This window comes from Papio anubis, chromosome 12 (genome assembly GCF_008728515.1).
Source record: "Papio anubis isolate 15944 chromosome 12, Panubis1.0, whole genome shotgun sequence".
NCBI classification, from domain to species: domain Eukaryota; kingdom Metazoa; phylum Chordata; class Mammalia; order Primates; family Cercopithecidae; genus Papio; species Papio anubis.
This window is the reverse complement of record NC_044987.1, coordinates 24934529-25006617: the sequence shown is the minus strand read 5'-3', so window position 1 is coordinate 25006617 and position 72089 is coordinate 24934529. Positions and strand designations below refer to the sequence as shown.

At 39.5% G+C, this 72089-nt stretch overlaps 1 protein-coding gene and 1 long non-coding RNA gene across 2 annotated transcripts; both read left to right on the top strand.

Annotated features, from left to right (window-relative positions):
* The first annotated feature begins 21655 nt into the window (after positions 1–21655).
* On the top strand, positions 21656–45425 carry LOC103877878. Its single transcript, XR_002517194.2, has 3 exons — positions 21656–25205; positions 34041–34152; positions 44958–45425. It is a non-coding gene; the product is annotated as an uncharacterized LOC103877878 (long non-coding RNA).
* A 7184-nt stretch (positions 45426–52609) lies between these two features.
* Positions 52610–59612, top strand: C12H11orf87 (chromosome 12 C11orf87 homolog). The gene is made up of 2 exons (XM_003910654.5): positions 52610–52739; positions 53838–59612. The coding sequence occupies exon 2, from the start codon at positions 54099–54101 to the stop codon at positions 54690–54692; it is 594 nt and encodes a 197-aa protein (XP_003910703.1). The 5' UTR covers positions 52610–52739; positions 53838–54098; the 3' UTR covers positions 54693–59612.
* The last annotated feature ends 12477 nt before the right edge of the window (positions 59613–72089 follow it).

Here is a 72089-nt window from a genome sequence, read left to right as displayed (position 1 = left end):
TGGTAAGTGCACTATGTATGTTACTTCACTAATGGTTTAAGAACACCAAATGTATAGGGCTATTGCCCCCATCTTTCTGATATAGAGACATTGAGAGATGTTATGTACCTTGTCTGATATTCCGCAGCTACTAGGAAGTGGAGCCAAGACTTGAACTTGGGTCACAGCTTAGAATAGGCTTCTAACCATATGCTTCACTGACTCATCTACCTGACTAACCTTTGGAAAGTCACTTCCTCTCTCAGCCTCATTTTATTTTATTTTGTTTTATTTTATTTTATTTTATTTTGTTTTATTTTATTTTATTTTATTTTATTTTTTTTACCATCAAGTGATCCAGCTAGACTTTCCCATCTGTTAATAAGTAAGTGCATAATTATTAGTTTAATGTTCATCTCTCCCTCTCAGATTCTAACTGCCACAAGGACAAGGGCTTCGTTGGAATTGCCATATTACCAGCAGCTAGCACAGCATCTGTCTGGCATACGGCAGATGCTCAGTAAATATTCACTGAATGAATAAATGAACCATAACAAATCTCTTTCACTTGTGAATCCTAAGATCCAACAACAGGAAAGTCAGATAAACCTTTTGCACCCATCTCCCCTGTTTCTGGAGGGTCTTGCCCAGAGAGACATGGACTTGCTTGTAGGTTTCTCTGTGATTCTGTTCTTGGAGCCAACACTAATTTCTACAGGACAATTTCTATTCCAGATCTAACACTGTCACATTTTAAAGTCTCTTTATGTAATTTAAGAAACAATGGCTTAGTCCATATCAAGAACTTTAAAAGCCCATCCTTACTATTGGACTAGAAGTGACATCAACCTCCACCTAATAGGAACTGAAGGATTTAACCCCCTCCCCTATTGTTCTTTCTCCACAAAGCCTTCAGGACTCCTACAGTTGAGCTTCTCTTCTCAGGACCACTAGTGTGTAGCTTCACAAAATCCAGTATTATAAAATTCAGTAGCTGTCCTCACCTTCTATATTTAACAACTTCCTTGTCTGCACGTGCTTGCTTTTCTTGCCAACCCCTAAACCAAAAGGTGGGCTGATCACGTGATTTATAAAGGTCTCCAGAGTGAAGAGGAAGGTAATCTGGAAGTTCATGAAGCTGAGGAAAGATAAGACGTGGCTCAATCTACTTCCTTGCTACTTGTAGATGGCTGGAGAATGGCTATGCCTTGGCTTATTTCAGCAGTGACCTTGCTAATGGTTTTCTCAAAACTATATTGTGAAGCAATTGCAGTTGGTGACTGTTTTTCAAACAGACCCTGAATTTGTGTGCATTAAGATGTTAGAAACCTCTTTGCTTTCTTCTGTTCTTAATTTTGTAAGTGTCTGGATGGTAAATACTATACCTTCATTACCTTTTGTATTCATTGTAAAACAAATGATCTACAGGGTCTCTTTCAGTGCAATATTCTGGGATTTATTTGCTTATATTCAGACTTTTAGGGGGTCACTAGGGTTGGGGTGGGGAGTAGGGAAAGCTGGAAACTGTGTTCTGACCTGGGGACCTTTGATGTTATGTATATAGTCTCTTCCATTGGTTATTAATATTCTGGATGAATAATAGAGCCTGATGTCTGCTTTCTATTAAAAGAAGATCTTTATTATCATTGTTGTTTTAACATTTTTATGGATTTGGGGGTACAAATGCAAACTTCCTACATGCATATATTGCGTAATGAGAAGTCTGGCTTTTAGTGTACCCATCACCTGAATAGTGAACATTGTACCCAATAGGTAATTTTTTCTTTTTTTTTTTTTTTTTTTTGAGACGGAGTCTCGCTCTGTCACCCAGGCTGGAGTGCAGTGGCCGGATCTCAGCTCACTGCAAGCTCCGCCTCCCGGGTTCACGCCATTCTCCTGCCTCAGCCTCCCGAGTAGCTGGGACTACAGGCGCCCGCCGCCACGCCCGGCTAAGTTTTTGTATTTTTAGTAGAGACGGGGTTTCACCGTGTTAGCCAGGATGGTCTCGATCTCCTGACCTCGTGATCCGCCCGTCTCGGCCTCCCAAAGTGCTGGGATTACAGGCTTGAGCCACCGCGCCCGGCCAATTTTTTCATCCCTTGTGCCTCTTACACCCTCATACCTTTTGTAGTCTCCAGGGTCTATTATTATTCCGCTTTGTATGTTCATGTGTATCCACTCTTTAATTCCTACCTATAAGTGAGGAGATGCAGTCTGACTTTCTGTTTCTGAGTTATTTCACTTAGAATAATGTCCTCCCCGATGTCTGCTCTTTTACTATCTTGGGGATTCAACTTCATATTTCTTTTTCAAATTGTATGTTAAGCTTGCTGACTAGCAAATCTCAGGACAGTTTGGGGTAGAATTTTTCAGGGACATTTTGTAAAATTGATTTATTTTTCTTCATTAATTTTTCTTCAATGTAGAAAGCCCCGTTCTGAAACATTAGTTAACAAAGAAAACATTTTCACTTGTCAACAAAGGAATTGAAAACCTTGTTGTTTGAACAATTTCCAGAAATCAATAGCTATAGTCACTTTCTTTATGAGCAAAACATCTTCCCACTGTCCTATTATGGAAAGGAATCACTTACTGAAGACAGAGCTGTGGTTCAAAGAGTTGCAAGGAGTAGGGGCAGAGGGCAGAACTCATATGTCAAGTGACAGAGCTGAATTTTCAACTTATTTACATTTTGTGGATGTCAAGTTTTGAAGTCTGGTGCTCTTGTCCTTGTCTCGAACTGTCACCACTCCTGCCAAAAGTATAATAAAGGAGATGCATTGATTATTCAAACTTCATGTTCAACATATTACATTCTTTTGTATCTGTCATTTCTAGACACCTTTCCTCATACCTATCTTGATTCATCTAATGAAAGGGTATTTTGTCTCATGATGATCTTCTACATTAAGAATTTTTGTGGAGACAGGGCACAGTGGTTCATGCCTATAATCCCAGCACTTTGGGAGGCTGAGGCGGGTGGATCACTTAAGCTCAGGAGTTCGAGACCAGCCTGGCCAACATGGTGAAACACTGTCTCTATCCAAAACACAAAATGAAGTGGAGGTTGCAGTGAGCCGAGATCGTGGCACTGCACTCCAGCCTGGATGAGAGAGCAAGACACTGTCTCAAAAACAAAAAACAAAAGACAAAAACAAAATAAAAAAAGAATTTTTGTGGAAACTGAGGGCCTTTTGGGGAAATTTCTTAGTTTTCTTTCTGGAAATTCATTCATTTTAGAATACCACTACTCAGTAGTATTAAGTTGTATGTATGCACTATAGTTTTGTTAAGCATTTATCAATTTATGGACATTGGTGGTATTTTCTTTTTTTTCTTTTTTTTTTTTTTTTTTTTTGAGGTGGAGTTTTGCTCTTGTTGCCCAGGCTGGAGTGCAATGGCGCAATCTCGGCTCACTGCAACCTCTGCCTCCTGGATTCAAACAATTATCCTGCCTCAGCCTCCCGAGTAGCTAGGATTACAGATGCCTACCGCCACATTTGGCTAATTTTGTATTTTTAGTAGAGATGGGGTTTCTCCATGTTGGTCAGGCTGGTCTTGAACTCCCGACCTCAGGTGATACACCCGCCTCAGCCTCCCAAAGTGCTGGGATTACAGCAGTGAGCCACTGCACCTGGCCATTGTTGTTTTCAATTTGAGGCTATTATAAATAACACTGTTCTGGACATTTGGTACAAAGTTTTGGGTGAACATACATTTCCACTTTTTGGATAAGTGTCTAAGAGAGCAATTGCTGGGTCGATGGTACTTGCATATTTAGTGCTATAACAGATTGCCAAACTGTTTTCCAGAGTAGTTGTCCTATTTTACAGTCCCATCAGCAATGCATGAGTTTCCCACATCCTTGCCAGCATTTAGTTTTGTTACTATTTTTTTACTTTAGCCATTTGTAGGTGTGCAGTGAAATCACACTGTAGTTTTAATTTACATTTCTCTGATGGCTAATGGTGTTGGACATCTTTTCACGTACTTATTTGCCATCTGTATATTCTCTCTAGTTAGGTGTTCACTTATATATTTTGCTTATAGACTTTTTGAATATCCTCATTTGTGAAGTATATGTTTAACATTGTTTTTCTATTTTCTCTACTGAGTTTTTAATATTTTTTATTTTCTTTTTTTAATTTATAAGTTATTTATATAATCTGGATTTACACCATTTTTCAGATGTATGTATTGCAAATATCTCACATCTGTGAATTGCCTTTTTATTCTCTTAATGGTATCTTGCAATAAATGGGAAATCTTAATTCTAATGGAATCTGATATAACAAAATTTTATTTTATAATTAGCACTTTTTTGGATCTTACTAAATCTCTGACTACTTCAAGATTGTGAAAATGTTTACCTGTATATTTCCTAAAATTTTTATCATCACTTTTCTATTCTCTTGATGATTATGTGTAAATGTCAGTTTTTTTAGTGTAAAGTTATTTTTTATGTCTGAAAGATCTGAAGTTATGTCCTGTTTTCATTGGTACTAGTAATTTATGCTTTTCTTTCTCTTTCTTTTGATCAGAGTTGATAGGAGTTGATCAATTTTATTTTTTTTATGGGGAAATATTTGGGTCTTATTTTCTCTTGTATTGTTTTCTCATTAATTTCACTTATATTTGTTATTTTATTTTTTCTAATTTTCATAGGTTTGGTTTTCTGGGTTTTTTTTTAGTTAAGAGAGGTGATAGCTTAAAAAAATGGATTTTCTACCTTTATTTTATAATATAAACTTATAAAGCTAATAATTTCCCTCAAAGCCTTGCTTTAACTATGTTCCATAACTATTTATATTTTGTCGTATCTTCATCATCATGATTCAGTTCAAAATGTTTTCTATTTTCTTTTTTGATTTTTTTTCCTTGAATCATAATTTATATCTAAGTATACTGTTTAATTTCCATGAAATTAGATTTAATTCTATGCAATTGGATTTTTTTCTAGTTATCTTTTTGTTATTGAATATAGTTTAATTTCATGTAGCCAGAAAATATACATTTTAAATTTTAGGTGTTTTAATTGTATATAAAGAGTCTTCTTTTGCCTTTAAGAGAGACTCAACACATCTCAAAAGTTAGAAATCATTTAGGGTATACATTTTATGAATACATAGAGCTATAATAAACCTCTATAATAAGGAACAGGAAGAACTGATAAACCAGGAATTCAGGATAATGGTTACATTTTGAAGGGGAAATGATAATAGGTAAGGAATGGACCAGGCACCAAACAGTTAGAAGCATGTTATTGTAATATTCCTAGTTTCCATTTTGAATTGTAGATTCATAGATATTTATTATATGTTTAATATAACTAATCACTATGTTTATAAAACATAATATTTTACTGTTGAGACCTATTTCAAACATATAGAAAAGGACTGGAAATTGTAACTCCCCCACAACACAAGATTATGTTAGCATTTTGCTTTGTTTCAGGTGAGATTTTTCTTTATAACCTTTAAAAAATAGTGATACGTAACAGATACCACCAAAGATTTTTAACCTATTCTTTTCTTCTTCTTTCTGTACTAGAGAGAACCACTACCCCAAAATAATATGTGTCATGCTTCAGGAAACTTACAGTCATGGCAGAAAGGGAAGCAAACACATCCTTCTTCACATGGCAGCAGGAGAGAGATGTGCCAAGTTAAAGGGGAAAAGCCCCTTATAAAACCATCAGAGCCTGTGAGAACTCACTCACTATCATGTGAAAAGCATGGGAGGACTGCCTCTGTGATCTAATCACCTCCCACGAGGTGGGGATTACACCAACACATGGGGATTCAAATTCGGATTACAATTCAAGATGATATTAGGGTGGTGGCACAGAGCCAGACCATATCAGTAAATTAGCTTTCTTTCACTTTCTTCACTAGGCTACTTGATGTGCTCATATTATTTATTTTATCTTGATTTTATGATATCTTCCTTCATCTAGACTAGTACCCTTAGTATAAACCAATATGCAAACAATAGCTTCCCTGCATCAGAGACAAACTTTACTGATTTTTCCCTCCTTGCTCGCTAATATAATATCTTTTAGTCTGTTTTTAGGTATTTTTGAAGCATTTGATAATCTTAGCCATGTTGAGTCAATGCCATTGCTAAAATGTCATGGGCCATGCCATCGACTCACTACTAACATTCTAAAGTAGGTTATCTGCTCCATTTTCCTTATTAGTCATGATCCAGTCATAAAGAAGGACCACTTTAGGCATTTAATAAGAGGGCATTTAGTAAAAGGAATAGGCAAGGTCTGGGAGGGGAAGAGTCAAACAGGAAGTAGTGAGGTAACCTAGAGATTAGAAACAGCAGAAGACTACCGCTATCTCCAGGGCTAGGAAGACAATGGGAGGAAATCTGTTTCCAAAATCCAGAGACAGGACTATTTAATAAGAGTCAGACCAAGACAGGGCTGCCTAGACTATCTGGGACCACAGGAGGGGCTGTGTAGTGGTAGCTTGAACCATGGCAAAAAAAATCTGCTAAAGTTTCTACCCAAGGTATTAAAAAAGAGGGAAAATGCCCTGGCTTCTCTCTCTCTGCTTTCTGGTATTCTACCAGTTCCCCCAACATTGGCTAAGTATTTCCAGATGCCAATTGAAAAGAAAGCCTAAGAAGTGCAGTTCCTTGTGATACAGAGGACACAAGGGGAAAGTCAGATAAAGGATTTGAGAACAAGTAAGCAGTTGACTGGCACACCAAACAACTCTGTAATGCTCTCTGAAAGAAAATGATAAATTGTATATAGCTCAGTCGGTGTCATTAAAAATTCATTCTCTTAAATCTATGTTATGTGATACAATCAGCTTGAATACATTTTTCACTTTTAAAGTGAATTATTTGATATAATGTAGACACAGTCATAGTAAAATAAAAATTTACTAGTACATACTCTAGAGATGATTTAAAGTATATGGGAGGATGTGTATCGTTTACATGTAAATACTATGCCATTTTATGTAAGGGACTTCAGCATCCTGAAATTTTGATAGCTGTGAGGGCTCCGGAACCAGTCCCCCATGGATACCAAGGAACAACTACATTTTATTTCAGAATTACTCACTATGTTCTCCTGCAAATGCCCAGGAATAATAGTCTTCAAATGATATGTGGAATTATGATCCTTAAGGGCAAAGTGGAGATCTATGACTGTCTATGTGACATAAATTTATCTTGTTAAAAAGTGAGAACAAACTGGTTTTGGTGAGTCATATAGAACAGCACTTCCCAAATTGTGTTTTATACATTAATCTTTTAAGATGCCCCCTGGAAAAAAACTATAGTAAAATAAATTTGGGGAATGCTGCATGATGTATCCCCTTATAGGAAACTCACAATGTCTAAGGAGTTGATGACATTTGGAAAACAATTAATTCTGCTTAAGCCAGCATTCCAAAATAATACATTTTAAAGGAACAGTCAATCTCCTGCCATCATGCAGGTGAGAGGTAGTAGGTGTCTGAACTAGGATGCAGACCACAGGGGTGATATAATAGATGGAGGTGACAATGGGACATGGAATTGATGAAGATTGCCTTCAAATTAGACTGGGAGTAGTACTAACTTGAAGAAAGAAGTCAAGAGAAGCCAAAGGGATATTTGGCAAATTTTATCATTTTGAAAATTATCAAAAGAATAGTTGTGTTAATAACACACATGGGGGTGTATAAGAATGTTTATTGCAGCATCATTTATAGAAGTAGGAATCTAAAAGCAAAGAAATACTCATCTGTAGTAATTATTAAATCATATATGTTGAATATAACATATCAAATATATACTGCAATACATATAGGATTATTACACCCCTATTAAAAAGAATGAATTGCCTCTACACTAACAGATTTGGAAAAATGTACTTGATCAGTGACAAAAGCAAGTATGCAGAATATGGATCAATTTTAGCAAAAAAAAAAAGATATTAGAATGTTAAAAAATGTATTCATCGTGATAGATTCCATTGCTCTAAAAAAAATCCCAAAATATTAGTGGCTTAACATAATAAAAGTGTATTTCTTGCTCACGTCATAGTCCAGTGTGGGCCAGCAGGAGTTCTTTCTCTCCATTCAGCTGGCAGATGGAGAAGAAGACAAGGATCAGATGTGGATGGATGGCTTGTTTCTTCATATGCGTCAGGCTTGGTAGAGGCACACATTCCTTTCACTCATATTCCTTTGGTCACATCTGACTGCAGGAGAGGCTGGAAAATAAAATCCAGGTTTATGTGCAGGAGGGAGGAGGGAGTACAGATATTGGTAAGTATTAGAAATCTCTTCCTCAAAGAGTCATTGTCAGTAATGACCTGCCTGTGGTGGGCTTTGAGAGTCAGGGGAAATAAAATAATCAGAATAGACACCAAAGTCAGGCTGGGATATCAAGTAAGGAAATAATGGATTTAACTTTGGGGATAGTTGGGTTTACTGGGAAGACCTTACTGGTGAGTTGCAGTAGGCAGTGTGGATTGCAAATAAACGATGGAAGAGAAGCAGGAACTGGGATCAAGTATTGAGTCATTTGCCTGAGTTGAAACACATGCAAACTGAAAAGGCTACCAAGGGCTGAGGATGGAATATCCATTACCTTCTATTAAAGAAAACGGGAGGAGGAAACCAAGGAAGCAAGCGCAAACTACTTAGAGAAGTAGGAATAAAATCCAGTTACTATAGGGCTGTGGATGCTGAGTTTGATACATTCATTCAGGTTCTGAGCCACAGTGATGTGTTTTTATGAAATAATTTGAGAAGGCAAGATAGCTGAAGAATTTATTGCAGTAGGTAAGACCGTACAAAGAATTACAGTAGGTTTTTTGAAATAGAATGTGCCTCTGGCAGCTCATTTTCTCTCGAGTCAGCACTTCTCTCTCCAAGTCTCTTTCCCGTGCTTTGACATTTTGCTCCACTGAATGACTGACTCTCCTTCTCTGTGTAGCTAACATTCATACCTTCCAAGAGAAGAGTTTATTGATTTGGGTCATTGTAATCCAATGCAGAGTGCTCTTGTGGGCAAAGGTCTCTTACCAGGCCTCCTTAAAGGCTGTTGGCAGGACTTCCAGTACAAACATGGTAGGTTAGCTTAGACTCCTTTCCTTTCTTCTTCAGGGAATAAAACCAAACAAAGATAATTAAATAAAATATTTAATATGTAATATACACAAACTTTATTTTCAGTGAAACCAGGGGGCATGTAAGTCTGGAAGCTCCAAATAGTGCATAATGGCAGCCAAAAGCATCTATGAGGCAGAGCTGTGAGGGAAGCTGTGTCAAGTGTGGCGGGGAGTTGGGCAAGAACTGCCAAGGTACCCAGGGCACCAAATGGCAGCAGACTTCAGGAAGAACTTGTACAACACATCCCCTTAGCGAAGAAACCAAACCTAAAAGTACAGATGTTAAAACTTAAGCTGGTGCTGCTGTGAAAAGAATTTAGCTCCAACAGGACTAGGGCCAGATAATAGTCACCTGCACCAGGGCAGGTGATGAGCAAATGTGCAGAAAGGTTCACAGAGGAGTGATTAGGCTTCAGATATACAGACTACAGGGAAATAGTTTTGAAAGAACTTAGGCAGAAATCGATTCATGAATCCTTCTTAAGAAACGTACTACAAACAACTAAGAGATGGCCAGAAAAATTTTGGCAAAAGACTTATGGTGAGCACTGAATAGATACACCATTAGAACTAAATGAAAAAAAAAAAAAAAGAAAGGGAAAAAGCAATTTTGGAATGAGGAGGTGGAAGTTATATTAAGCGTGTTGATTGCTTCATTCTGGCTCCAATTAGATCAGCTATATGTGTGTTTGTTACAATTATTGTTTGAGAAAAACCAAAAGATTTAATGTGGAAAACAAACTTGAACACTACCAAGCAAGGTGACCCAGGCGTCTTTCACTAACTGATATTCTAGGGATCAGTGTTTATTTTGCAGGCAAAGCTGCCACATCACATTAATTAGACTTGTGGAAACTTGCATTTGTCCTTTTAGAGATGACTGAGGGTGGATGGGAGCTAGCATGTGACCTGCAATCCTGGAAAGATCTTTCCAACGCCTATTTTCAAAGGGACTGCGTGGGTGTCAATTCTGCTTGGGACCCCACTGTTGGGTCTTCGCAATTCTGGCTGCAGACTTTTCTTCCTTTGTTTTCTGTCAGGTTCATTTTGGTTCACTGAGTACAATTCTCTGTGAGACCGATAAATATGTTTGTCTCTTTCTTTCTCAGTCCTGCATCTCCTCAGTTGTTCCTTTGGATTTCATATGTCCTGGAGTCCTTGCTGAGCACAGCTTTGGGAAGATTTGAGGTGTGAATGGCAGGGGTGATGTGCGAGGCCAAACCCTCTGTCACCCTGGGGAAACTTTGGGCTGTTGTATTGTCTGCAACTGATTTGTTATGAGCTCATTTTAATTAAGCCTCATAGTGTATGCTGAGTAGGTCTTTTAGAAGTAAATGTAGAAAACAAAAGGGAAAAGAAAAAAGGTAAGTTAGTTTCTTTTCCAACAGTATGAAAACAAACCTGTCAGCTTCATCAAATCAGTCAAATTTGATTTCCATGAAATGAATTCATCACTTTGTTAGCTTGGTGGAGTTGGCTGTTCAGCAACTTCGTCCCATGCATGGGAATGGAAGCATTGGTTAGCCCGTTTGCACTGCCATGCAGTGATGGGAGACAAGAGGTCCTTCTTTCCTTGCTCAGGTTGGTTGGAGTATGTGGGTCAGAGTCATGAGTGAGGGAAACGGTCCTGTCAACATGATTTACAGAATGGAAAAAGTTTACTTTGCTCACAAATGGCCCTTCCTTGTTTCATGAGATCCTAACACTACTTGTCCCTACATTCTTGGAGATTGACGTGAAAACACAAATACCCTGTGGGAGGAATAACATATAAAAACACTGTGATCTAGTCACACCACAGCCAAGTGCATGTGTAAATAGCCCTCCAGCAGCCTACCAGGGGCCAAGTAAATGGGGCAAAAGGAGGAAGATTTTAATGGGCAAAAGAGAGGCAGGAAAGTGCAGAGGGTGTGAGAGTCTACCTGAATAAGGTGCTGATGTGGTGGTCACCAGAGCCTTGGGACTTGGGCAAGAGAAGCCTTGGGACTTGGGACTCACTAGAAGGGAGCTGAGGGCCAGGGATTACACTGATTTATTTTATAATTCTGCATAGGACTGAACCTGCTTCTGCTAGAAATATGTTTCATGTACATTGCAGTGACCTCCTTTCCTAATCAGATCCTGAAAGAAGCCTTCTATTGGGGCTAAGAGGTGAAAATAAGGAGGAAAAAAGGACAAAGAAGGGCCAGTTATTTAAGGTAGTCAGAGAGAGAACATATGAAACACTTTAGCTAAAGGTTGGGCAGAACGAAGCAGCAGTTAACTCACTCTGTAGGAAATTAGACCAGAAGATGGACTCATTCTTCCAACTCATATCAACTGCAGGACCATGCCAGCTCCAGAGCTCCACATGGGAACTCTCTTAACGTCCCCATCTGCCCAAGCCAGCTTCCATCCTTTCCCTTTTACAGCTGTTGATGTTAAAAAAGTATTCTGTAAGGAACACCCTGAATGCTAATCCCTGTCTCAGAGTCTGCTTCCCCAGGAACCCGACCTGCAACAATGTAAAAGGCACAGTTCCTGTGCCCAGGCACTGATTCTCACAGGGCATGGTGATGTTTTCTTTCCAGGAGCTGGGTTTCTGGGGCTCTGTGTTCACTCTCAGCCCTGTTTCATGTCAACACCCTCAACCTGATGTTCCAAAATGTTGGCTCAGCAGATAGGTACTCTAAACAAAGTAAGGGACACGATGATCCCTCCAAGCAAAGACTTAAATCCCAGTGAGTGTAAAAATTATTAGAGATACAAGTCTACGGATGTGGAGCAGTTCTTTCCCACCCTGACCCATCACTTGTCTTGGCCAAGGCCACAGGCCTTTATCCTGAGCATGAAGCAGCATCGCACACAACACCCACTCCTGGTTCCTGGCCATCTCTGAGAGAAAACTCACTGTTCTCCTTTTTGCTCAGAAAGGATCAGAAAGGTGACACTCCACAGAGGCAAGGCTGGGGCTTTTAAGTCCAGCTTCTGGTCTAATTTCCTACAGAGTGACTTTTAACTGCTGCTGCTTTCTGTCCAATTTTAGCTGAAATGTTTCATATGTTCTCTCTCTGACTACCCTAAATAGCCGGCCCTTCTTTGACCTTTGTCCTCCTTATTTTCACCTCTTAGCCCAAATAGAAGGCTCCTTTCAAGATATGGTTAGGAAAGGAGGTCAGTGCAATGTATGTGAAATTTCCATTTCCAGCAGCAGCAGGCCCAGTCCTATGCAGAATTATAAAATAAATCAGTGTAATTCCTGGCACCATGCTTCCTTCTAGTGCCTCTTTTCTTGCACAGGTCCCAAGGCTCCAGTGACCACCACCACAGCATCGTATTCAGGCAGCCCGTGCGCCTTTTATATCCCCACCATGATTGGGTTCAGGATGCCCCTGTAATGAGGAACGACCTTGGGTAAGGCAGATATTTCTGGCCAAGGCCGTCCGCAAAGAGAGAACAGCTGAGAGCTGTCTTTCAGGAGCAGCCCCAACAGCTGGAGAAATAAATCCATAAAATCTGACACAATACGTGGTATAATACATAGCGTCAGTGCTAACATGCGTGTTTTGACCAGATGTTAAACTGGTTTCTTACAAAATGAGAAAACACCCCCTCACCCCCACCCCTATCTCAGTTAATCTTGCAACATCACTCTGCACTTAACCTAGGCAGGAAAGGGTGGGTGGAGAAGATTTATGAAAAACTACTGCCTGGATGGTGTTCAAATACGTGGAAATATCTCTGGGTACATAGATTCAATTATATTCTCACAAAGGAAGAGTTTCGGTCAAGTGGTTCTCAACTAGGGGTGATTTTGCTCTCGAAAGGGCGTTTAGCAATGTCTGAAGACATTTTTGATTATCATGATTGGGAGCAGGGGGTAGTGCTACTGGCATGTAGTGGGTAGAGGCCATGGATGCTGTTAGACACCCTACAATACACAGGACAGCCCCCATAACAAGGAATTATTCAGCCAAAATGTCAGAAATACTGAGCTTGAGAAACCCTGTCTTGGCCCATGGAGTGAAAATGAGGGTGCTGGATGCACTCTCTCTTCCTTCCCTTGATATGTTCCTCCCCCAGCCCCTACTACATGTATTGTGCTGTGCAGCTCTCTCTCTTTTTGCACCTAACTTCCATCTGGATTCAAATGTTGTTGAATACTTGTCTCATTTTCTTAATAGACTATGAGTGCCTGCAAGGCTGGAATCGTTCTTAAATATTCGGTATCCCTCATAATACTTAGCACATGGTAGGTATATATATGCACGTGCACACGCGCGCACACACACACGCCATATATCTAGTTGAGTTGTACTGCAGTAAAATACAACACAATGGAGAACATTGGTACAGAAGCTGATACCCTTCTATCAGATCAAACTGGTGTTCTTCACAGAGTATCAAATGCTTGCTTTAGAGGTGTCAAGAGTTTGGGTCTCATGTGTCAGGTGAGCTGGACAGAGGACGGTAGAGTGTGTGTTTACAGTGTGCACTGCAGACTACGGCTAATCATGGGCCTTAGTTCCATTTATATGGTAGAGTCATTCAGAATACACGGGAAGCAAGGCCTGAAGATGATGTGCGGTTTTTCCTTACTTTTCCAGGGTCTCCACGGTAGAGACTAGCTCAGAGGGCCTCTGAAGCTGAGGACAGGAATAGACACCCAAAGAAGAGAGGGTTGTCTTGTATTTATGTCTTGTTCCTTTAATTACCCCAGTGATCTGAGCCCATTCATCTTCCCCTATTTCCCACTGCCCAGACCAGGGGCTGGATAGTTCTGTTCCTCCTTATTCTTTGGTCTCTCGGAGTTAAGGCAGCCTATAAGCTTATAGATATTCAGGGCTGTAGTCTTCTGCTGGGAAAGAAGAAATGTAACAGCCTCTTCTTCTTTCCTTTACTTTTCTTTGGAAAGAAAAGGCAGAATTACTAAGCAATTTTCAAAGCTTGCCTTAGAGAGAGTCTGAATCCCTGTCACCACTGAAAATAACCCTGTGTTCACAGACTCAGTACTCAACAGTTTGTCATTTTAATCTGCAACTTTATTAGAGCACCCAGTACAATCAACTCAGTGTATTAAAAGTTCCCAGGAACAAAATTACTTCAGTGTAGAGTATATATTGCTGTTCAGAGAACAATTTATTTTTCTGGATTTTTTTTTTAGCAAGAAATACTATAGGTGTATACCATAGGTATTTCTTGCTAAAAAATACCTGTAGTATTTCTTGCTAGTGGTGGAGCAATAGAATCTAGAATATACTGGCTCTTGTCTTATAGGAATCTATTATAAGTAGGATTGTAAAGTTCCTTCCTCTCTAGTACCTGAAAACCTGTTTTGTTTTGTTTTGTTTTGTTTTTGGCATTGAGCCCTGAAGGAGACATCACAGGTGATGTTTTGCCCATACCAATAAAACACATATCCCCCAGTCCTATGAAAAAGTATGTCATTTACATAACACATTCAGCCCTATTGACACTGTTGCAGTCTATCATTCCATTAAGTATTTAGGTTGTGCCCTTCTGTAGACATAATAAAATCATTATAAAAACCCATGGGAGAAATGCATTCTCCTTGGGCATACATTTGTTTTTAAATGGGAACATCTCCAACTATTATTTTTTTGTGAAAATACCATAAGTGATTGATCTAAAATATGAATCAGTTACCTGCCAAATTAAATTCTTAAAATCACCATCATTACTGGGTTATGCTAATGTGAAAGAGAAGCAAGAAAACCTATAAAACATTAGACTATTCTTACATATCTAACAAGTAGAGAGAAGCTGATGTCTTCCCAAGTGCTTTGTCCCCCACTCACTCCTTTACCATCCTGCCCAGCCGGTGTTCGAGTGTGTGCAATGTACACACACACAACACTAAAGACAACCTAGCAACTAAGTCAAATTAATTAAAGCCCCAAATCCATAAACCTAGTCACATCTGGGATAAAGACTTCATAATCTCATTATCAGTATCAGCGATTCCAACTAGTTCATAATGGCTTTGGATGTCTGATCTCAAATCTGTGCTCTTGTCTTATACTTGGAGTGATACACAAAATTTTAAAGTAATTTTTCTAGGCAAGATGGAGGTGGAAAATGTTTTATTAACAAGAGAACCTTCAGAAAACATAAGTGCAATTCATTATTTAGAGGCAAAATCTAACTCTGAGTACATAGTTTATCAGGCAGTTATGTAGAAAATGAAAGGAGAAAAATGATTCCTACAAAATCACCAACTGGAACAATGAGAAAAAACAGATTTAGAGAATCAAGGATTTTATGAAAGTATACCAAAAAAGTATAGTTTGGAGTCAGAAAACCCAAGTTAGGTATTTAATTTTGGGGTCTCAGCTGTAAAATAAAATAGGTATAAAATCATATGTATCTTATGGGTTAAAATGGAAGTCAAGGAGATAATGTGAAAACATTTATAAATTCTAGAGGCATATCATCACTTATTATTTATCATCAGCATCATTATACTTTTTCAATAGTTTTATCTGATTTTTATTAGAGCAGGATGCCAAGTTTTAGCCTCTAAAAAATGGCAAGTGTAGTTTTTGAAAGATGGAACAAATTCTTCAATTTATCTGATTCATCATTAGGAATTTGTGAATTTCTTTTCTGAAGTATTTTCCACAATTGTAATAAAAGGGATGGTCATGAAATAGTTTGTCTGGGGAAGGACATTTTATCTAATTTTTCAACTATCACCCATTTCTCTGAAGAAGGGCCCTGTCTCTGAGAAAATGGGGGCACAAGGGCAGCTCAATTTGATAAAGAAAATGAGGTAGTGGGAGCATAAAGTTGCTATATCATAGGTCATGTGATTGGGGGGATCTGTGGTGTTGGGGAGCAAGAGAGGGTCCTGCTGTATTAGTCTCTTCTCACACTGCTATAAAAGATACTATCTGAGACTGGGTAATTTATGAACAAAAGAGGTTTAATTGATTCACAGCTCCACATGGGTGGAGATGCCTCAGGAAACTTACAATCATGGTGGAAGGCAAAGGGGCAGCAAGGCACATCTTACACAGTGGCAGGAGAGAGAGAAAGAAAGGGGAAGCAGCATGCACTTATCAAACAACCAGATCTCATGAGAACTCACTCCAGAACATCATGGAGGAAACCACCCCCATGATCCAGTCCCCTCCCCTCCCACCAGATCCCTCCCTCCACACGTGGGGATTACAATTCGAGATGAGATTTGGGTGGGGACACAGAGCCAAACCATATTATTCCACCTCCGCCCCTCCCAAATCTCATGTCCTTCTCACATTTCAAAATGCAATCATGCCTTCCCAAAAGCTCCCAAAATCTCGACTCATTCCATCATTAACACAAAAGTCCAAGTCCAAACTCTTATTTCAGACAAGGCTAGTCCCTTCTACCTATGAGTCTGTAAACTAAAAAAACAAGTTAGTTACTTCCAAGATACAATGGGAGTACAGGCATTGGGTAAATGTTCCCGTTCCAAATGGGAGGAACTGGCCAAAAAAAAGGGTCACAGACCCCTTGCAAGTCCAAAACCCAGTGGGGGCAGTCATTAAATATTAAAGCTCTGACATGATCTCTTTTGACTCCATGACTTATATCCAGGGCACGATGATGCAAGGGGTGGGCTCCCATGGTCTTGGGCACCTGGAAACTAAGGTATAAGACAACATATAGAAAGAAAAGAGCTTCAAACTCACTTCACAATATCACAGGCCAGTTCTGTTTGTGGAAGACTCAGACATCTCCAGTATTTCCTACCCAGAAATTTGTAGATGAATATTGGTTTTATAATTTCTGCATCTTTCTATTAATAAGAGGTCATTCCTTTTTGTTCTTTTCCTCTTTGACCAAAGAGGGAGAGAGAGAGAGACTGTAAAATACCAGCACTGACTAGGCTAGAAGCAGCATTCTGATTCCTGGTTAACCGGGGATTCTGATCTTGGAGAAGCCAAGCTGACATCTTAGGCAGACAACAGATAATACACTAAGAGAAGAGAACTGAGAAGCCTCACGTTGCATGTTGGGTTGACAGATGGGGTTTGGGACGGGAGGGAATAGTTCTTCAATGCAATCAGCAAAGGTGCCCAGGGCAAGAGCTTGGGAGAATCTAACAGAAATGAGCCACTGTGTTTGGATCAACCATCTGGAAGCATGGCCTAATGTCAAGCCAGGGCCAGGTGGAAGATGCAGGACAGTGATCCACAGCTGGACTTACTTAGAGAAGAGTGACTGGGTTCCCATGGAATGGCAGCAGCAGGGGATGCTAGAGTAAACCCTCAGTTTGGTAACAGCCTAGGTAGCAGCTTGATATGCAGCCTTTGCCCTGGGTAAGATGGCCTCACTGGCCAGATCTCGTTTTGGTGCCTCCATCTGTCTCTCAGTTCTGCCTTGCCTTGGGCAACTGTTCCATCCTGGTTCTTTTCTGCTTGGCTGCTGGGTCTCTGATGCAGTGCTTTTCCTTGCTCCTCAGTTTGCTTGTGTGCCTAGATCCCTGAGGCAAGTGTATGAATTATTCAACTAGTCTTTTCCTGCCTTCCCAGCCACTCTATCCCCTTCTGGAGCTGCTTGTAACCCCAGAATGAATGGGGCACTAGTAGGGGAAGACATATCCCAAGGGCATCATCATCTTATTATCAGGCAAGAATGCAAATATATACAACAGGTAAACCAACTTTATTTCTGCAAGATGACACGAATTCAGCTAGGCAGCTACTCAATTTGACTAGAGTTGAGGGGGAACACGAGTTGGAAATAAATCAAACCAGTTGGCTTAGATTGACTGGTCATTTCAGCCCAAATACTTGATCACTTTGCACTGAGTAGACGCAGGTTTAGAGAGCTTCCAAAACACAGTTGCCATAGCAACTATACAAAGAAGAAATGGCAATAAGAAGCCGTGCATGTGGAATTTATTTGATCTTTTTTGCCTGACTTCCTTTCGTCCCATCTCATATTCCCTTAGGCACTGGCCATCTGGGTATGTTCTTTTTTCCTTAGCAGTTTTCCCCAGGAAAGAACTGTGTTTAAAATGCCCTTTCTTACCTACCTCTGACTGACAGAATGAGATTGTCATTTGCAATTGTGAACTGGAGCCTTTCGCGTCTCTAATGAAATCCTGACTCAAACTGTCCCTGTCCTTCTCCCTTGAACTTCACTGGTTACATTTGCTATAGGATTAGGGTGTTCATTGCAAAAGGGATTAAGATTTTTGCTCTGGGACCTGTTTTGGTGATTTCTTTCAGTAAGGGAACACATCATTTTGCACACAGCAGCTCCTGTAGCTCTGAAAACCTCAAAGAAAAAATCGAGCCTTGAAGTCTCATTCCACTACTTCCTTCCACCCTTCTTATCACTAACAAGTTGATGATTCAGAACAGTGTATGTTTTGGCAATTTACAGACTGACGTTTAATTCAGCCTCCTTTATTGATCTCTATCTTGATTCAAATGTCCATCTTCTGAACCTTGAAAAATATCTTCATTAGAATTATACTGAGCTTCCTTTTTAAAATAAACACATAACACAGCAGAGCAGGATGTCTCACCCATAATTCATTTCATTATGTATAAAACAATTTTTCTTCTCATTTTTGAAATCTCTTTCCCTAAGAATTGCCTCCATTTTCTGTTTCTAATACATGTGTAAAGAGGTTTGCTTGAAGTTGCTTGTTTATCCCCCAATCACAAAAGCAGTTGCAGACTTTCTTAACCATTTCTCTGAGGTTACATGTCATATTTCCTTAGATTTATATTCAAAGTCGTCTAGAGGTTTATGCCAACTTACCTTTACAGTTTATACCAAAACAAAAAAGATGTAAAAATATTTGGCTTCTGTCAAAATGGTCTGTTCACTGGGCCCCCAAGGCAACTTAACCATTTCCAGCTACCTACCTAACTTTGCTCATGCCATTCCTTTTACCTGGGATAACCTCTATCTTCTTTTAAGCAATTAAAAGTTTTCTTTCCACTCTCTACTTCAATTTCTATCTTTTTTTTAAAAGGCAATTTTGATCACATACATACACTTATTATTACATGCTCCTTGTTTGGTGTTGGTATTGGCATGTAATTGCTGTATAAGAAACTGCTGAAAGATCAGTGGCTTAAACAGCAAGCATTCTTAAGCTTGAGGGTCCACAGTTCAATAGTGATTCAACTGATTTAGGATGGGCTCATCTGGGCAGCTCTGTTGCAGGCTAAGAGTTAACTGACATTGGCTCCAGATGAGAAGCTGGGCTCAAGTCTGCCCCATGTATGTTTATTTGGGGGCCCAGGTTGAAGGGGCAGTGATTACCTGGGGCTTCTTCTCTTGGCAGACCACTGGAGTGTGAAAACAAACCAAGCCAAACACGCAAATACTCTTAAGGCTTCTGCTCAGATCACATTCACTAATACTCTAAGGCCAGAGCAAGTTATGTGACCAAACCCAAGATCAACTGGGCATAGAAGGTCTACTCTTCCCACAGTGGGAGGAGAAGGAGAATATTTGCCGACCAAGAATGCAAACTCTCACAGAATTTTTCATGTATTGCAATATCCCCTTCCCATGTACATTTGCTGCATCTCTCTGAATGGATACGTTTCTGCTTAAAAAGTAGAACTATATTTTATTTGCTCTCCACCCCTAGCACCTATCCCAATGACAGACAGATAGCTGGACCCAAATTAATATTTGTTTATTATTTTCACAACATATTTTAGAGCAGTTTTAAGTTCACAGCAAAATTGCGAGGAAGGTACTGAGATTTCCTATAGTCCGTGCCCCCACATGCATAGCTCCTCCCATTATCAACATCCCCATCCGAGAGGTATGTTTCTTATAACTGGTGGACCTACATTGACACATCATCATAATCCAAACACATAGTTTTAACATCAGGATTCACACTTGGTGTTATACATTCTATGGGTTTTTCAACAAATGTTTAATGACATGTATCCCCCATTGTAGTATCAGTATTTTCATCGCCCTAAATCCCCTGTGTTCTGCCTAGTCAACCTTCTTTATCCATTAGCCACTGGCAACCACTGATCTTTTCATTGGTCTGTAGTTTTGCCTTCTCTGGAATGTCATGTAGTTGGAATTATACAGTATATAACCTTTTCAGATTGGCTTCTTTCACTTCTTAATATGCACTTAAGATTCCCTTCATCTCTTTTCATGGCTTGATAGCTCTCTCCTTTATAGCACTGAATAATATTCCATTGTCTGGATGTACCACAGTTTATCTATTCACCTGCTGAAGGACATCTCATTTTCTTCCAAGTTTTAGCAATTATAAATAAAGCTCTTGTAAACCTTTGTGTGCAGGCTTTTGTGCAGACATAAGCGTTCACTTCTTTTAGGTAAATACCAAGGAGCACAATTTTTGGATTGTATGGTAAGAGTATGTTTACTTTTATAAGAAACTGCCAAACTGCCCTCCAAAGTGGCTGTACCATTTTGCATCCCTGCCAGCAGTGAATGAGATTCCATTGCTCCACATTCTCATCAGCATTTAGTGTTGTTAGTGTTCTGGATTTTGACCATTCTAATAAGTGTAAGATGACATGATGTGGAGCATCTTTGTCACTTGCTGCATATTTTCACCTTTACTATATACCAACAGATAACCCAGCATTAGGTTCCACGGATGGTCTGGATGAGAGTAGTTCCAAGGGATGCTATCAGTTTGGAGTAAACAATGACTATTTACACATTCCCAGCCATTTTAAAGCCTGTGTCGTGGCACAGCTAGATAGCTGTAGTTAATCAAGATGGACGGGTAATGGTATCTTTATTTAAATTGTACACTACTGGGTCAGTTTGGAAAACAAACACTGAAAAATGGGACCCTGCTCAGAAGTTTATCTAGGAGCCATTCTAGTCTATTCAGGGGCAAAACATCGGTTGTCTATTTTTATTTTTGTACAAGTAATGACAGCATATTTGGTCATAGGCTCCATCTACTCTTGGCAACAATAGCTCTCTTTTTCTTTTTCATTCTGTCTACTCTGTGACATAGATTCCAAGTATCTCCTTGAGAGAATTCTTGAGTGGCTTCACGCAAACTCGCAATGTCTTTGATGGGCTCTGGCACACGCAGGGCTTCCTTTTGCAGCTGGATTGCTGATCAACATGTGAAAAAAATCCTTCCCAGGACGGTTTCTTTTTTCCCCCACAGTGAGAATAAAGCGGGGCTGCAGGGGAATTCACAACTGAGAAGTATTATAAAAGAGCATGAGCCGGGCGTGGTGGTTCATACCTGTAATCCCAGCACTTTGGGAGGCAGACGCAGCAGATCATTTGAGGTCAGGAGTTTGAGACCAACCTGGCCAATGTGGTGAAATCCCGTCTCTATTAAAAATAGCCAGGTGTGGTGGTGCAGGCCTCTAATCCCAGCTACTTTGGAGGCTGAGGCATGAGAATCGCTTGGAAATTCTCTTGGAGAGCCCAGGAGGCAGAGGTTGCAGTGAGCCGAGATGGTGCCACTACATTTACACTCCAGCCTGAGCAACAGAGTAAGACTCTGTCAAAAAAAAAAAAAAAAAAAGCATGGGTTTGAAGGTAAGACAGATCTGAGTTTGAATCATAACTCTGCCACTTTCTGTCCCTGTAACATTGGAAAAATTACTTAACCACTCAGAAATTCAACTCCCTTATCTGAAAAATTGGGATGTTATCTTCAATAATTAATTCAAAAATCAGTAACTATTTATTGATTGTTTACAATATACTTGGAAGGGTAGCCACAAGGACAAGGGACACAGTGCATATTTTTATGTAAAATATGCTTCGTGGATATGAGGTGCTTATATTGTATATCATTTCTCTTATTCCTGACTTCTATTTTTCATTTTTCCTTGTAATCTGAATTTTTATTTTTAAATAATTTCAACTTTTATTTTAGATTCAGGGAGTACATGGGCAGGTTTGTTACGTGGTATATTGCATGATGTGAGGTTTGGGGTATAATTGATCTTATCACTCAGGTAGTGAGCATAGTACTCAATAGTTTTTCAACACTTGGCCCCCTCCCTCCTTCCCTCCTCTAGTAGTTCCCATGAGCTTCTGTTTTCTACACTATCCTGCTGTTCTTCTCTGACCAGTTTCTCCATACATTATGATTAAATGAAAATGGCTCTTAACCAGTTAAAATCAGTTCATAGGTATTTATGTGGTATGTATATACTGCCCTGAGGCAGTATATACTATAAATCAGTATTTCTTTGTGCAATAGGCTAGGAAAGTGTACATATTTGGAATTTTTTATTTTAGAGAAGAGCAAGCCAAAGCTCTTCCCAGTTAAGCCATTTTCACCTAGGGATAATTTTGCTTTCTGCAGCAGACATTTGATAATAACTAGAGACATTTTTATTGTTACCACTTGTAGAAGTGAATGCTATTGGCCCCTTACAGGGTGGTACTTCTAGTGGGTAGAGTCTGGGATGCTGCTACATATCTTCCATTGTACAGGACTGCTCCCTGTCCCACAACAAAGCATTATATGGCCCAGAATGTCAAGAGTGTCACTATTGAGAAATCCTACAGTCCAACTAGGGAAAAGGGGAGAAGGGGATTCTCTAAGTGAAGAGTGGATTTTGTCAAAAATCTCACTTTTACCTTAAGAATCATGCTGAATTTGGACTTGGGTTGGAGGTATCTAGTGGTGCTAAACCATTTGGGTAATTTACATTAAGACTGTCTCTAAAAATCCACATGGTTTCAACTGATTAAATAAATGCAAGGAGAAGAGTTTCTCTCTTCTCATTCCTCGTAAATCAAGGTAAATGACTCAGAATTCATTGGCAGAAGTTACTGACAACAATCTTGTTCTCAAGCTGCTGCGTAACCTAGAATTTCAAAGCACACAAACATGGGTTGACAACCAAAACACAGGCCCTGAGCTGTCCTACATTTTACTCCTCACTCAAGCTTTCCCTATATGTTTGAGTCCTTGGCTGCTATTTGGGGAATGGCCCATACATTATTCCGGCACTGAGGGGTTGAGGTGTTTGCAAAATTTTCCTAGCAGATTGTAAGGACAGCAGGCCCTATCTCTCCACCACCCACCCTAATTCCTCCTCTCCTTTTACCTCTTGCCAGGTAGTCTGAGAAGTCCCCCTCTTATATTGCAGGTGGCAGCTGATAGATGAATTTAGGAATTCAAGTTGATCATGCAGATTTAGGCTTACCCTATTGGAGGTTGTTTCCAATAACAGGACTTTGCTGAATTATACCAAGTTGGTAGTCAGAAAGTCAACACCAAGGGAGAGGCTAAGGTGGAAACTAGAGGGAGTAATGTTGCAGTATCCGACTGGCTGTTCACAAAATCTGTTTCCTTTTTCTGTTGACTACATTCCCTAGTCTCCTAGCAGTGAGGTATGACCACATGGAAGGCCAGTGAAACATGTAAGTAAATGATATTTGCCACTTCAGTCTGGACCCATAAAAGGTTTCCACTCATCTGCCAAATGGATTCAGAGGCTTAGGGCAATCTTGAATATGTTGAGGACAGCAGATCCCCCTCCTCCCTTAAGTAATATGATAGCCATGGTATGAGAAGCAAGACCATATCCAGAGACCTGAATAGAAGGTTGGGGATGAGAGACGTCAGCTAACAGGCAGCAGGGGAGAAGCATGTGCAAAGTGGCAGTGATGACTATGGAAAGGGGGGTTTATCTGACTTTTACCAACCAGGCATTACTTACAGGGAAGCTCTCACTCTGGCTGCATCTAGCAGGTGCTATCCAGTTTCTGGACAATGATTTTGGACAGCCAAAGAGATATTTGATAAACCCATGGGATTAGAGAGTAATTACACATAAGTCACTGTGATGAAAAGCACAGCCCTTACTCTGATAGATCTGCCTGGAGAGGCAGTTGTCAGAGATGGACAATTTAACTCTAGAACACCATTAATGTCTTTTTTCTCTCCATACTTTCCATGTATTCTGACCAATTATTTTTCCTTCATTATGCTCCCTAGAGTAAAAAAAGAGTCTTTTCTTTTCTTTCTTTTTTTTTTTTAAACAAAGAACAGGTATACTAATAGCAAAAACAAACGACTCTATCCTGAACTTTCCATTACAAGCACCCTCAGGTTTTAATTAAGATCGAGTCTCTTTTTTTCCCACCTCAAACATGGTTTTCCTGAGCAGCACAGGTGGCCACAGAAATCACTTGGAAATGGCCTTGCAACTTGTTTAATGTCACTGCCTAATCACTTTGCTAAATGTCACTGATCCAAAGCATTAATTTTTATCTTAAGTTTCTACCCCGGTTCTCTTTCCTTCCATGTAGGATACCCTCAGCTTATCTGCATGGAAGAACAAAATCTTCTGCTTGATTTTTTTCCCTAGGATTGTGAGGAAGACTCCAGGCAGGGTAATGTTTATGTTTCAATAAGGAATGTTGTAATATATGACAAGTAAGCTTCCTTTTAATGCTGAGAATTAGGGTTTTACACTTCTTTATATCTCTTCCAGACTCCTGCAAATTTGGCAAGGCAGCTGTCACCTTGAACCCTTATTCCAGACCTCTCGAGAAGCCCAAGGGTAGAGACAGAACTCAGTTTTCTCAAAATGTTTCAAGGGAACAATTCTTAGTTCTTTCCCCGATCTTCCGCTCTTTACCTGGATTTTATTCCATACTCATTTTCTCCAGTTTGTTGACAAGCAAATAATGGTAATACATTTTAAATATACACTAAATAAACCATATAAAAGCACCAAATAACTCACCTTTATGGCCTAAGCATGAAAGAACAGTGCAGATGAAGGTGATGGAAGGAGACATATGTGAGAAAAGGACATGGGAACTGAATGTGCCTATGTTACCTCAGGAGTTAACCTGCACTGAGTTAAATACCCTTCCTCTTTCTTCACCTTGCTCTCCTTTTTCAAAGTATGGTTTAATGTAATGAAACACCTTCTCTTTCTCAAATGACTTTTGGTAAAATGAGTCTTTTGATTTAATAGTGTTGAATAAGAATTGCAAGCCTCAGAGAGAAGAGAAAATGAGGGCTGCTTCACACAGTGGACAACAACCAGTCTTTACTCAGCAAGCATCAACGCTGCCAGTCTCTGTGACTCAGCGACGGAAAGAAAGAGTTCCTGCTTCTCTGAGAGCTCCTCGTCCAATGGTAGGAATGGGCATATTAATACATTATTATAGCAAGTATAAATACCTTTATACTTCATTTAGGAAGGTGAGCAAGACACCAAAGGAACCAAAAAGGAAAGTGTAACCCATGGAAAAACTGAAGAAGGCTTTTTAGAAGAGGAAGCACTCTTTGACTTGATTTTTACACAACAAATAGTGCAGTTAACCCAGTGGGGTAGAATGCAAAAGAAGCCATTTGGGAGGACATGATGGGTTTAAATTGGTTGTAGGCTATCCAGACCTTATGTTCAGGATATATAATAGTAGATCTATAATAGACTATATAGAAATAGATTTGGGCACTTATGATATCTAGTAGTTAGGGCCATGGAAGTAAGTTTTTCCAGGAAGAGTATACACAAAGCTAAAGAATGAGGCCGATGAATGGTGGCAGAAATCTGGCATATGGGATGTCCCCAATAAACACTTGTTGCTTAAGTGAATGAATAAATGAATGAATGAACAAACCTGGGAAGTATGTTGAAAAGGAGTAACCCAAAGATAGCGAGAAAACCAGTAGAGAATGAAATAAAAGACAAATTTCAAGAAGGATAATTGTAAATAGCATTGAGACCAAATAAGATGAACATGTTGTTCAACTGGACTGAAATGTATGTATTACATTCACCTATCAGAGGACTATTAACAATCTACATTTTATATTATGGAAAACCTTAGGTGCATTTTTAGTCCTATAAAATCCTGGAGATTCTGACCAATGCAATAAGGTAAGAAATCAGAAGCATAAGCATTGGAAAGGCAGAGAAAAATTATGTTATTTGCAGATAATTTCAATAGAAACCTAGGAAATCAGCAAAATATTAAAGACTTTAGCAAAGTTCCTGGCAAGATTAACAGTAGCATTTTCTATACCAATTAACAATAACCAACTGAAAATGTAATATAAAATAGATGCCAATTAAAATTGAGGAAAATCTATAAAAATACCTAGTAATAAATTATCCACAAAACTCATGGGAATTTTAAAAATATTATGGTGAAAATGAAGAAGCCTTTTTTGAGGGAATATGGCAAACATTCTAAAGTTTATATGGAGAAATAAAGTCTTTGTATACTAAAGAAATATTTTGATAAAGCAAGAAGATCAAGAAGGGTAGACTTAGCCTACCAGATACTAAGAAATATTACAAAATCATAATAACTAAAAGCTACAAATACATAGACCAACAGAACATAGTAGAGGCCAGAAACAGGTACAATTTGTATAAGAATTTGCTATAAGGTAGAGGTGATGTTACAAATCAGTGGAAAAAGGCAATTACAGAAGGGGAAATTAAAATGGCTCCTAAGTATATGAAGAGGTGCTCCATCTAACTGGTAATCAGAAACTGGGTGTAGTGGCTTAGACTTATAATCCCAGCACTTTGGGAATCTGAGGTGGGACAATTGCTTGAGCCCAGGAGTTTAAGAGCAGCCTAGGCAGCATAGGGAGACCCTGTCTCTACAAATAAAAATAAAAGTAAATATAGCTAGTAATCAGAGAAATGTAAATTAAAACAACAGTGAGCTAAAAAGAGAAAGTATCACTACAAAAAAAAAAAAAATCAATGAACCTCAAAGGAATACAGCAGGAAATGAAGAGAGGAACAAAAGACCTACAAAACAGAGAACACAATGAACAAAATAGGTACAGTAAGTCCTTCCCTATCAATAATTACTTTAAACATAGATGGATGAAACTCCCTAATCCAAAGACAGAGCATAGTACCCAAACAAAAACAAAACAAGATGCAACTCTTTGCTGTATATAAGAATTCACTTTAAATTTAAGGACAATCTGAAAGTGAAAGGATGAAAAAAGATATTCTGTGCAAATGATCATCAAAAGAGAGCGAGGGTAGCTGTACTTATAGCAGAAAAAATTTAAGTGATTTATAGATTCAATGCTACCCCCATAAAAATCCCAGTGACATTTTTAAATCAAAAACTGTTATAAGAGGTTGAGGATATTATATAATAACAAAAGGATAAATTCATCAGAAAGTAATGTAGTTATATATATATGCATACACACACACAGATATATATATATACACACACACACACACCTAACATCAAAGAACCTAAAGATACCCTGACAAACATCGACAGGGAGAAATGGAAAGTGGCTGGGTGAGGTGGCTCACACCTGTAATCCCAGCACTTGGGGAGGCCTAGACAGGTGGATGACCTGAGGTCACAAGTTTGAGACTAGCCTGGCCAACATGGTGAAACCCCATCTCTACTAAAAATATGAAAACTAGCTGGGCATCCTGGCACGTGCCTGTAATCCCAGCTACACAGGAGGCTGAGGCAGGAGAATCACTTGAACCTGGGTGGCAGAGGTTACAGTGAGCTGAGGTCATGCCACTGTACTCCAGCCTGGGTGAAAGAGTGAGACCCCATCTAAAAAAAAAAAAAAAGAAAGAAAGAAAGAAAGAGAAAAGAAATGGAAAACAATACAATAATAGTAGGATACTTCAGCACTCCTTTCAACAATGAATACATTATCCAGACAGAAAGCCAATAAGGAAACATTAGACTTGTGCTATACTGTAGACCAAAGGGATGTAACAATCATATACAGAACATTCCATCTGACAGTAGCTGAACACATTCTTCTCAAGTGCACACAGAACAGTATAGATTATATGTTAGGTCACAAATTAAATTTTAACAAACTTAAAAGATTGAAATAATATCAAGTATCTTTTCTGACCACAATGGTATGAAACTTGAAATCAATAGAGGTTGACTATCCCTTATCTGAAATGCTTAGGAGTATAAGTGTTTTGGATTTTGGATTTTTTGGGGGTTTTGGAATATTTGCATTATATACTTACTGGTTGAACATCCCAAATCCAAAAATATGAAATCCAAAATTCTACAAAACTGAAAGCCTTTTGAGAATCAACCTGATGCACAAAGAAAATGTTTATTGAATTTTGAAGCATTTTGGATTTCAGATTTTTGAATTTGGGATGCTCACCCTGTAACAGGAAGAAAACTGAAAAATTCACAGATGTATCGAAATTAAACGCGTTTCTGAACAACCAATGGGTCAGAGAAGAAATGAAAAGGGAAATTTAAAAGTATCTGAGATTATATGGTTTGGCTCTGTGTCCCCACCCAAACATCATCTTGAATTGTACTCCTATAATTCCCACATGTTGTGGGAGGGACCCAGTGGGAGATAATTTGAATCATAGGGGCAGTTTCCCCCATACTGTTCTTGTGGTAGTGAATAAGTCTCATCAGATCTGATGGTTTTATCAAGGGTTTCTGCTTTTGCATCTTCCTCATTTTCTCTTGTCACTGCCATGTAAGAAGTGTCTATTACCTCCCGCCATGATTCTGAGGCCTCCTCAGTCATGTAGAACTGTAAGTCCAATTAAACCTCTTTTTCTTCCCAGTCTCAGGTGTGTCTTTGTCAGCAGTGTGAAAATGGGCTAATACATGAAATAGACAAAAATGGAAACACAACACAGCAGAACTTACAGGATGCAGCAAAAGCAGTTCTAGGAGGTACATTTATAATGACAAATGCCTACATTAAAAAATTAGGTTCTAGATAAACAGTCTAATGTTACACCTTATGAAACTAGAAAAAGAAGAACAAACTAAGCCAAAGTTAGCAGAAGGGAGGACATAACAAAGATCAGAACAGAAATAAATGAAATACAGACAAGAAAACAATAGAAAAGATCAATGAAAGAGCTGATTTTAGAACAGATAAAAATATTCAAGAAACTTTTAGCTAGACTAAATAAGAAAAAAGTAGAGAAGAATCTAATAAATAAAATCAGAAATTAAAGAGAAGACATGACAACTGATACCAAAGAAACACACAGGATCATAAGAGACTACTATGAGCAATTATATACCAACAAGCTGTGTAACCTAGAAGAAATGGATGTATTTCTAGACACATACAAAGACTGAATCATGAAGAAATAGAAAATTTGCACACCGTTAATAAGGGGATTGAAGCAGTAATAATAAAAATCTCTCATAAAAGAAAAACTCAGAACAAGATGACTTCATTGCAGAATTCTACCAAACATTTAAAGAATACCAATCCCTCTCAAGATCTTCCAAAAAATGGAAGAAGAGAGAACACTTCCAAACTTATTTTATGAGGCCAGCATTACCCTGATACCAAAACCACAGAAAGACACTATAAGAAAATTATAGGCCAACACCTCTATGCCTATAGACGCGAAAATACTCAACAAGACACTAGCAAACTGAATTCAACAGTACATTAAAAAGATCATGGATGATGATCAAGTGAGATTTATCCCTGGGAAGCAAGGATAGCTTAACATATGCAAATCAATTAATGTGATATACTACATTAAGAGAATAAGGTATAAAACTCACATGATCATCTCAATAATGGCATAAGAATTTGACAAAATTTAACATCCTTTCATGATAAAAAAATCTCAATAAGCTAGATACAGAAGAATTTACCTCAATATTGTAAGTGCATATAGCAAGCCCACTGCTAATATTCTATTCAACGTGATATTGGAAGTTCTGGCCAGAAGAATTAGGCAAGAAAAAGAAAGTGAAAAGGAGAAGTAAAACTGAAAAGGAGAAGTAAAACTATCTCTGTTTGCAGATGACATAATCTTATATGTAGAAAACACTTGAGGCTCCACTAGAAAACCTGTTTTTTAATACACAGGTTTTAAATATACAAATTCAATAAAGCTGCAAGACACGAAATGAACATAAAAAAATCAGTTATGTATTTATACACTAACAACAAACTATATAAAAAGTAAATTAAAGACAATCCCATTTACAATAGCATCAAAGAGAATGAAACACTTAGGAATGAACTTAAACCAGGAGTTGAAAGACTTGTATACCAAAAACTACAAACATTGCTGATAAAAAGTCCTAAATAAATAAAAAGGCATATCATGTGTTCATGGATTAGAATACTTAATATTATTGAAATGCCACACTACCCCAAATGATTTACAGATTCACTGCTGTCCCCATAAAATCCCAAACACATTTTAAAAATAAAAATAGAAAAAACTATCCTAAAATTCATGTAGTACCACCAGGATCTCAAATAGCCAAAATAATCTCAAGAAAAGGAAAGCTGAAGGCATCACACTTCCCAATCTCACAATATATTTAAAACCTATAGTAATTAAAATAGTGTGGTACCAGTGTAAAAACAGACACACAGACCAACTGAACATGATAGAGAGTCCAGAAATAAACCCATCTCAACCGATCTTCAAAAAGTTTGCCAAGAATACACAATGGGGAAAGAAAAGTCTCTTCAACAAATGATGCTGGGAAAACTGGAAATCCACATGCAAAAGAATAAAATTGGACTCATACCATACACCAAAACCAACTCAAAGTTGACTGAAAACTTAAACATAAGACCAGAAGGTATAAAACTCCCAGCAGAAAACGCAGGGAAAAAACTTCTTGAAACTGGTTTTAGCAATAACTTCTTGGATATGACCCCAAAAGCACAGGCAACAAAAGCAAAAATAGAGAAATGGGAATACTTCAAACTAAAAAGCTTCTGCACAGAAAAAAAAATCAACAGAATAAAAAGAAAATCTGCATATGGGAGAAAATGCTTACAAACCGTATCTATAATATCCAAAATACATAAAGAACTCCTTTAACTCAGTAACAATAAATAAATTAAAAACAACCTGATTCAAAATGGGTAAAGAAACTGAGTAGATATTTCTCTAAAGAAGACATACAAATGGCCAACAGGTATGAAAAACTGCTCAACATCACTAGTTATCAGGAAAAGGCAAATCAAAACCATAATGAGATACAACCTCACACCTGTTAGGACGGCTGCAATCAAAAACACAAAATATAACAAGTGTTGGCCAATGTGTGGATAAATTGGATCTCTTCACATTACTGGAGGAAATGTAAAATGGTAGAGTGGCTTTGAAAAACAGTGTGGAGTTTCATAAAAAAATTAAAAACAGAACTATCATATGACCCAACAATCTCACTTCTGAGTAAATATCCAAAAAATTGAAAACAGGATATGAAAGAGATATCTACACTCTCATGTTCATTGAAGCATTATTCACAATAGTCAAGATATATAAGCAACCTCAATGTCCATTGATGGATGAATAGTCAAAGTGTGGTATGTACATACAATAGATATTATTCAGCCCTTAAAAAAGGAAATTCTGTCATATGTAACAACATGAATTAACCTGGAAAATATTCTACTTAGTGAAATAAGCCAGTCAAAGAAGAACAAATATTGCATGTTTCCACTTGTATCTAAAATAGTCAAACTCATAGAAGCAGAGACTAGAATAGTGGTTGCCATAGGCCAGTGGAAGGGAAATGGGGGAGTTGTTCAGTGGATATAAAGTTCAGCTATGCAAAATGAATACATTCAAGGGATCTGCTGTTAAGCATTCTATTTATAGTTAACAATAGTTTGCACTTAAAAGATTTAAGGGGATAGATCTCATGTTAAGTGCTCTTACACAACACAAAATAACCAACCAACCAGTAAAAGACAAAAGGGCACAAGGAATCTTTTGGAAGTGATGGATATGTTTATTACCTTGATTATGGTGATGGTTTCATGGGTGTATGCATGTGTCCAAACTATTAAATTGTATACGTTAAATATGTACAATTTTGGTATGTAAATTATGCCACAATAGATCTGTTTAAAAAATAAAAACAACAGAGAACTCTACAGTGGATCAACTGTTAAAATTGAATATGCTTTTAAGTATATGGGCTAAAAATTATCTCCTTGTACTAGTGGAAGGGTAAATCAAGGCAGTCATTTTGTTGAGCACTCAGGTGGTAGTTAGTGTAATCAAATATATGTGTACCTTAGAAACCAATATTTTCATTCCTGGGAGTACAAACTGGACCAGTGCTTTTCAAAGTTTACTGCACATGTGAATCACTTGAGGATGCTGTTAAAATGCAAATCCCAATTGAGTAGGTCTGTGGTGTGACCTGGGATTCTGCATTTATAGCAAATTCCAGGTGATGTCTGTACTGCTGGTTGGTGAACAATACTTTGAAGAGCAAGGCCCTAGAATAATTCTCACTGCCATATATATGTTAGAATCACCTGGGACCTTAATAAAAATACTGATGTACAAGTCCCACCACAGAACAACTAAGTTGGGTTTGAGGTGGGGAGGGTGAGGGTGAGGTCTCCAAGCATTAGTATTTAAAAACAAAAGAACTTCCCAGGTGATTCTAATATATAGCCAAGGTTGAGAATCTTTGAAATAAATTTTCTCGTAGGAAGCACAATTTTATATATATACATATATACTCACATCTATATATACACACATCTATATATACATTATACATAGATGTATAGACATATATGTATATATAGATGTGTGTATATATAGATGTGAGTATATATATAAAATTGTACATATATAATAATATATACATAGATGTATATATAGATGTGTATATATAGATGTGTGTGTATATATATAGATGTATATCACAGGGGTATCTTGGCAAATAAAGGTAATCAAAATGTCCATCACTCATGTATGGATAAGTAAATTTGTGGTATGTGTACAGAATAGAATACTATTAAGAAGTCTAGAGAAATAAAACATTTATATATAGCAATATAGATATATGTTAAAAACACCTGAAACAAAGAAAGAAAATTATTTTTTATAGCATGGTAACATTTATGTAAACTATACATATGAAGAATATACTTGCATTTGATAACATATATGTACATAAAAATACCACACAGAATGTGGGTTGTACCTTAGGCAGATAAGAAGAGTAGAATTAGGATGACCACAAAGAAAGCATGCAACAAAAAATATTTTTAAGAGTATTTTCATAGAATGTCAATGAAAGTTTGCCTTGACTGAAGAGGGTGAAAAACTCAATTCTGTGCATCAGGTTAAAGAAATAGAAATCACCAGCTCTTTTGAATGAACTTTTAAAAAAATAATTTCCTCACGCCTGTAATCCCAGCACTTTGGGAGGCCAAGGCGGGTGGATTATGAGGTCTGAAGATCGAGACCATCCTGGCTAACATGGTGAAACCCTGTCTCCATTAAAAATAGAAAAAACAATGAGCTGGGCATGGTGGCGGGCGCCTGTAGTCCCAGCTACTGGGGAGGCTGAGGCAGGAGAATGGCTTGAACCTGGGAGGCGGAGCTTGCAGTAATCCGAGATGGCGCCACTGCACTCCAGCCTGGGCGACAGAGCGAGACTGCGTCTCAATAATAATAATGATAATTTCCATGGAGTTGTTGGCTTGGAAATCAAAGTGGTTGATGAGAGAATGTGGAGTGAGACTATTTTCCTTCATGGCTAGCATAAGAAAGCCGTAAAAGAAATTAAAGAGGGATAGCAAGAAGAGTCTAGAGGGTATATTTTTATGAGAGATTCTTGAACCCATTGCTAGGTGAAGAAAAGGGAATCTGCAGAGAAGATGAAGTTGAGGCCCTTGAACTGACAGTGACTGGTTCTTGAAGAAGCAGGAAGCTATGGAAATCCAGAATAATGGGTCCTAAATGCTGTTCTACAGATTAGAGATTGCTTAGTTTTATGAGATCACCTAGGATATACACTCAATACATATCTCACATCCCCTTTTTAAAAATGCTTGAAATATTTTACCACCAAGAAAAAGATGTCGAGAGCTTGTGAAACTCTAGATTCCTGACTCGTACACTTGAGAATTCAGATAATTCAGATTCAGCTATTTGGGCGTTGGAAATCCATGTTTTTAACAAGGTTTTCAACTGAGTTTTATGTTTCTTAGATTTGGGAAGCACTTGTTTAGGACATGGGTGAAGAGAAGAGTTTTGAGCAGAAGAAAGTGTGCTACTTCTTTTGGGACAGCTAAGAAGATTTCAGGATGGATGTGGATGCAGGTAAGTTTACTGGTTTAAGCAAGATTAGCTTCTGGACATATCATCTGATAAGACGAGTGGGGAAAATGTGTGCCTCATCTAGAAATCTGGCTTCAGAGCTTGAAAGAAATTCTTTGAGGGTAATTGTGACTGACATACCTCCAAAAGTGCCCTGGCCTCTTGTCCCAGGAGCAGGGAGTTCTTAAACCAAAAAAATGAGGTGTGTGTAAGTTGGAGACTAAATGATCCATAAATGCCATAAATGCTGGATCAGATAGGGTCTATGCAGAGTGGCCAAGTGGAGGCACTCAGGATGAACCAGTGGTCATAGAGCCAGCTATCACTGGAAAGCAGCAAGACCTTTTCTGGAGTTATGGCAAAGAATGGAGACGGACTCAAGACCTCTACTTCTCCACTAGATGGTCTGTGCAAGGAGAACTGTGGGAGTGTGGTAGAGAGAGGTTTGAGTAGTGGGAGACTGATAGGAAACATACCTACCAGTGATAAACCCACGATTCTGTCGCCCTTTTCTGTGCTATATCTCTACTTGAATCCCATTTTTTTTTCCTACACTCTTACCCACATACTCCCATCTATCTAACAAGCTTGAGCTCCTCCTTTAAGTACCATCTCAAGAATCATTTTCAGGAGTCATCTTCTGTGAGAACTTCCCCTGGCTTCTGGAGATTGGTGAGTTTTTCCTTTGTGTGTCCAATGGATCGTGTTTATACCTGCCATTGTTGTGTATACCAAATTGCACCACCCCCCCACTAGCTTAGAATGTTAAATTCTCAATAAGTAACCATGAATTAATAAAGTAATAAACTGAGTGATTAGGGGAACCAAATGATTCTGTGACTATCAGCTAAGCCTTTGATTGTCCATACTTAACCAAGGATGGCCTGGAAAAGAAGGGCTATAGAGGTAAGCACAGTAGCTGCATGGATAGTCTAGAGCAGTCTACACCCGTTCACCACCAATGTACCAGGAAGTCAAGGAACATAAAAGTCAACAAATACAATTCTATCCTAGGCAATTTAAAAGCGATGATTGAAATGTTCCTAAAGCCTAGTGTGATAAGCTTTGCCCTGAGTGGAATAACCAAAGAACACTGAGTTTCAAGATAATTATGGCTCCTGTTTTCTAGATACCAATAAAACACAAAATCCTGAGTGAGAAAGGGACTTTTTTTAAAGATAGAAAGCAAGAGATGTCTGATTAGCTGAGTATCATCTTTCAGTAATCTCCCATCGTATCATCTAGCCTTATTCTGCTTGAGTATTCAGCACATCTATGTATACTTCTGTTCAATTATAATTAGCTTACATGTGATATATGTTCATGTCCCATCACTATTATATATTGTATATATGTGTAATCTCCCCAGAGTATCTTGGTCATTGCATTTCACACAACAGATGTGAAATCATAGAATGGTAGGAAGCATATAACCAAAATTCTCATTTTGCCAAAGAGAAAACTGAGCCCTAGGAACGTTATACAAACTTGCCTGTATTACACATTCATTCAAACAATGGAAGAGTCATCAAATTCATTCAACAAATATTTCGGTGACTGTGCAAAAACATAAAAAATGTTGACTATGAAGATGAATACTACACACCCTAATATCAGGACTTTGACAATCTTCTTAGGAACAGACACATAAACAGCAGTACACTGCCAGTGGAGTGTATACTTTGGTTTAAATCTTTGGAGAAGAGTTTGACAATGTATAATTTTTTAAAAATGACCTTGGTTCTTCAAATCCACTCCCAAGAATTAATCCAGTGGAAATAAATGGATTTAAGCAAAGATTTAGCTATAAACTATTCTCCTTTTTTCTTTTTAAAGAAGAATATTGCTTGATTTCAGAATAATTTATGATATGTAAAATCCTTTGTAATCATTAAAATATGCATTGAGGAAGAATATTAACATGAAAAGATGATCCTAACAGATTGTTGAAAAGGTAAGAAGGTAGATACCATTTGCAGTTTGTATATCATGAACCCATAAATGAAAAGTATATCTTTATTTATGTCTGCAAAGAAGACTTTCAAAAGTATTAATGGTAGTCATCTCAAAATGGTAAATTACAGATACTGTTCTTTTTTTCCCCTTTTGGCTGTATTTCCTAAATGTTTTACAATGAATTCACATTTGCTTTAAAAGAAAATTCTTTCTTACAAAAATAAACTGTGTCTGGATATCAAAACAGCATTGAGTTCCTGAATATCTGGATCTACCCATGTAGGAGCAGAAGACTAGAAGGGTTGAGTCCATACAGACTGACTCATTCATCAGTGACCCACTGAACATGAGCAGTTCTTATTTTCTACTGAATTGTCCAAATTGAGCAGGATATGTAAATACTTTTTTGAAAAATTTTATGGAGGAGAACCTAGAACAAATTTTTTTCTATAAATCTTGGTAAAGAAGAAACTAGAAACAAGTAAACACATCAAAGTCAAAACTGCTTTCAAAAAATGACCCGAGCATGTGAGAGCACAGCCCTGCTCATTCTCTTGTGCCAAAGTTATTGACAATCCTTCTGGTGAGTCCCATGTCCCTGCCAGCCTCTGAGTATCATCACTAAATATCTCATGTTCAGAACAGATTGTATGTTTTGATGGGTTTTATTCTTTGAAAATAGGTAATTTAGGCATACATGCTAAGTCTTTATTAGGCAGAACAGCAAGTTACCCAGAATATCCTATTCTCTAATCATCCAAGTAACCAGGTATTTACTGGTTATTTAGATCCTGCTAATTTCTGTTTTTACCAAAATGCTTTCAGTCTATTCGGAAGGCTTCAGCATGACATAAAAGGATGAACTGAGATAAATTCAATGGGAATGCTGCACCCAAGGTCGGAGTGAAAATAATATTTACCTCACAAAGACCTCCAGGCACTTAGATAGATTAAATTAGAACAGTAATGAGTACATGCTCTTCTCTATTTATTTAGTTGGCAGGAGGTACTTTATTTTATATACATCACAGAGCCATCTTTGAAAATGATTCTATTTTTAAAGTGTCACACCCTGTTGGATAGAGGATCTGGCCTCTTAAAGGTCATGGTGTAGTCTAAGGAGGCAGAGAACAAACATTTATTGAACATTTCCTGGGATCTCGTTTAACCCTCCCCCACGAATCCTCATTGATCCCAGTTCTCAAACCTTCCAGGAAGGTATTATGATTCCCATTTTACAGATGAATAAATTGAGATTGTGTTTCAGAGAGTTTAAAAAGTTCCGTACACCCATGGTTGCATAATTGGGAGTGACAGAAACAGATTTCAGACTCAGGTCTGTCAGATTCCAATGCCTGTGCCTCTTCTAAAGTACTTTTGAAGGTTGGACAGAATGAATGCCATGGTGTCATGTTAAATCAAAAAGGAGGCAGAAAGACCAAGTGACAGGGAATGTAGACTTGCCATTTAGACATTGAGCCCCTTCTATGAAACTGTCACACAATTTCCTACATGAATATCAGCAGAGCATAAGAGATGTAGTCAAGGGAGGTGAATATGATCAGACTCATATGCACATTTACAGGCAGCTAAGTAGCACTGACTGTCAGCAAAGTTAAGGAGCAGTGGGTCATTATCTCTGGGTTGGTGGGCCTGCCACTTTCAGATGGGACAGAGTATGCAGGCTGGTGATGGGAGGCCCGTGCCCAGGAGATTTATCCTAGGCCAAACATGCTCCATTCTTTCACTGTGCTGCCTGCCCATTCCTGAACTCCTCCTTGTCTTTGTTCGAGAAGCTTTTGCTTTTGGGTCTCCATGAGCTCTGGCAATAGTAATTTATAATCTGTGATTCCACCATTAGAGATGTTTGATTTGGGGAAAGGATGTTGGTGGGATGAGCTTGACTTTCACTTTTTTATTTAGAGAATCAAGAGTGAGCTTGTGGTAACTGATTCTTTCCTGACCTCTAACACACAGTACTTTCTCTCATAAGTGGTTCAATTTGATGACCATTTGGGTCTGGCCTACTACAAGCCTTTTTTCAGGCACCCAGGACCATCCTGGACTCTACAGGACTTTGCAGCAAGAGAACTACAAGGCCACAGCCTTCCAGGCTGTAAGATCTCACCAAAACTTAGCTCTCCAATGTACCATTCCCTTAGGCTCTGCAGGGTCACCGATTACATTTAATGCCATCAAATAATAACTTTGACCTTGGGAGTTAATAGACTTTAATATTGAATCTCTCCCAATTCAACTACTTCCTCATTTGACAATAGTTGTTTGAAAGTTTGGTCTTATGTTGAATCAAAATCAGCTTCTTAGCTATTTCCCACTGGTACCAATTATGCCCTCTGGGGTTATGTAGCCTACTGAAAGGTAATGCTAACAATTTTTAAAAGAGTTGATGTCCTTTAATAAGATGGTTAAGAGAGGCTTCTTGTAGGACAAGGTGTCATATGAGAACAAGCTTTAGGCAGGCCTTCCAGAAGTCACCTTTGAATTTCCATTGATCCCGTTTCCTCTGTTAGGCTGTGTTTGGGATTTGTGTTCTTCACTTGAAATAAGCCAGGAGTAGGCAGGCCTGTGGTTCTTAGATGAAAATCCTCTGAGGACATCTTCTGTTGTCAAATATTGAGAGAGAATGGGCTGTGTAAGAAGAAAATGAAGGCTTTTGTGTGGTCCCACTTGACATCTCAAATAGAGCCAAAGCCTCGTATTGAATAAAAAGGTAGAAATAAAATCATTTGTAAGTTTCTTTTTTTTTTTTTTTGATTTGGAGTATTGCTCTCTCTCCCAGGCTGGAGTGTAGTGTGCACGATCTTAGCTCAATGCAACTCTACCTCCTGAGTGCAAGAGATTCTCCTGCCTAAGCCTCCTGAGTAGCTGGGATTATAGACGCCCACCACCAGGCTCGGGTAATTTGTGTATTTTTAGTAGAGTCAGGGTTTTGCCATGTTGACCAAGCTTGTCTCAAACTGCTGGCCTTACATGATCTGCCCACCAACCTACCTCGGTCTCCCAAAGTGTTGGGATTACAGACGTGAGCCATGTGCCCAGTCTGTAAGATTTTTTTGACAACTGACTTGCAAATAAATAGATAGATATTAATTATAAAAGACCTGGTAAAGCATCTAGTATATTTTATTGGAATGGAAACTATTAATAGGAATTTTGTGCCTTGCATAAAATTGACTGTAGCTCACTTATTGGGTGCTGAATCACTGAAAACACAGCTGCCGTAACCTTGCAAAGAACAAGTTAATCCTTTGGGTTCTAGTGATTGCACAGGCAGTTCACACCAGCTCTTCCCTTTCTAACCTTTGAGCCTTCTGGCTGTTGGTGTTCAAGTGATCCAGCCACCTGAAGACATAGCCACTGCTTATGCCAGAGGCCTGGTCAATGGAGGCTGTATCCACAAGTTCAATGAACTGTTACTCAATATCTGTCAGAATGGCACCCTGGATTAATGGAAAGAGAAAGCTTTTCAGACAGGCAGACTAAGGTTTGAATCCTGGCTTCATCATGTAGTAGTTGTGTGCCCTTAGATAAATTACTTAATCTTTGATTTTCTTCATCTATGAAATGGAGATAATTTTTGGTCCCACAGGGTGTTACAAGGATTAAGTGGAATCATGTTTGCAAATGCTACATATGATAGTAGTTGCTAGGTGCATATCTGTTCCCTTTCTGTTTTCTACTGATATCTCCCTTGACTTTTATTCTTTCTCTAGTCTGGGGTTTAGGATAAGGACATGTTAGTAAGGGCTTTCAGATATACTTCCACACCCCAGATCTTTGGGGGTGCTGCCTCTGCCTACTGCTCCTGCTTCCTCCTTTGATCACCTTGATCCTCGTCAGCTCTTTCACAGAAAGATGAACCAGAGGGCATAGAAAAAGCAAAACTGAAACCTATCTGCTTAATTCTTTGTATACACAACTTTTGGAAGGGAACTAAAAGCTACTAATGGAATTGGACATGTGTGGGGCTTTTATTTATGATGCAGCTACTCTAGACAGTACAGAGAGGAATCAAACATAATGCCTGCCATCCAGGGCCTTGCTCTGCAAGGAAGGAGTTGTACATGTAGATGAATAATTTCAGGAATGTGATAACTGTTGTAATAGAGGTATGAACAGGTCATTGGGTCATTAGGGTCCACAGACTGCTAATTCTTGTTCTTTATTCTTTCTCTCTGTTTCCTTTATGTCTTCCGTGACTGAAGCTAGAGAGGCCTTCTGGTCCATCACTGTTGAAGTGGAAACTTACTATGGGTCTGGAAAGGACATTAGGCTTCTTAAATTCTCCTTAGGTTTTGCTTCTAATGAATTAATTCTTAGATAGTACTGGAGAACTTAATGGCCCACTTGCTATTGTTGACGAAGAGTGATAGATACGGAGATAATTTTGAACTGTGTTAATGTTATGGGAAACAAATGAACTTCTGTTGACATAATACCTGATTTAGGTAATGGATTACAGTGTATTATATTTCAATGCCCTTGCTGGAAAGCTCAAATCTAAGAGCAAGATGTGTTTTTCTGAGATCCAATACCATCATAATCCCAAGAGTTTTCTTTATTCTCCCATTAAAAAAGGAGAAAAGGCAGCTTCTTTGGATTCTCTGATTAAATTCCTAAGAATAAATGTAATGCACTTGAAAGATCTTCATAAATCAGCACCATCGTGCCAAAGTGAATCCTATGACACAAAAATAATATAACTTAGACTATCTGTTAGTTAGGATATCTGTCCTTTTTAATGTTTGGTTTAATTTTGCTGTTAATAATTATCATAAATTTATTTTGACATGAAATATACCTGTGTTTCCAATAAGATAGGTCAACTGGTATTATAATAGAGTCAGAACTACCCTGTGTTTCCTTTTCTCATGCAACCAACAGACCTGAATGTGCAGTGGCCTCTCTCTTCTTCCACATGGCATTCCTCTGACCATTCAGCTTTGGAGTCAGGCAATAGCTGATTTTATGTCAATCAGCCCTGATGCTATACTTCCATAAATTGAAATAATCCACAACTACTGTGTAGAAACTCTATGTACTCTAGGTATTCTTCACCACCTACTTCTCCTCTTTATGCTATAAAATCACAAGGAATAGAGGTTTGAAGAAATGAAGAGGGACCAAGATTGGAATTCTACTATACATTGGAGAATTTAAGAATTTCCATTTGCAGAGTGCCTTCTGTATGCTAGAAAATTTCCACGTTTTAAGATCTTCACATTATACTCTAAAAGAGAAATTGGTTATCTCCACATTACAGAGGTAGAAACTGAGGCTGACAGAGATTAATTAAGTGATTCATCTCAAGTTTTCAGAATTAGTAGTGGCTCAGTTAGAGTCCATACCTAAGTTTGACTGGCTTCGAATCCACTACATGGATGTTGGTCTGAATTAGCAAACTAGGAGCTCTTGGGGCCCCATCTCATTCAAGGCTATGATGTTTTGTTTTGCTTCGTCAGCCCTGAACTATGCTTTCCCCAGTTTTACTCTCTTAAACTTGTTGTATACATCATACAAATGATTTTCTCTTGCTAGTCCCTAGCAGTATTTAGAGTCTGTGGTAGCTGTCCCTGGTATAATGGAATAATCATGAGTTTTTGAGCCAGACAGTAGAACATTTTAGTCTGGACCCAGCCATGAACAGTGTGTACTTTGGGTAAGTCTATGAGCCTGTTTCTTCCACACAAATGGGAATAACCAATCTTAGGTCATAGAGTTGTTGTAAAGATTAAAAGGAAATGCGTGGAAAGTACTTGATATTCTGTAAATAATGGTGACATCTGTGGTCTCCTCCCCCTCTCATCGTCATCTTTTTTGAAATAACTTTTTTGAGAAACTTCCATATGTTCTTTAAGCTGTAAATCTTTGTCCCTAATGAAGTGTCGATTGAAGCTATAGTATCAATTACTACTATAAAAGGATATTAACTAGAATTCATGCTGCCTTCATTTCCACTGAGGGGTGGAACTGAAAGATGTCAAATACCAGTGAAAATGTGAGAACAATCCTCATATTTCTGTATGATAATTTATAACAGAAATTTTCAATAAACACCTTCATGATTCTTGGTCTCACAACCATATCAAAGAGCTAAAAGAAGAGTCACATAGGGAGAGGTGGGGGGAATTGCTGAAAAGATTTCCTAAGAGTGGGCTGTTGCTGCATTAACAGTTTCCATTTTTCTTTTGCCTCATGCCTAATGGGGGCAGATTCTTACATGGTCCTTTGAAGATATGCACATATATAGTTTGTTTGGAAGTTGTATAGAATACTAGTAGGGGAGTGAGAAAGTGATACAGGGAAGAAAAGACAGCCAATAAAAGGTATACTACACTAAGCCAGCTTCCACGAGAGTTTATGTTCACAGGGAAATTTCGAGAAATGGTGCCAAATACCTGGCATGTATGTGTGTGTGTGTGTGTGTGTGTGTATGTGGTGTGTTGCTGCAGTTGGTGGAGAGGGGTGCTCTGTTTACCTGGGTCTGATTCTCATGCAGAAAACCTAGATGACAAAAGGCAGATAGGTTGCGTTGGTGGCAGAACAGGAAAGGTTTGCTGTAATTGCACTGATCTGCATTCTTTGAGCCCATTCAGGGCAAAGGTATGTGAATGTTTTCCATAGAGCAAACGTGAGCCACATGGAGGAACTGGTAACAGATGTTGTCAGTGCTTCCCCTATATCTGTTAAACCCTTCTATTTCAGTGTGCTGCTATTGACTTCTAATTACTAGCAACTGTTTCCCAAGGACTTTTTCTGGAACTAGAGGAGGCCACTCTACCTGTGGGTAAAGTAGGCCAGATTGTCAGGGAATTAGGTCCTCCTTGGAGCAGTCTTAAAACTAGATGGAAATGAGGTAAGACTGAAGTGCACTTATACACCGACATGTAACACAGCTCCCTTGTTTCTAATCTGGAATAATCCTAAGGCATGTATTTGGCACTATTTCCAAAAGTGTCCCTGTGAGCATAAACTCTCATGGTAGCTGGCTTAGCAGTATGCCTTTTATTGGTTGTCTTTTCTTCCCTGTATCACTTTCTCACTCCCCTACTGGGATTCTATACAACTTCCAGACAAACTATTTTTATTCAAGTCCCTGTCTCAGGGTCTGATTCTGGGGGAACCCAAACTAAGACAATTGGCACTAGAAAAAGACCAAGGAACAATACCCTGGATTCTAGAACTTGCCAGCCAGATCACAAAAGGGCTCCATTACTGGTGTGGATAAGATAAGTGCTGATAATTCCTGGCATACTGAGTATCTCAATTACAAGTGCTCTCATCTGGGTGTATTTCTGTAGTATAGTGGTTATCACACTACTCTCATCTGTACTGAATTACAATAGGATATAGTCTTGTGTAATATTGCTAGCATTTCTTCAGTATGATGGCAATGGTAATTATGAAGACTGTGAAATTGTTTTTGTCATAGTGGTATTGAAGGAAAAATAATGACAGCCTTGATTCAGCTGACATAAAATAAGAGCTCAGTGTGAAACTCAAAAGACAATGCAGCATTTAAAGATAATATATTTCCTGTAACTACAGAGCATATCCAGCTGAAAATCAGATCTAGGACCTAAGTGTGTGTGTGAGAGAGAATTGAAGAGACTTAATTCTCAACCTTGAAGGTAAAGATAAGAGACTTTATGCCTTGATAGGAAAGGAGTATGCCTGAGACCTGAGATGGGGATATTTGAGATAGATATGCTTGGGAACCTTGAACTTCCAGATTCTCCCAAACCTCTAGGCATGTGGAAGTCATTCACTCTCCATTGTTATAGGATGTCATATTCTTGTTGCCTAGAAAATATAAATAAGACTCACCTAAGGCAAACACCTCATAAGATATATATTTGTCTTCTTTAAGGTTTACCTGTACTTCCCCTACAGATTCTAGGACAATAACATTGGCCAAAACTCAGCTTGAACCCCTGGGAAAATACTTTACCTGTTCCAGGAAAATAAAAAGGATTGTTAAAAAACGAGCTGCAAGAACTGGCTAATCTTTCCTGGAAGAATCAGAACATACCTCAAAGTGAACATTTGAGAATGCTAGCCCAGCAGTGAGAAATAAAAGGCTAGAAAGAGAGAATTTGGGAAATGGGGACATTCCCTCATGGCTTCAGCTAAATGTACTAGGAAGGACTTTTGGAATTGATTCTAACATGCTGCTGGGATAGTTCCTCAATACTTAGAAAATGATGGCCTGCAGTAAATGAGATGGAGTTGGTGCATAAATTCCCAGCTCCTTTTCCTCAGGTAGAAAAGTTATTGGGTAGGTATTGAATGTTCTTTCTCAAAAGTTTTCTCTTAGGATTAAGCAGCAAGGAGCTGAAATAAATTAGAAATTCCTAATAGATGAAGAAATAGTCAGTAGTGACTACTGAGAAAACAGGTGAATGTAAACAGGTCAAGGAAAGAGTTCCTCATCCTATGCCAGTCTAAACATCTCTCAGGCCCCAGGAGTGTAGAGAACCAATCTAAGTAAAATGTTCTTATCCTGTTACCGTTTTCCTCTTATTTGCTTTGACTACCGAGATGAAAGAAACTATCTAATAATCTAGGGATGAGCAGAGGAGGAAAAGAAAAAGAAAAACCAGAGAAATAGAGAAGAAGCCAAATATTGCTCCTTTTCATGCTCCAGGCTTTCTGTCTAGAATGACCCCAAGCTTTGAGAAAAGAGAATAAATTTTGAATTTTTATGAGTGTCTTAGACTCAATGCTCTACTGAATTGACATTGTGTTTATGATTTAAAAGGTTGTAGGATTGTCTTTCAACTGAAAGTGATTCAAAAAGTCACCAAACCTGTCAATTTTTTTTAATCTAGCAGCCGAAAAAGAAGTATGTACAGTATCTGAAGGGACAGTGAAACAAAAAAAAGTGTCACTTGATTACATCAGATGTGCCTGTTCAACCTGCCAGTAATCCTACTTTATTGTTGCTTTTGTCTTCCTCAGAAACACTCTGGCTTTACTCTGTATGTCCTGTTATGGTAATAAAAAGCATAGTTGATAGCAACATGTTGAGCTGGAAGAAATCTAAGCTGTCCTGTGTGTTTCTTCCTAGTCAGTCATACTTTGTGGTTAATGACTCCCAGGTTGTTTTAAAGCCATATTCACATTTCTTCATTTGTTTTCTTGTTCAAGCATAAAGTGATATATAGACAATAAAAAAGACTCTAAGATATAAAAGGTTGAAGCTGGGAGTGGTGGCTCACACCTGTAATCCCAGCACTTTGGGAGGCCAAGGCAGGTGCATCACCTGAGGTCAGGAGTTTGAGACCAGCCTGGCCAACATTGGGAAACACCGTCTCTACTAAAAACACAAAAATTAGCCAGTGTGGTGGTGGGTGCCTGTAATCCCAGCTATGCAGGAGGCTGAGGCAGTAGAATTGCTTGAAGCTTAGAGGCAGAGGTTGCAGTGAGCCAAGATGGTACCACTGCACTCCAGCCTAGGTGACAGAGTGAAACTCTGCCAAAAAAAAAAAAAAGTTTAAAACCATGGGGCCATTTGGTTTTGTCTTTTGGGTCTTAAAATGAATACAGTAATATTTGCTTGATAAGGAAGTGAGAAACAGGAAGAACTGAGATGGCCACCCACAATGTGGAATAAGTCACTATCACTGTGTTCCATCAGAGTCTTCTAGGGCATTGTGTATTGTACACCAGCCTAAAAAATATGTGACTCAAACCAAGCGTTTCTTTCTTGCTGTGGACTTTTGTATCATAGAAAATAAAATTCAAAAAATTATACTCAAATCTAGTAAGATCATTTCCTTTTTCTTTGCATGAAATTTCATTTACCATGGAAAAAAATTGTATTGGCACTATTTGTTCTCCTCCAAACCCTCTTGATTGATCCCTGGACCTAATGCTTTTTGCTTTTGTTGCAGATTGATTTCTTAGAGAATGCCTGATGTTTTCTTTCCACATCAGAGTTTCTCAAACAACTCAGAGAAAATAATCAATTAAATTGTCTTAAGATACAGGTAGGGTTCAAGAAGACACCCATCTCTTTCTTTGAACCATTGTGTTCTAACTGTACAGTGACAAGTTGTATGTTTAGTCCAGTGGTTCTCAACCAGGGATGACTTTGCTATCCCCTCACCCTCATGACTCTTGGCAGTATTAGACACATTTTTGGTTCTCACAACTGGGGACGGGTGCTATTGGCATCTAGTGGGTAGAGGTCAGGAATGGTGCTTAGCACCCAGGTTAGTTTCCTATTGCTACATAACAAATTACCATGAACTTAGTAGATTAAAAAGCACACATTTATACCTAATAGTTCTGTAGGTCAGAGGTCTGATGGGTGGAGGAAGTGGTGGGGGCCTGACCAGGTTCTCTGCTTAGAGTCTCACAGGGATGAAATCAAGATGACAGCCAGGCTAGGCCCTTATCTGGAGGCTCTGGGGAAGAATCCCTTTGGAAGCTTATTCACGTTTGTTGGCAAAATTTAGTTCCTTGAAGTTGTAGCACTGGAATCCCCATTTCCTTGCTGGCTGTCAGCCAAAGGCTGTTCCCAGCAACTAAAGGACACCCACACTGGTTTGCTTGTGGCCCCTCCATCTTCAACATCCAAAATTGCATGTTGAATCCCCCTAGTGCCTTGAATCTCTGACTTCCTTTTCTTCCACTAGGCAGGGGGAAAAATAACCCTCTTCTTTTGAAGAGCTCACTTGATTGGATCAGACCTATTGGAATAATCTTCATATCTTAAGTTTAGCTATTTGGGACTTTGATTACATCTAAAACATTTTCATCATACCATCCAACCTGGGCAATATAGTGAGACCTCCCCCAGCTCTACCAAAAAATAAAAAAAAATAGCCAGATGTTGTGGCACATGCCTGTAGTCCCAGCAATGTGGTGGGGCTGAGGCAGGAGGATTGCTTCAACCTAGGAGGTCAAGGCTGCAGTGAGCTATGATCGGACCACTGCACTCTGGTCTGAATGAAAGAGCAAGACCAGTTCTCAAAAAAAAAAAAAAAAAAAAAAAAAAAGTCACAGAAGTATCTGGGTTAGTTTTGTTGTTAAATAACCATTGGATTTAATGATTTAATCTTGTGGGACCACCTTTGGAATCCTGCTAACCACAACAGCCTACAAGGTACTAGAAAGCCTCCCACAACAAAGAATTATATGGCCCCAAACTCCTGTAGTGGCAAGGTTATGAAACCCTAATCTAGGCATATCTTTTTCTGGATGATGGAAGTATTTTCAGTTTATCTTTCCTATGAAAAGCAGATTCACAGCCTACTGCACTTGAAAGAAGCATATGCCACTCGGTTTCTGACCATGATCCAGGACTCTCATTATCCAGGATCTGTTCGTCACAAAGATCTTATCAAATATTTGACATCTGCTGGTCCGTCTATTTTTACCTATCTGCCTCTTTAACTTCACATCTATCAGTCTACTTAGTTTACATTCTTCTGTTCTTTGACAGGAGTGATATTTCATTTAAAAATATTAGGAAAAGAGGGAATTGTTAACATTCTCTTTGTTTGACCAGATAATCAGAATGTGATCACGTGTGTAACTAGAATGTAAGTTCCCAATTGCAGAGACTGTTCCTTGATCCCTGGTGTACAAAGCACTTGATACAATTTGTGGCACACAGTAGGAACACTCTGGGTATTTGTTCAATAAATGAGTTTCCCAGTCTGGCATATTCCATATCCTATGTGTTCTTTAAATATATTTTGTCAAAACTTTGGATCAACAGATTTAACTCATTCAATTTGTATAGGATGCCTTTCATACAATCTATCAGGCAAATCCAGTTCTAACTGTCAATCTAAATAGACAAATCAGGCTTACTGTCTCCAAAAACAGTCTGGATCCATTTTTCAATTTAAATAAACCAGAATACTTTCATTCCTCTGACAACCACCTCACTTTGAAACTCTAATTCTAAGATAAATTGATACATAGTTTGTCCCCCAGATGACAGCTGTCACCTCTCTCAGGAGCGCCACATCCTCAAGGTATTGCTTTTCTTAGTTCTGCAAAGGTTTTCACACCCTGAGTAAATGCATTATAGTAAGATTGAGAACTGGTGAAGCATACATTTTTCTTTTGTGAAATAGGACAAATGCAAGGAGAGGTGACAAAAAAATTTTAAACCAGATAGATATATTTTGGGGAGAAGTACATATAGAGGTAGAGGACTTGGAAAATAATTCCCTTAAAACTACACATATATTCCCCTGGAAAATGTCTATTGTATTCTCAGGGATTAACTCCTCCAGTTTGAAGACTGCTGAGGTATATGATAACCAGCTACGTGGTTAGAAAGGTCTTTCCACTACTGAAATAATGAATTGAAAGAGGCTTTCTATCCTATATGTGTTTCACTACATTTCTGTTCTCTCTTGAGTACGTAGGGTAGGATAAATCCATCTTCTGTTGATGATACTCCAAACATTTTAAGAGGCTATGATACATTCCCCACATCTTTCCATCTCTAAGATTAATATTCCCAGCTCCTTGAATTGCTTATTATCTTTCATTATTTTCAGGCCCTTCACCTTTCTAGTCATCTTCCCATAAAGGACACTAATACTTACCAAATGTTTTCTGAATTTTCAAGTCCAAAACAATATAATGCTTCTATTGCCAGGGATAAAATATCAATCTTAGTAATTTTCTTTATAATGCAATGAGCTATTTATAGAATGCTTGCTTTACGCTCAGTGCTTAAAATAGCACTGCAAAAATGATTCTATTATTTTTCCCATTTTGCGGATGAGAAGACTGAACTAGAATAAAACTAGAACAAAGTAAAGAGCTTCACTGTGAGCTTTGTTTATTATTTATTTGCTAGGTGGGGCAGTAGTTGATTTAATAGTAACATGACAACATATAAGCATACTTCTATAGGTATGCAGGGATCCAGATTAGAGGAGATGTAAGATTAGGCAAAATGTCAAAATCAGCTGCACATTATCTGGAAAAGTCCCTGTAAATCTAAGAGGAGCCTGGTGTATATCATGCTGCACTGTGTTTTGGAATGACTTGCCTAAGTCAAACTAGACTTTGTTCAGTCCACGGGAATCTGTGGAGATCCTGTAGACTGCTCCTGGTTGGAAGGAAGGACCTGAACAATGGAGATTTCTCATCTTCCCTCCTGCACTTCAACCAAGCATCTCTGCTTTTCTCTAGCTTTACATAATAACCCCAATCAGAAGTAGACAGAGGTAAAATAAAAATAAAAATAGAAGAGTGTGTGTGAAAGAGAGAAACAGAAAGGGAAAGAGAGAGAGAAAAGCTATTAGTTATGAAAAGTAGTCATAAAAAGAATACTGACTTTGGAATCAGTTTACCTGTGTTTCAGCCCAATAATATGTGTGGTAATATACTTCTCAGTGGATTACTTAGACATGGCCTTTAAACACTTTGAGCTTTAGTTTTCTCACCTTTCCTATAGCAGGTACTCAGATTTTTGTTGAACAAGTGAGTAAATGAATAATTTTGTATTTTGGCAAAAATAACCTTGCAAGGTTGTAGAGAGGATTAATGCTAATATAGGATTTACTATAGCCTGGTACATAGTAGGTGTTTTGCAAATAATAATAGCTATAATTATTATTGATTCAATGCTTCTTAGATTTAGGTACAGGTGCCCATGTGGCACTTTTCTCTAAGTTAGATTGAGATTCTTCATTAAACTTGGAAGGAAATATTAAGTGCTGTTAAATATTTGGAATATGCTTATGTCCAGAGGGGCTTTCCCATTACAATGGAAGATTACAGGAATCTCAGAAGCTTCTTGGTTCTCTACTCTTGGGAGTGTGGCTTGTGAAGTTTGGTGCCAAAAATAGTGGCAACAATGGTATTGTCTGGGAGAAGCCTTGCCATTAAGCCAGATGTGCCAAAATCATGTGCCAACTCAGTGGGATCAATTCCTGCAGTCCAAGAGGTGTGCATATTTGCTGTCATTGCTCTTCCTTGAGTTTGAAACACACTACCCAATGACATCCAAATCTATGTATTTAGCACATTTGTCCTCTGGGTAAGAACAAATTATGACCCTACTGCCTATTCTTGAAAGAGAAAAGACAAAAAAGGGTCCCGTGCTTTTGACCTGAAAACTAATGTCTTTACCTAAATCATTTCCAATTAAATACCATTTTCTGGTGAATCACATTCATCTGCTGTAGACTGTAAGTTCTCCAGATTAAGACCTTGTCTTTTCATAGGGTGTATAAAATAATGCACACAGTTTTAGCACTCCTGGTATAACAGATGGCTATCATTTGTAACAAAAGAATAACATTGAAAGCCTTCTGACATGTCCTAGAAGCTTGGCGTATAAGAAGAATTCCATTACATACATATTGCGATCCCATTACAACATGTTGTAAAGGTATGTTCCCCATAGGGAAAACCCAATAACTAATTCCTTCAGATCTAGAAAACAGACCATTGAGAGTTAATTCTTTTCTTTCTTTCTTTTTTTTTTTTGAGATGGAGCTTTGCTCTTTCTGCCCAGGCTGGAGTGCAATGGCACGATCTCGGCTCACTGCAACCTCTGCCTCCCGGATTCAAGTGATTCTCCTGTCTCAGCCTCCCGAGTAGCTGGGATTACAGGCACCTGTCACCATGCCTGGCTAATTCTTTTCTTTTCTTTTTTTTTTTTTTTTTTGGTATTTTTAGTAGAGACAGGGTTTCACCATGTTGGCCAGGCTGATCTCCAACTCCTGACCTCAGGTGATCCACCTGCCTCTACCTCCCAAAGTGCTGGGATTACAGGCGTAAGCCACCATGCATGGCCAAGAGTTAATTCTAATTATGTAAAAATTCTTTGCTTTACAAAATAACATTTTTTAAAAAACTTTTATTTTTTGCTGAAGAGTCTCTTGAAATAGCCAGATCTCTTTTTGGAGAATCTAAATTGGATTTGCTTTACAAAATGTTTATTAGACTCAACTTTTCAGGAGCAAAGCGAGTGTGAAAAAATGGGGCATTGCCTGTCAGGCATCAATGGTAAAATGTCACTTAATCACAGAGTAAAAAAACAAAACAAAACAAAAAAAGGCTCACCATTCTATCCCCTGAGCCCACCAAAGTCAAATTGTCCAAATGTGGCACGTGGCTATTGCAGGCATCTGGTACTCTCATTCCAGGCAGGAAGGTGATGCTACCATTGGGGTGGGGGCGGGGGGCAGACATCAGTGACTATGTGAGCCTAAACAAAGTCAGAAGAAGGGACCCCCAGATTACAGACAGCCTTTTCCTCCACATGTCAGACCCTCTTTCTTTACACATACAGCAAATACAAGCAGATAACTGGGCATCAGTCATTTCTGAGGCATAGCATGAAAGAGCAACAACATACACTGCATCATTTATCAAGTAAGCTGTGAGGCACTGTGCCAGACTCAAAGATAGAAAACAAGGAGGAAAGAAGAAAATACACATTTAGTAATACACCTGAGTGCCTTCAAACCATGCAATGTCTTTAGGTACTGTTCCCAGCTAGCTTCTCCAACAGAAAAATGAGCATACTCCATTTCAAAGCTGGATTCTGTAACTAAATGCACTATTCATATTTTTCCAAGCCTCCTAAACCAATAGTTAACTAGTCTCTTCCAAGATTTAGGGAGTCTGTTGAGTTCTTTTTTGGAAGTTCTATCCATTTTGCTAAAAGGTTGTGCTCCAAACACTTTACCAAGAATTAGGGCCAATGAAGGGGTACTTTGTGCAAGCTACAAATACTTGGAATTTTCATAAGGCAGTTCATTTCTGCCTTCCTGTGAATAATTTCATATTTCTTCCTTGTAAGACTATGCTTTGTGTGCTCATGAGTGTCTAGAGTGACAGAATAGAAGGAGTGTTTAATACATCGAGTGAGTCTGGGGCCTAGAGATGAGGATGTGAGGGCTGCAAGAAGGATCATGAATCAGATGGAGTGAAAGATAACTTGGAAACTCCAGGGGAGAAAAATGGTTAATTTCGATTGTTTAATTTGTTCAGGTTTGTGTTTTGGGTTCTGTCACACCTGTGTTGAGAAATGTCCCTGTCATCTAATGCACGCAGTTTATGTTCAGAACCAGGGGCAGCACAGAGAGGAATTGGGGGTGGGGGAAATTTTCATCAGCCACCAGGGAGAAAGTCTGATCTGTGCACTGATGGGAAATGGTTATCCAGGGTGTAAAAGTGTGATTCTGGGACCAAAGGGTCAGCTCTAGAACGAAATCAGACAGCTGGAGAACTGAAGATTCAACTCTTCCTAGGCAAGAGAGTGAGAAAGGTGGGTTGCTTGCAGGGTGGGGATGGGGATTGCTCCTCCTAGTTCCTGGGCTGGAGAAGGGCAGCGAACTGGGAAGTGTGTGTCAGAGGCTCGCTATGCTAGGACAAGGTGTTGGGGTGCTAGGGTGGGTGGGGGCCTGAGGGGTGGCTTGGAGCCCTGGCAGTGGCTGCCTGACGTCACCGGCCTCTCTGGCAATAGGCTGCGAGCTCAGCTCGCTGAAGCGGCGGTGAAGGCGGCGGCAGCGGCAGCAGCAGCGCGGCTCGGTCTCTGGCCCATTCAATCCGCGCCTTCTGCAGCCGCCACTGCAGCCGCGCGGCGGGGGCTCCCTCCTTGCAGCCAGCTGGCGGTCCAGGTAAGAGACAAGGTGTGACTAAAGGCTTCTGATGTCCGGGTGGCCTGACGGCCGGGCGCGAGTGGGGAGGACAGCTCACGCGGCCTGTGCAGCCACCCCGGTCATAGCTCCAGCCCCCGGCCCCGGCCTCTGCCCCTGCCCCGGCTTGCTTGCGCGCTGCCTCGCTGCTCCGCAGTGCAACAGTTTGCAGCTGCCTCTTGGGAACAGCAAGGAGGCTCTCCTGTGCGCTGCGGGTCTACCGGCTCCGGTACGCCGGAAAAGCCTCGGGGCCTTCGGGCTGGGTCTAGGAAGGACTGAAAGAAGGTCTGTTCCCCAAACTTTGCAGGCGGGAACCCTCCTCTTTCCATTCCAGTTCCTCTAGAAAGAATCAGGCTACTGCCAAGTTGGGGACATAGAGAGATGGGGAGGAGGGCGCCGTTTGTGGGAATGTGTCAGCTGAGAAAGATGCTTCAGCTGCTTTTTGTTGTTGTTGTTTGGAGAGGGGAGAATGCCAGGGAAGAAGGCTGGAGAAGAAATGGAGCGCGTTCCTGCTCGTCAGCCGCGGTCGCGGACAGAGGCAGAGTGGGATGTGGTTCCAGGGGTATCCCCCTGGGAATGGGACCCAAGGGATCTGATGCCGTCCAGGGAGGGCAAGTCTGGAGGGGGAGGGAAAGGAAGGACTGCGTACCCGGAGCCCCCGCGGTGGCCCGGAGTGGGTGCTGGGAGGGGAGGGATCCAGGCGAAGACATCCACCGAGAGGGTGCAGAAAAGAGGAGAGCCGGAGCTCTGGGAAGTAGGGACTTCAATCCGAAGCGGCTGCTTGTCTGTTGCAATTATAAAGTTGTGAAGGGCGGAAGGGAGGTTGCCTTATCTGCTGAGTAATCTGCACCTCCGCGGTGCCGGCGAAGACCCCATCCTGTCGAGTGGGGTGAGCAGGCTGCTGGTGGCTCTGGTGCACGGCCACGGGTGGGCAGGCTGGGGTCCGCTGACCGAAAATACGGGCAGCGCCCAGCTCAGGCAGCGTGCCCAGAGGGCCGCTTTGCGGTGGTGGTTGATTCTTCCCGACCGCACTCCCCTGGGCAGCGGTCGAGATTCTAACTAAGCTTTGTGTCTTTGCAGCCTGGTGCCTCCGCGAAGGAAAGGTGCGCGTGTGAAGACGCGTTCCAGGTGGGATCGGCGAGGATCTCTCGGGCGCCGCTCACTCCTTGGTCGCCTTGCTTGCCAGCAGTTGCTCCCTTAGTCCTTGGCTTGCTCGCACACCCCCTCCCTCTACAGGGAGCAGTTTTGGGTGGCGTGGGCTCCGTCCTCTTCTTGGCTGGTGGGAACAGTGTGCCCAAGAGGGGAAGCCTAGTGGGCCCGGCCCCTCCCAGCCCCGCGCCAATGAGTGCCAGGGCGCCGAAGGAGCTGAGGCTGGCGTTGCCGCCGTGTCTCCTCAACCGGACCTTTGCTTCCCCCAACGCCAGCGGCAGCGGCAACACGGGTGCCCGCGGCCCAGGCGCAGGTGGCAGCGGCACCTGCATCACGCAGGTGGGACAGCAGCTTTTCCAGTCCTTCTCCTCCACGCTGGTGCTGATTGTCCTGGTTACCCTCATCTTCTGCCTCATCGTGCTGTCCCTCTCCACTTTCCACATCCACAAGCGTAGGATGAAGAAGCGGAAGATGCAGAGGGCTCAGGAGGAATATGAGCGGGATCACTGCAGCGGCAGCCGCGGTGGCGGGGGTCTGCCCCGACCTGGCAGGCAGGCCCCAACCCACACAAAGGAAACCCGGCTGGAGAGGCAGCCCCGGGACTCTCCCTTCTGTGCCCCTTCCAACGCCTCGTCGTCCTCCTCTTCGTCCCCTGGCCTCCCGTGCCAGGGTCCCTGTGCTCCTCCGCCTCCACTGCCAGCCTCCAGTCCCCAAGGAGCACACGCAGCTTCCTCCTGTTTGGACACAGCTGGCGAGGGCCTTTTGCAAACGGTGGTACTGTCCTGATCGTCTAGCCCCTCTCGTTCCCCGTCCTTGTTTCCATCATCTTTGCCATCCTTGCTTTTTTCCTCCTTCCTTCCTTTTCCATTTTCCTCTGGCCCCTCTTTTCCTCTTCCTGGTTTCCTTACCTACCCTCCCCTTACTCTTGTTTCTCCTCCGCCGAGGCACTGTGCGGTATTTGTAAATATTGGGCGAGGAAAGTCTCGGAAGAAGAAATAACGCTGATAATAATACTTTATTAATATTTATAGTAATTATTATAATACTAATAACACAATCCAAGCGCATGACAAATCACATAATTTCTCATTGTCAATGAAGGATGCATCTTCCCACTCCAATCCGCGCTCCCCTCAATTAGGAGGAGAAACCGCACAAGCTACCAAATATATAAAAGGCATTGATTCCCGAAGCAAAGGGAGGGGAGGGGGCCCGGTAATGTACATAGCTGTCAAGTTAAGGTTTAGTTTCCTTCCTTCCCCTCTGACCCCTAAGCTTTCACTTTTTCTTTAGCTTCCCTCTCCTCCCCATTCCCACCCTCAGCCGGGCTCAGGCAATAGTATATTATAAAGAAAACGTCTACATTAAGCACCAGGACTGCAAGAGGGCATAGAGAATAGTCCCCAGAAAGTGTTTATGACAGGTACCCCTCGCCAGTCAGCCCATTTCTCACCCTTTGGTTAACTATTACCTATTACCTTTTCCAGGACAGAACCTTTAATTTACTTTTTAAAATGACCCTCGCTGGCCGAGCATAAGTACGTCAAAATCTTTAAATGAGTTTTTTAAAAAAGCTAACGCTTTCACTCCCTGCCCCGCCCCCACCCATACACCTTTGACCTGTGACATTTTCAGGATTTACAGAGGATCTGGGAGCTGTCCAGCCAGGTCTGGTGCTGAAGTCGCCTCACCGTTCTGATTACTTCCTCTAGTTGTGAAGGCGGAGGAGGGGCTGTTTTGGAAAATGACTATTCTGGCTTTTGGTTGGGTTCTTTCTTCTTTTTCTACAATCGAGTTAGCGTGTACTATTGGTTTTCTTATTATTAAACATTGCATAAGTTACCTTTTTTGTAAAAAAAAAAAAAAAAAAAGTATTAGGTGATGTGCAGTACTGAAAGTGCAGTATCTAACCAACTAGAATGTTTCTGTTTTATTTTTAGAACAAGTGCACCTTTGTTATATATTTATTATATTGGTACCAAATACAGAAAAAAACTATAGTTCTGTACTATGTCCTCCAAACTGTATATTATTGTTCTTAATTTCCAGCTGTTGATATAATGGTTACCACTGGATGAGAAATTCAGTGGTGCAGACCTGGCTTCTGCTGTTTCCAGAAGTGTTCTTTTGTACCTTATTCTGTAGTAGACTGTTATAAAAAGATGACACACATGCTTTATTTATTTATTTTTTTTTTGCAAATAATAGAAAAAAACACAACCACAGAAACAAACAAATAATGGATGTGCAAGAATGCCATCTATTAAAAACATGGTTAATATTTAAACAGTGCCTGCAGTTCTCCCTGCATGCAGTTACCACCTGGAGGCAGTGGTGTTTGTGCTTGCTTGTACTGTATGTGGTTGGGGATGAGACTGGTGGGGATGTTGGGCAATTTGGATGACAGGACATGCGAATTTCAAGAAAAGTTATATCCAGTAATTACTTATAGGATAAAAATGTTTGCAGCTTGTTTGTTTAGTTACAAATCTGTGCCTGCAGCAAAGGAAAGGCTATCTTTCTCAGTCTGTCCTAACTTCACTGAACATACAAAAACACTGAGAAAATAAGATAAATATTTTATTATTTTCTAATGCCAGACAAGGCCATCTATGTTAGAAATGGAATTAGTCTATAGTTATTTACCACTTTGTTTCCTTTGGTTGAATGATAGAAGAAGCCAGAAGCATATTACAATATTAGTTATATGCAGTGGCATCTCTTCTTGGAAATCAAGCCTTTGACAGCTATTCAAATTTTTGGAAAATGTATGAATGAAAATGATCTGCAAAAAGCTCTACCAAAAGAGTCCTTACTATCCTGCAGGGTGTAAGGCAACAGTGCCCCTATGAGCATCTCTCCCCCAAGCAACTAGTTGTTCTAAATTGTCTACTTGGTCCATACATATGTACTCTTATCCAGAGGAAATATTACCTCTAATATTTTTGGTCATCTATTAAATTGTCCAAGCTCAGTCTGCATCTTTTATAAAAATAATTTAATAAACTTAATTTTAGTCACCCATAAGATAATCACCTTTCCTGAAGCACAGAAGATCATCACTGAGGCATGCCATCTTGTAATATTAGGAAGACCAGGTATAATCTTTGGGTACAATATATTAAACAATGAACCAGTTTTTCTCCAGTGCCTTAGTCACTTCCTAGTAATAGGTAAAAGAGTGCATTAACTCCCTCAGGCCACTAGGGAATCCTTTAGTGCATCAGAGTTCTACATTGTACATCAGAATGACTAAGGCACTGTGAAGAAGAAAGTCCATTAATTTTTGTAGCTTACCCTCATCCAGTGGTAGCTCTTTAATACTTTATTACAGAACGACTTTTGGACTTGAAATTTGAATAGAATCAGGGACCCAGAAGGGAGCTTTGTCATTTCCAATGAGCTCCAATAAGTGCATGGATATTACTTTCTTCCCCTTATTTGGTGCACTTTCTACAGTGAATAATTTCCCATTTTATTAAAGCAATAAGATGTTCTGTTGTGAGCAGTGCTGGATAACGATTCCATTTTCTTGGTGCTGAAGCTACGCATATGTTCTTGCCTTATGAATCATAGTATATTCAAGGCATGCAATAATAATCCCCTTCCAAGGAGCAGCCTGTACACTCTGTGGGGTAATTATGAAATTGTCCTACATCATTTTTCCCCAAAGAAATGCAAGGAGCAAGAAAAATAAAAGCATTATGTATATCGTAAAACAAATGATCTCAATACCTCTCAACATGGGCACACATCTGTAATACACTTTTATTGTGCACCTTTAAATGTGTATGCCTTTCTCCATTAATTGACTGTAGTTTAATATTTTTAATAGTGCTCTGTGTAAAGATGATGCAGTTTGTGAGTCAGATTTCATACTGAGCTTAATATACTCAGAACCTAAGCTTCCAGTGGTATCACTTGTGATTTTTTTATGAGATAGAGAATTAATGAAATTCTAGTAAGCCAGTTCCCACACCAAATTATTTCAATAAGCACACATCCAAGCAATTTACACAGACCTTGTTTAAAGCACTGCTTCTTATAGAGCTCAATTGGCAGTCTCAGGAGTTTGGGATGCTACCAACAGGGCATTGAGGTTTTCATTTTTATGAAACAAAAGGCAATCTGGAAATAGCTAAATTTGTTTTAAGGATTTTATTCACTGATGTCCCGTCAAACTAATTGCTTCAAACCCCTATAGCTACAGCTTAACTTCTGCACTTGCTATTCAGTATTAATAAGGTGGCATGCTTGATTCTTATTGTTTTTAAAAATGAGAAAATTTGGAGAGAGAATACTATTATGTCAACTGTACAAGACTCTGAATCTTAAAGACGTATATGGATATAATCTTTAGACTTTATATACACCCATAGATATGTATTTATATATGCATACGTTTTGTATAAATTTACAATTGACTTTTTGTATTCTCTTTTCTGTCATTACAAGAATGAGATGGAAACCAAAATAGTTGTTCCATCCTCTTATCCAAAGAGGATACTGAAAAGTCAGGTATGTGCATGCACTTATTTCTCTGGGGTCAAATCAGAATGACTTTCTCTTTAATAATGAAAGGGGAGAGTCCTGGTTAGCTTGGAAGACTGGTAATTAGATAAGCTTCCTTTCCTAGGTTAGTGACTCAAATGTAGCAATGATGATAAAGTTATGACCCATATCAATGTGGTCTAAATATCTAGATGGAAAGCAAAAATATCCAGAAGAGGTTTAGGGCCATCTAAACCACAAACCTGGAACCTGGATTGTGGTTTGATGTTTTTCATTTTCAACCTATATGTTGTGTAGAGATACAATTTATATCTGCATAGCTAAAGGTAAAGTGAAAATATGACTATTATCTGTTTAGTTTGATAAATCATTTTTGGATAATATGGGTAAAATTAGCTTTAAGAAACTTCTTTGACATCTGACTTTTCCACCATTTCTATCTGCATCAATTGTATTAATTAGATAATGGTTAAATTTTATTTTTTTATCATGTAGACATATGCTTTAATGCTTTTCTGTGGGTGAAAGTTGAACAGTTGCTAGCTGATATTATGTGGAAGTTACAGGTTAAATTAGAACCAGAAATTTTAACATAATCTGATCAGGTTCCTTAGTCCCATTCCCATGTGAATCTGAACTTTGAATTTGAATCTGAAAGGCCTTTGAATTTGGATCTGAAAGGCCTACTTATTTGGGCCATTTTTTATTGGAACTTGTGATTGTGACTCACAGATGTTTCAGTTCATATTAGAATAAATTGCCCAATCTATAAGAGTGTTTAATCATTGGAATGAATGTAAATCTGATTCTGATTTGGTTTGCTATTTATTTGGTAACATTTGAGAAACAGCTAATGTGGCTTGACATCAATACTTATTAATGTCACCAACCTAATAATACAATTGGTGCCATGTATGAATGCTTAGCTGACAATAAGAGTTTAATTAACTTTATTTGGAGACAATGACTTCTCAAGGAGGTCCTACCCATTTGAGGTAGGGATATTTCCCTTACAGTTGTGATTACAAGGGATTGTTTCTATAGAGAGATTGACAACAACAACAGTAACAATAATGACAACAGCAGAAAAACTGACTTTTGAACTTGAGTATATCCAATAGATAGAAGAAAAAAGATTAGAATTCATGGAAAATTTGTTTTGCTTTTCTATCAATAAAAGAGTTTTCTTGTTAATTGGCTTTTTGGACAGTATTTCCTTACCAATTTAATATATAATATACCAGGATAACATAATTACTTATTCTATTATACTCAGATGCTCAAAGAAATTATATTGTTTTCAAAAAATTTTTATAACTTATCTGCTCTTCCTCACAAACCAACTACATCTTAGAAATGGGATGTTTATAAAATTTAAGACAACCCAATAAACAGTCCAGTATAATAAGGTAGCAGCTCCTTTACACAGATGCTCAGGATCTTGAGGTCATATGCTTAAATTCTCAGATTTCCTCTTTCTTTGCCTCCACTTCTCTAATATAATATAATCAGGTATATCAGGAAGGGATGTGGCTGACATGATTTTGTGCCAATTAAGGGAAAGGTAGCCTCCAACCCGTCTGATGGATCCTAGCTGAACCCTGCTGAAAGGATCTGTTCCCTAGTTTGAAGTGCTATTGTCCTACTGGCTTTTGTGTTGACATTTACCACAGCAATTTTACACCATGGACGTTTGTCCTCCATTTCAAACACATACATCCTGACCCTGGCCATGTATAGGTCCACCAGTGCTCTCACACAATGTCCCCTTCTTGGAGATTCAGGAAGTTCTGGGTGCCCTGCATGCCATGGACCTATTGGTGAAAAGCCTGGGTCTATCTTGGGATTATTCATTTATCCATCCACCTCCTCCTCCACCTCAATTCTACTAATCTTACTTCATGTTGGATGGTGCCATGAGGGTTTCTTCTGAGGTCTTGAGACCCAAACTAATGTATTTAAGGGAAGGGAGTTTACCATTTATCTCCAATCCTTGAGCTTCTCCAAAGCTATTTAGATGTTTTCAAGCCAACACCACTCCTTTGGCTCCTAAATATATGTGAAGAGGAGCATGAAAGCTTTAATGGCCACCTGCTTCACTTTTCTCTTACTTTTCTCAAAATTGCTCCAAACTGCAAGAAGCTAATATTTCCCTTAATGCCTACTTTTCTCTACCCAAGACTCCTCCTACTATGGTTAGTTTCCTGCTTCTGCAATGGACTTAATCATCTTCTTCCTGATGTCAGCATTATGATTAACTCTTAAGGGCAGTTGGACAGGGTGTAAGAAACAAAAAGGTAAGCTTATTAAGGGATCCTAAATCAGGACCTATTTGAAACATTATGCCACACACCATAGTAAATTTCCGTATTCCTACAAGGGACATGTACTCATGATTAAGCTCCTGCCCTCCCCTTTTCCATGAAGGTGGGAGCTTGATTATCTTGATTGTATTTTCATATTAACTTCTACTCAGTTCCTCTAAATTGGCTAGAAAACCTGAGTACTAAACCTTATATCACTCTATGTCCCTAAGAAGGCACCAACTCTACCAAATACTGGACCATTATTTCACCCTATCCCTTACCCTTTAGGAGCTGCAGATTGTGTGTAGGAAATACTTCTCTTAAGCTTCGATAAACTTCGAGTGGATCTTGAATACTGGAGTGGAGATGAGTAGCTACTCGATGTAAAGGCAGCAGCAAGTAAAGATTGGTACAACCCTATCCCTAGCCATTGTCCTCTGTATCCCCAGTAGGTATATGTGCTCTAACTTCAGCTGTTTGGCTCAAGAGAGGGATGAGTAGTAACTCAGCTAGCTCTTACAAGACAAGCATGGTTCCATTCCCCAACTCCTTCAATCTCTCTGGGTGGATTAATTTATGAAATATTAGTTGTGTATTCTCTTTCTGATTAGTTGTTGAAATCCAGTCACTCTTTCCAGAATATCATCTCCAGATATGTTCCAGGCTTGAATTGATGCTGATAATATTGGGTTTCCCTCTCTCAAAAAGTGGCTCTACCTTTTAAAACTTTACAAAACAAGAAGAAGCTCTTGTGATAACCTTTCTTAACCCCTCTTTTCCAACTTATGCTGAATATCATCTATCTGTGTTTGCAAATCCTGTCTCTTCTTGGATCATGACCTTAACTCAGGATTTTAAATTTTAGCCTAGAGGTTTGTAGTCACTTTGTGGTACAAAATTTTCAGCACATGGAATCTCAAAAATTTAGGAAAGCCGCTACTAACCTCAATGTATTTAGGTGGCAAAAATGCATTGAGATGACAAAAATAGTCACTCTTCACATACAGATGTGCAAAACAAATGTGGCTACTTTATTTTCCTATAATTCATCTTATCTTCCTCACAGGGACCTATTTGCTTGGTAGTTTTCTTAAGAAAGTCACCACATTATCAAATTTTCTCTCTTTCCTGTGCCCCTTTCCAAGGCTGTGTCTGGGTATAATTTATGTTATCTCATGGTGGCAGAGGAAAAAGGCTCCTCAGATCTATGCAGAGTTCAAGGAATCCTTGCTGGTTCAACTGGAGAGTGGCCAGTCTGGTTTGCTTCCCAAACTGGTGGCTGCTATGCTACAGCAAGTCCTATCTTGTACCCCCAGTTGGAGCCCAGGATCCTGGACAATTTTCCAGTCTCAAACTTTGAGTCTACCATGGCTTTTTGTTCCAACTGAAGAATTTTGCCATTTTACTGTATTCTAAGCATCCCTGGGCTCCTTTAACTGGGACAAATGGGAATTTCTGGGTTCTATTCAGATGATAGAAAACAAGAAGCCTTCTAGTAGCCTACTGCCATGACCATCACCCCATTGCCACTGCCTTCTTGTTGGAAACAGGAAAGTACAGTAGCTCTCTCTATTAAGGTTTCCCACTAGTAAAGACATGGATACTTGCTAAAGCCCTTACTACCCTCAAAGTTCTCTGGCTTCCGGATCCTATCAGAATGCTTATTATTGGATCCCTCTCTATTGCAACTTTTCTCTGAATCAAGGGGCTTGGGGAGCAAGAGTCTTACAATTCGTCTTCCTCAGTCATTATTAGACTCCTCTCTCTCCCCTCCCCAAATTACCCAGGACTGGAAAGGATAGACTTTTCTATGTGGTCCCTTAAGGACTTCCTTTAGTACAAAGGTGTAATCAGACAGGAAAGTGTAGATTTGGGGCTTTTTGCTTTCTACACACCACATTCTATACATTGACTGTAGCTTCACGGCTGTCTTAAAATGGAAACTAGAATGTGGAAGAGAGATAAATGAGCCTACATGGGAAGGCATGTCAGAAATATTTTGTTAGTTACACTTGAATATACGTAGGTGATTATTTCAAATGGCATGGTAGGAATTCAATGACGACAGAAATAACACTGTTTCCCCCTTTGCTTGCCAAAGTATGAACCCTTAATTCCGTATGAACTAAGTTAAAAGCTTAGTTCCTGTGATTAATGTATCTTCTGGCAAGCACCCTTGAGAAAGATCGTAACTGCCAGCAGTCTTTGCACCTCCATATTGATTGGCCTTTTTTAGGGATCCCCTGATGGAAAGGAGAGGAGGCAGTACAGGTCACTCAGTTCCAAAGGGGAGTAAAGAACAAAGAAAGGGGAGGAAAGAACAAAGAAAGGAGAGGCAGAGAAAGGCTCGCTTCTCTACCTTTGCCTTGTGGCAAAAGCTTCCCTGGGGCATCCTTCCCACACCCACCATCACAAGTTTTCCTGGTGGGAGATGCATAAAAGATTGTGCTCTACAAGTGGAAATTGGCCATGCTGTGTGGCAGGATTATTTTCAGGGTCTACCTTGGTTACTTCTGTTCTTAAACTTTTAGGTAGTTTCATTTCTTTGTCCCAAGGAAACTGTCCTATTACTGACAGTTGTCAATCAGCCTGCAGTCCTTGCTGTTATGACCACATTCTGATAACAAATTAGCTAATCCTTGCTTGACCACTGACTAGGTGTCATTGACTGATACATGTATCCAGTTGAAGAGATAATCCCTTTGAACCCTTCAGCTCTAATATTGAGAGTTTATTCAGTCAACAGATATTTATTGTAAGCCAAATATATGGCAGACATCATTTTGTCCCAGAAATGCAGCCGTAAACAATGTAAGCAAATGTCCTGCCCTCATGGGGGTTTCTTCTAGTGGAGAGAGATAATAAACAAAACACCTAAGTAAGTTCTGGAGTACATTACAGAGAGAAAAGTACTATGAAGACAAAGAGGGGAAGGGCGGGGCGGGGTGGGGGTGCGGTTAGAGACAGCCTCTGATATTTGAGCAAAGACTTGAAGAAGCCATGCAGATGTAAGGTTTAATTGAATAAAAATTGTTTGTATAGAAGAATTTTTGAAAACTAATTTCACCCAGCCTCCTAATTTTATAAATGAGCAAATTGGATTTTGGTAAGAAGAAGGCAAAAAAACTTACGCTTACGGAACATTGTGTCAGGTACTGACACTCCCAAACTAGAGAGGAGTGATGAAATCTGCTGGTACTTTGAGTAGTTTGTAGTCTAATTAACCAATAAATTTAAATTTGATTCAAGTGTGGTAATAAATGTGTGAAAAAGTACTTCAAAGCACAAAGAAGTAACAACTAAGTCTATCTGGGAAGGTTAGGAAAAGGTTTCCCATATTTTAGTTGGGTTTTGAGGGATAAGCAGCAATTCACCAAAATAAGAAAAAGCTTTTGAGGCAGGAGCAAAAGCACATACAAAAACACAGAGATAAGAGTATTCTATATATTTACACAAGCGTTATGCTGTTCATACTGGGATTGTCAAAAGAGAAATCTGAAAAGTGAAAGCAAGCCAGATCATTAAGGGCTCTGCAAGGGCAGCTTTTAAAGATATGCCTTTTCTGTTGTTGGTGGGGAATTAGTGAGAAATTTTGAATATAGAGCTGAGTTATAGATTTGGGTTTATTATAGATTAGGAAGATCACTGTATGGAACAGATATAATGGTGATTAAGACATGATATGAAGCAGCTGCAATAATCCTGTGACACAGGATGAGAGTTTGAACCAATGGAGATGGGGATGAAAAATAAGGGCATATTCAAGTGCATGTTAGGTTATGGAACTGGTGGGGTTGGTGATTCATAGATGCATGGTGTGAGGGAAAAGAGCAAAAAGGGGAGGAAAGGGCAGAGAATAGATTTATGCTTTCTATTTTGTGGCTCAAAGCAACCCCAGTTGGGTGCTGTTTATCTGTCATGACTTGGTGACAAAGTTAATAAAAGGGAGTTCAAAGGAAGGTTCTGGGCTTTGCTGGCACAGCCTTTGATGAGTTTGTCCCCAGACCACGTTCAGAATGTGGTGAAGCATAGCTCTGCGGAGCAGTCTGCAATTTGCTGTGTGAGCTTCACTAAGTAGCATTGTCACCATCTTGTAGTTACTGATAACCGCTACTCATAGTCTGTCATGTTGAAGGAGGGCTCCGTATGTCTGGAAGTGTGTGTTCTGACATTAGCTGCTAGGCCATTTGTTGCAATTCTGAGGCATGCCTGCATAGAATCATGACATTACACAGGATCTACTATAAACCTCACTTTACTCTCTTGGAATACAGTGATCAGATAGGACCCCATTGACAGGAATAAGAATCAATATACTGCTGAGAAGGAACCCATGGTGTTGGTGAAGATGTTGAAAAGCCAACACAGCCAGTAATGTGGAGAAATGGCCTGGGTTCAAATCTTGGCTCTGACACTTGGTAGGTATGAGACCTTGGAGAAGTTTCTGAACTTCTCCATGCTTTAGTTTTATGAAGGTTTATTGTGTGGATTAAATTAGAAAACATATGCAAATATCTAACAATAGTGGGCAATGAGTGTATGGTAGTCCCTGTTCTGGCTTCTTTTATAAGGATTGGTTGGGGAAGGGAAGGAGTAATTTTCTGGTAGATGATTAATAGCAAACTCGTGTTCTTTGTGCTCTAATGTCACATTCCAATCTCTAGCAAAGTGCCTGGCACATAGCAGTTGTTTAGTAAAGATACTGATATCTTTAAGATACTGATATCTAAAAGTACTCTGGTACTGCTGTAAAAGGAGTCTTACCAGAATCACACCAGCAAAAAAAAAAAAAAAAAAAAAAAAAAAAGGCAAAAAGCAACAGTATATTTGCAAGTCATCAGTTTCACTTGACTTCTAGATGGCAATAAGAGTGGCATCATTGGAATCTTTGGCATTGTTCAATAATCTATATCTTCAAGGAAATGTTTGGCAGATACAGCATTTCTCCCCTACCCTGCTCCTCTACACTCTGCTTGCCTGAATAGCCCAACAAAGCTTGCTTTTGGGACCCAAGCCCTCATACTTCTCATGGCTGGTACAGGAGCAGTGAGTCAGCCATAGGAACTGAAGCCAAATGGACATATGTTGAAGGAAAAGGATCAGGTAATCAATCAGTCACCTGGCATTTGTTCAAGTCTTCTGCACTGAGGGAGATGCTAAAGAAAGCAGGGTTCCTTCTCTCAAAGAGTTTATGACTCAGGGAGAAAAGACTTTCAGAATGAAATAATACAAGGAAACCAAGGTAAAATGGCAATTAGAAATAAAAATAAGCCCACATTGAGTGAACACAAACTGATCTTTGATGATGCAATCTTCTTTTAGTCTCATGTCTAGAATGGGAGCTGTAAGATTCTGCTTACTTGTAGATAGAGAAATCTGCATCTGAGAGCAGGATTTGAAGTTGAGGCAAGGAAAGGCCCAGGTTCTGTTCCTTCTGACTAGAAAGCATGGCACTGTCTCTCAGTGGTAATGAAAACAACACGTTTCTGGTAGAATTGACACAATGCATCATTCCTCTTTTTTAATCCTTCCACCTACCCCAGGGCACTCATATACTCTCCAAACTGCTCAGTGTACTGCTCTGTGACCCACTCCCACTTGAAGGGCTGCCCTCTTATATTTAGATTCATTTTATCTCTCTGAACATTTAAAATGAAAGCGTGCCCCTGTCATAATAGCACCTGTGACCTAATCCTTATCTTCTCAGGACCATACTCTTTGCAACACTGAGCATGTGTATTTGGTATTAATCTGCAATAGTGACTCAATGATTTAAGATAACATTTTCATTTTCACAGAAATCTCCAACATCTTAGGCAGGAGGAAATATTTTGGGGCACAGCTTTGGGTGCAGGAGGGTTGATGTGAGTACTCTTCCAAGTCAATCAAGGGAATAGTCACCTGCTTAACTCTGCCTTTAGCAGCCAAGACCCAGGACATTTAAGACCTACAGAGTGCTCAAGTCCTGAAAAACACGTAACTCCCCAATCTATCCCTGCCATGTGATTTAATATAAAAACAACATAAAACAGAACAGTAAGGAGGTACATGACTAATAATGTTTTAATTTTAACCATGGCAATTATTTTAATGCCTTGTTGAAATAACAGTTTTTTTTTTTTTTTTTTTTATGCTCAGTCTGCCTTATGGAAAACCTAGCTAGCATCAAACTGAACTTATGGAGTGACTTGGCAGCCTAGTGTTGCCTTTAGAAGAGCTAATGGCTCATATTATGACTGACGGACTGGGTGTGGAAAGTTTGTCAACCACCCCTCTGAATCTGCTGAGCTCAGCCCAAAGGAAGAGATATTGCTGGCTTCACATTAACGTGGTCCCTACCATGAAGAAAGGAATGCTGGGACCACAGCGTCTTTGTAGGCCTGTTTGACACTGATTTCAACACTTTCATTCGGGTTTGAGGGCCACCTTGGCCATGTGGACCATGACAACAAGCTCATTCCCGCAGCCTCTAATCAGTAGGCTTTTTGCATCTTTGGAGGCCAGAGCTTCTCAGGAGCTATTCCAAAGCAATCAGTCATGACTGAATTACACTGCCTCTGGGTCACACCACCTGTGGGCCTTCAGTGGAATCTGCTCAGCCTTCATTATTTTTCCAGGAAGCCATCTGCACAAGGTTTTAAAAAAAAGTTAGGGGCTCCAGGAAGGCCCCATTTCAACACAGCAGAAAATGACTGATATTTGTTCTTTAGTAAAAAAGAAAAGCATTAGCATTATTTTTAAAAAGGGACACTTCAGTACATATTATGAACTGTCTTATCCAGACACAAGGCAGGTGTCCTTGTTTACACCTTTTCTGTATCCAGCTAAAACGTCTCACTTAACATTCAGAGTAAACTTTCAGGGTTTATTATTCCCATTTTATAGATAAAGCACTGAAGCTCATGGAGATTAAGTAATTTCCTGGGTCATCCATCTAATAAGTGAGTGTGGATTGAATTATAGTTTGCCTAACTCTAACGCCTCTGCTCTTTTTTCTCCTTGCTACCAGACAAAAACACCATTCCTGTGACTTTTTCTTATCAATTTCAAATACATTATTTCTATGAGACTGTCTAAGCACCCCTGAAAACTCACCTTTAAAACAAACAAAAAAAAAATAGTATGACAACAATGTATGCAGCTGTCAAGAGAACTTCTTGAAATGTAGTACAGGGACCCATTCATATGAGAATCTGAGGGGACAATAGAAAAGGGAAGGAAGATTGTCAAACCTTCTAAATCCATAGGTTACTTGGGCTTGATCCAATACTTAGTGGATCTGAATCTCTGGAGGCAGGTCTCAGGAATTTGTATCTTTATCAAATTCCCCAAGTGATGCCAATGCAAACTAAAATCACTGTCCCAGAGGGATGCCTGATGAGGAAGAATGAGGATCTTGGGGAAAATCTAATTTCTATACATTTTTTCAAGATTTGAATGGGAAACAGCTTTTTTTTTTTTTTTTCAGGATTCTATGAAGTGCCATCCAGTGCAATGCTCTTTAACTGTTTGTTTGTTATTGTGGAAGAGAGATGTTGTTTCTCTGTGCACTTACATGTAGCAATGGAATGACCTGGATTTTTCAGGTCATTTTTGTTGGTATGAAGGAAACAACAACAAAAAATCTCATGTCCCTCAAATCTTCCTGTAAGAGTCAATAGATCTGGCAAGATCTCTCCTTCTAAAGACAAGTAAATGGAATTATGCAGATTGGATTGGCAAAGTAATGGCTCCTGAAACAAACCCAAAATCCATAGCCACCCACCAAATTGCATAAAAATGGAGCTGTGACCCAGAGACAATACATTGCTGTCCCAAATGCAATTAAATAACATGCTGCCAATACAGCTGTTGGTATATCACTGTAGCTTGTAAAATAATCAGTTACTTTTTCAGGACTAAAGGTTATGTGATTTATCAGAATACTGTCAATATTATTCTTTTTTAAGAAACCAAGTATAATGGAAAGGGGAAAAAATCAAATAAGGCCCAACAAGGTAGGGCCATAGCTATCATGTGTTTGAATCAGAGGTTTGAACTTTATTATTTAAAAAATGATGTAAATCAGATGATTGGAGACGTTTCACTATCATTGAATAACATAAGCGTCCAAAATGATGCCAGGAACATCACATTTATTATTTTTTCACTCTTCACAAAACTCTGTGGAGTGGGGATTGTCGTCACACATGTTTTGCTGATGAGGAAACCAGGTGGAGTGAAGGTACACTACTTATCTGTGGCCATATGGGAAGGGCTCTGGCCCTGGAGCCCAGTACTGAGCTGTCACTTCTTGTATCCCTATTTTGGGAGATACATTCTATTCTTGCATTATGTCTGCTCTTCCCTTGTTTCTTTGCTAACACCAGAGCTATGCCTGCTCCAAAATGCTATATTTTTCTCTGTGGTTGGCTGCCTTTGTGAATGCTGACTCTAACCTCTCTTACCACCATTGAAAGTGGCCTATAGCAAGGAGTTCAAAATCCTTCCTAGTTCAAGTACCCTACTTGTCCTTACTTTCTGATGGAGAATGAGCTTACCAGGTGCAGATGACCCATTGTTGAACTGCAATAGAATATGATTAAGAGCATTAGGTCTCGAGTTAGACTACCTGAGTTTGAACCGCCACTTCCATGACTTACTAGCTCTGTGAAAGTGATTTGGGGCAAGTTACTTAGCCTCTCTATTCCTCAATCTCCTAATCTGTAAAATTGAGAGGAGAGTAAAAGGGTAATGAATAAATATATGCTTAGAACTGTGATTAGCACAAAGTAAATGCTCAATATGTTGTAGTTGTGTTTTTTTGTTGTTAAATATTAGTAATTAGAAACTTTGAGCCCAGCTATGTGTTCATGTGTAACAATACCCAAACAATTCACACCAAAAGAAACTTTCAGTGACAAAACAAGAAGAAATTCAGTGGCTAAGAGTGTGGACTCCAAAACCAGACCACTGTCTTCAAATCTTAGCTTATCACTCCCTAGCTGTGTGACTTTGGGTGACTTCATAACTTTTCTGTGCCTCAATTTTCCAATTTGAAAATACTGAAATAGGAATGTTATGAAGACTGAAAACAGTTTAACATTTCCAAATGCTGATAAAATGCCTATTACATAGTAAGAACTGCCTAGGTGTTTATTGATAACAAATTTAAACAATACTGATAAAGCTCTTTCTTGAAATGGTGGAGTTTCTAACCACCTCTTCTATGTATACGCCCTCTATAGCTTTGCCAGGTGTTAAAGCTCAAATTGCTGGCAAATTCTGGTAATGTGTTAACCTCAGTTTACACACACCAATTTTTAGCAACCCTTAAGTTAAAGGCCTCAGTGACCCAGTCATTTATAAAACTCACATCATAAAAACTGATGTATCAAAAGAACTGAAAAAAGGACTCGCATTTTTGGATCAGTTTTCTGACCATCAAGAAAATTCTCATAGCCCACTGTAAGCCACAGATGATGTGTTGAGAAATTTGGGTCTGTATAAACTTCCCCTGACAGTGTGAAAATTTCCCTCCCCACACCCCACCCCGGGAAACATGCAAGAAGGGCAGCAGCATACACAAGCACTCACTGATGGACGCTTGGCACTGCTGTGGCAACTCCAACAAGAACATCCTTCAACAATGTTTCATGCCAGTTAAATGCCCAGTGGAGCTGAGCATATGTGTGCGCACCTCTCCAGGACACAGAAGGAAGCATTTGCAGTGCCAAGTGCTTAGACTTTGGAGTCAGTCAGGCCTGTATTAATTCCTGCTCCATCCCTCACCAGCCATGGGACTTGGAGCAATTCACTCAGATCCTCTGACTTTCTCAAGCTTAAAATAGGGATAATAATACCTACTTACAAAATAGCTTAGTTTTGATATAATTATGTTTGTTAAAAAAATGTATGCAGTGCATCTAATACAGCAACGGAAATACAGATTTGTTTCTCCCCAGCAACAACGATAGCTACCACTTATTGTGTACTTGCTAAGCACCCAGGCACTGTGTTAGGCACTTAGGATGCGTTAGTTTCTTTTCTTTCCATGAAGTCCTATGAGACGGTTCTACTAGTTCCTTTTCCTATAGATGGGGAAACTTATGTTAGACAAGGGTAAAAATCTTACCTAAAGTCACATGGCTAGAGGCGTGGTTTGCTATGGGTTTGTCTGATTCTAAACTCATGCACTTTCTCATCCCTTTTAGGCTACCTTCCCCCTCATCCCCTCTATTTTGTTAATTCCTTTAACCCTTCAAAGGCAACCACAGGACATCAGAGATGACCTACTCTTAAAGTAACTATATAAACTACAATATTAGTTACCCAAAAACATAGCCCAGGTTACTTGTTCATCCTCAGGACATTAATAAGGTTCAAGGCAGCTGGGCATAAACAGATCAAAGCCAGGCAGCAAACCTGATTGACCCTGTTAGATGCAGTTTATCTTCCAAAGGATAATACATTTGGGGACCTGACCTTCAGCTCTCCTTATCTTGTAGTTTTGAAATAACTTGTTTCAGAAACGGTAGGCTGAGTTTTACAATCCACAACTGGTTTGGAGGAATACCGTTGGCTTAGTCTGAGATTTCTCATTAAAGTTCTAGCACAAGATCAACAGTATATTTTCATTCATTTTCTCCCAGAATGAGGTCCCCAAACACCCTCTAATATCTCACTAGGCATCTTAGCACTTCCTTGATTTCTAATTGCTTCTTTTTCTATTAGTAAATCCATGGAAGGCTAGTGGGCCTCCATCCTATTATACCTGGCTATTCAGTGAAGCATTGCTTTTATAGTTTTACAAGAGTGGCTCATTCAAGCAGGGAATCTTCTTAGGTAATGGATTTCACCTATCCTAGCTTAGCAGTGATACGCAAATAGCAGCAATTCTAACCCCAATAGTATGGGCAATGTTCCCTAATGGGCTTCAGGATGCAAGCCATTTCTCTTGCACTTGAAACCAGGATTAAACTGGCATGCACAGAACACACACTGGTATATGTCTGATTCTGTGAGACTTTTTGTATTTCCGGTTAAGAATACCTTAACCAGAAACGCAGAAATGAGAATCCTTTTTTCTAAACGGTCTGAGGATATTTAGCCTCCCACTCTGGAGGTAAGTAAATATTATTGCCATTTTACAGAGATGGTCTTAGGAATAGTAGATATGCTACCAAGTATGGATCATCACTTGATATCCTAATAGTCTACCACTTCTATCCCCATTAAATGGGTCCAATACACCCATGCAAACTGGGTGCATATGTCTCAGCAGCAACGTTCTTCAAATTGCTTCAGGCCAACTTCCACTGACTTGTTCTGTTCTGTTCTTTCTTACTTTGCCCTTCCTTCTGTTCACAACACACTCCATGTTGGC

Bases quoted from the DNA above. Each gene is read 5' to 3' on its own strand.
- C12H11orf87 (XM_003910654.5), top strand. From the start codon at position 54,099: ATGAGTGCCAGGGCGCCGAAGGAGCTGAGGCTGGCGTTGCCGCCGTGT.